Raw genomic sequence first — 72089 nt, 5'->3', positions numbered from 1 at the left:
TCTTCCGGAAGTAGTTTCCGGAAGAACTTCTTCCGGAATTGGCCTTCACCACTTCCGGAAGAAGGTCTTCCGGAAGTTACGAATGCAAATTCCGGAAGAAGGTCTTCCAGAAGTGGTTTCCGGAAGCACTTCTTCCGGAATTGGCCTTCACCACTTCCGGAAGAAGGTCTTCCGGAAGTTACGAAGGTCAATTCCGGAAGAAGTGCTTCCGGAAGACCTTCTTCCGGAATTGGGCTTCGTAACTTCCGGAAGACCCCGGAATTGGCCTTCGTAACTTCCGGAAGACCTTCTTCCGGAAGTGGTCATTCCGGACCTTCCTCCTTCTGTGCCTAAAATTTCTTCCGGATACACTTTTTACTGTTTTTCTTCTCTAAAAACTAACCGGAAAACGAAATAAACGCGTACCTCCGACAAAATAGGAACAACAGCCACTAATAAAACTTCAAATACGGAACACGGGACCACCAAATCTTCAAATACTTCACTTCACGGGACCACCAACAGACTGCTGAAGGGACCACCACCGAAACAACAGCAAACGGAAGAAACAAACAAAGCAAACGGAAGAAGAAACAAAGCAAACGGAAGAAGAAACAAAGAAAGCGCAGTAAAACACAGCCTCAAGACGTTAATTTAAAGAAATTTACACAAGGGCAAAATCGTCATTACATATGCATTAAATATTATTTTATTTTTACTTATTATTATAAAATGAAAATTCTTTTTTCTTCATTTTGTTATAAAACAATAATCACGTTTAGGAATTAATTAATTTTTATGGTTTAAATTAATATTTGACATGCGCGTAAAAAACAAATTATAAATATTAGTCATAATTACGTTCACTAATTATTTAATTATTTATGCATAATAATATTAATTATTTTATTATTTAATTATTTATGCATAATAGTATTAATTATTTTATAAATTAGTTTATGCAATTAAAAGTAAATTATTACAAAATAAAATATTTGTTAAAAAAAAAAACTAACTTCCGGAAGAAGCTTCTTCCGGAAGACAATGGAAATCTTCCAGAAGAAGCTTCTTCCGGAAACATTCCGGATGACGTTCTTCCGGAAGTTGTCTGTGAGTACTTCCGGAAGACACAAATTATTCTTCCGGAAGAAGACTCTTCCGGAAACTTTCCGGAAAAATTATTTCCGGAACTTTTCCGGAAGAACCTTCTTCCGAAAGAATAATTGCTGAAGGGCAGTTTCGCCACTTCACTGTTTGCTGGGTGCCCCAACAATAATGCTGCGTGCACGTAGCAACTCCCCTAGATAATTTATGGCAGAGAATAACTAAACACTAGTACTCGTCCAGCTAAGTGAATGGTGACCGCAAGACATAATTAAACCTTCACGTACACAGTTGATTAGGCTAGTCTACGCGTATCTTATCGTTTTATCTCATTAAAATATGTTTAGGAATAATTTATTTAAACTTATTTTGTAACAAATATTTATAAGAATGTTTCAAATAACTTATAAAAATTATTGATGGTTATTTCGGAAATATATATTTCGAAATTAAGATAAAGATAAACTAAATATATATTTTGAAATTTTATTAAATATACTTATTTTAATTTTGATAAAATATAGACTTATTCTAATGTTGAATAAAACACAATTACAAGATTAATTTATTAGATATAATTAGATCATATTATTTTATTAGATAAGTTTAAAATTTATTATATAATATTTAATTACAAATAATTAATTTAAAATTTATTAGATTATATTTTATTATATTTAATGAAATAAATTATTTAATATGAAATTTAAATCACATGATATTATAATTGGATAATACATAAATCACACTATCACTTATTTTTTAAGTCACACTAGAAATCAAAGTCAAAATGGTTTGTCCATAAGCCGTTGGAGTTGTTTTGCCACTAAATTTTGTGTTTTTTTTACGCTTTACAGCTTGCAAATAAAAAATCATTATCCACAATTCGACACGAGGAAATGCGCTCAATAAAAATAACTCTCTTTGTCTCTCACCCAGTGTGCTTCATTCAGACACATAACAAACCTCACTTTTTCATTCATTGCACACTTAACTCACACGTCACAAATTTTACATTTTCACTCATCATTGATCACGTCACACGTTAGAGAAATTATTAAGTTATTCTATATCACAGTTTCTAAATAATCATATTTCAATCTCATGAAATTTTTCCTGATGTTTATAACAACAACAAATAATTATGTACAGCCTCTAACCCGGAATAATTATTAAAAGATTAATGCTAAGAAGACTCTCAGAAATTCTCTTTTGGATTGTACCCAAAAAAAACTCACTTTTGGAAACTATCTCTCATCTAATTTTTAAAAGCTTTACCTGTCTACCGTTCAACATGTTAATTCAATTCGCATTTTTTTTTTGTTTTATTTTATTTTTATTATTATTTATACAGAGACTCAACCCTCCTCTATTAATTGCCATTACGCGCCAAAATATCTTGCTTCCTTCGTCAATTAAAAGTTTTGGCAGATAATTTCTTCAGTTGTTCTTCATTATCACAAGAAGAATTGTCCTTCTGCAAGTCACCGAGTCTTTTCAATTTGCCCCCTGCTCCTTTAGAAAAGACGTTAATTGTAGAATGGGGATTCTAATGGTGAAGGAACATATATAACACCATGTTATCAGGCTGAATGGCACACAAGGGGATACAATATCAGGGGCAATTGGCAATAACTCAACTTGGCATTGTGTAGTGTGATTACAAATAAAAGTCAAAACATGATGCTAAACAACAAAACTAAACTGAAATCTTTCTCTTTGCGGTGTTCTCTCGGGTCAAAATTAATATTTCACCAATATTTGGAAAGACAGATAGGAAATACAGTAAATAGAGGTGAGGGTGTTACAAGGGCAATCGTCAGCACAACATGGGGTTTGCATAGACCCCAATGTAATGTGAACTCGAACATCCATATATCCTCAAAGTTACATATAAATTATACCTTCAATATGGCTTAAGCCCTAGGTAGTCCCCACTTAAGCTCCATGACGTTTCTTCTCCGGAAGTTGCTGAGTTTACGTTGTGCGACTCATGGCTTAAGGTCTGATCTTGAACTTGAAGGTTTTCTTCGCTGGACGTTTCCTTGCTTAAGTTGTGTACGTAATTCATGGCTTGAGATCTGATCATGCACTTGTACAACTTCAATCTTTTCTCGTCTAAATCTTCATCCCTTCATGTGGAAATTAATCCAAAACAACATTTATTCATTTATTTTAATATTGTATTTACAAATTAAGAAATCTAAAATCCTATTTTAATGAAAAATAAATATATTTGGTCACAAAATAAAATATAAAAAACAATTATCAAAACTCCTAGCAAACTTGAACTTTTGCAAGTCCCCAAGCAAACACTTCAACTCAACCCATTTTCCAACAATGAAAACACAAAAGTTGTTACTCACAAGCTTCACACCATTGCATCTCCAAATATTTTTGAATCATGCATTTCCAACACAACAATGCCATATGGTGTCCACAAGAGATCAATTCATGATTATGGAAACATTTTCAAGAGATTAATTAACCAGTATGGTATGACCAAAATGATGATTCACTACTTGCATAACTCCTCACGGCTTAAGTGTTTCCCTTGAGGTAAATATTTATTGCATTTGCAATCCACTCATTGGAAAGTGAGAATTCACTACTACAATATTGATATTTAACATCAATTTTTTTGGACATTCAACATCGATTTCGAATTGATGTTGAAACGATCGTCGTTAAAAGTAGATTATTTTTAACATCGATTATAAAAATTAATATTAAAACCCATTATATAATATCAGTTTTCTCCAAAATCAATGTAGCATAGTGACAAATAGAGAAAAATAAATGAAATCAAGTTTAATTTTAATCAAAATCAATGTTGTAAGTACTATATATCACTTTTGAGTTTTAAATTCAAAATCAATCTACAAATACATTATTTAGATTATTACGCAACTTCATTTTTTAAGAACATTCTACAAAGTTAAATAAAGTTGCACATCAATATGATAAAGTTTAATATTTAATGACTATTAATTAGAAAATAACTAAACTGTTAATGACTATCCTTGTCATATTGTGCATAGGACCTTTCCATAAAAATCATCAAAATGTGCATATTCTTGTGCATATTGATAAAAATAAAATAGAAAAGTCCTTACAAGTTACAGATATAAACTTATGGAAATGTGAAAGCAAATTTTGCTAGAACAAATGGACTAGAGATGAAGAATTACAATATGGGATAGAGCTTGTAGTCCAGTTGAACATAAAGTTTGTTCATTATTACCCACATCTTGAGCCAATTGACATAGTTTTGGTATAAAACCCTCTAAGTTGAACATGTATGTACCATCTGTCTACGTTAACTCAGAGGGTCAATATGACTAAAATGATGCAATCCTACCCCCAAGGGCATTGGATAGAAGATTGGACCAAAGATGCAAGAGAAGGCCCTAGGATTCTCATGAGTCTTAGGATAGATTTTGGGCCCATGGGCTAAGTATGAGCCCACTTATCTTTGTACATATTAGATTAAGGTTTAATTAATTTTGGGTCTTGTATTTAGGGCTCCATAATGTAGGTAGGGTACCCTAGAAATATAGGATTTTTCAGCCCTTGTATTTTAGGGCACCTAGACTAGTTTTTGTATTAGGGGTAGTTTTGTAATTTTACATGCACTAAGTGAATATTTGATGTGTGTGATTGGAAATAAATTTAATTGAATTGATAGAAGCCCAATCCAATTAAATTTTAGAGGGGGAGGTGAGCATTTGCTTACTACACCCCATTGCCACATCATATAGTCACACTTTGTGCATGTCCTTCATACTTTACATGCCTCATGACACCTAAGCACATTTAGTGGAGAATCTTGGAATTGATCTTGGATTAGTGGGCTGAACCATAACTAAAATTCACTAATCATAATTAGTGAAATTTTGGCTCCACAAATTCAATTTCAAATTCAAGTAAAATTTGAATTGAAATTCAAATTTCCCTCCAATTTTGTGTGACACTTAGGCTATAAATAGAGGTTATGTGTGTGCATTTTTTTTAACTTTGATCATTTGAAAATTAAAATTCAAATTTCAGAGCTCTTTTAGAGCACAAAATTTCGTGCTCTTCTCTTCCTCTCCCTTCATTCATCTCCTTCTTCCTCCAAGCTCTTATCCATGGCCTCCTATGGTGGTGAGCTTCTTCTAGACTCACATGGCTCTTCCTTCAAGTGGCGTCTTCTCTCTCTCTTCCTTCTCCATTCTACTGTCATTCATCTTCCAAGAAGCAAAGGAATCCATTGATGAAGAAGATCCTAGGCCTACAAGCTCACATGGAGCTATATCATAAAATTTATGGCATTAAAAAAAGTGGGGAAAACATACTTGGTCTACAAAAAGTAATATCACAAGTAGCATAACCTAAATGTTAAATTTAAATTGAGGCATGAAATTGAGACAATTCTGCAATGATTTTAACACTAACAAGTCGAAACGGTCAAACAAATTTCTTGATTTGTGGGGCCTAACTTGCTTGCAACTTTAAATTTCAATGTTTTGCAAATAAAAAAAAGAAATAAACATGAAATAAAATTCACATTTATCCTAACACTGATACTCTAATATAAAAAATTAAAGGTACCTTTTCAAGAGCAATGCCTTGAAGGTAAACTAAATCATTAACAAGGGAAAACCATACTCCTAGAGTAAGTCTTAGACATTTTCCATTTAATAATTTTTTATTTGAATCATGTGATACTATATTAAAAGTTGTTGATACCAAAACTAGATAAACTACATATTCATAGCCATGTAATCTTAAATTCTTAGTGTGGGATGAAAATAAGAAAGAAATGTGCATATAACCTTAAATATCACTTCTGCCACTAATTAATCTACAAATTATCTTATATACTTAAACAATAATAGTGAAGAAAAATGAAGCTCAAAAAGTTTCAGTTAGAAATAGAAACAAAATCCAAAGGACAATTGAATTAGAGAGCCTGCTTGATTCCCTTCTAAATATGGACATCATGATCTCATAGAAATGGGGCTGTTTTAAAAAATCAGAATGTGGATGTGGAATCAATCATCGATTTGTCAAAAGTAAGAGTGTGGGCTTGGCTACAAGCCAAGGTATAAATAAACATTCAAGGTTCCTTTTATAGATTGGCATTCTAATATGTCAAAGTGTTTAAATCTCCTAAAGAAATTATATATAATGCAGTGAGAAATAAGTGAGGTCTACTATTAGCTAGACTTTGTTCTATAGCAACTGATTTGCTATAAAACTTTGTTCCATTGTAACGTTTCCTCTAAATCTAGGCCATAATTAGTGCAACTAAGAGCTAAAAATGAAACCTTTCAACCTGGGCAGCTCATAAACTAGTGACCATCATCACCAAGTTCAGGATTCAGAGCATGAAATTTTATTGCAAGGGTGAACAATCCGAAATGAATTGAATTTGAAAGTGGGTAAATAAAGAAAGAGGTAAAATTTTCACCTCTCGATGGTGGCGACATTAGTTGTGACATCATCGGTGCAAGCAAATTGCAGAGCAGACACCACCACGATTTTACCCTTCTCGTTCTACAACAACAACATAATAAAGTTCGGGGTTTTTGTGAATATGAGATTATTGGCCCCTTATTCCTTCGTTGGAAAACACTGCACTGTACACAATAGAATTATCTTCCACAATAGAATCTTATTTGCACCTACAAGTGTAAATAAGATTCTTACAATTGTGAATAAGATTCGAGGTTTTTTTTTAAAAAAAATAAAAATTACTTATTTCAAGTAAAAATAATTTAGATAAACACATAAAAAATAAAAAAAATGTTTATTTTATTTAATAGAATACTTATTTTTTTAAAAATAAACTTAAACAAACTAACACATAATAATCTATAATTATTAATAAACACAATTACTATTCACATTTCTTATTCTTAAATTATTCTTTAATATATATAAATATATAATTATTTTCATTTCTTTCATAAACATTCAAAATATAACTGTTGTCACTATTTTTTTTTTCAAATACTTTTTCTTTTTATTTTAAAAAATATAGATAAAGGCACAGAGTGTCTCTTCTTCAATAGTAATAATAATAACTAGTTAAAATTGTGCCTTTATTTTTTAAAATTAAAAATATAAAAATGATTAAGAGATAAATAAATAACTTATGAGATATATAAAAAATAATTAAATATAAAGATTTTTTTAAGTTCAATGACTACTTTTTAGAGAATATGGTGGATAAAACATGAATAAAATCTTAAAGGAGATTACATGAGTATACAAAGCCCTTGTCCAACAGGTATCGACAGAGGGAATCGGAATTCTCAATTATACCGAACCAGTATCGCCTAGTCCTAAATGCAGTAACTCCAGTTTTATATACTACTTGCACCTGGAGTGAACTGCATTCAATAAAATGTGTTATTGTTAGTTACAAGTTAGCCAAAGTAGAGTATCAATAGTTAACTAGAAGAATTAGTAACTTAGTTTGTATGTTAGAAGAATGGGGATCACTCAATCTTAAATTTTGAGAGGACTAAGCAGAAACTCTTTTTTTTTTTTTTTTTTCTAATCAGGTTCCTAACAAGATGTGTCAGACATTATATGTTGCATATACATAAATAGCAACACTAGTCCAACCCTCCAAATGAAAGTTGGGAATTTTCTTAACAGTATGTTTGGATAGAGAATTTTAACTGAGGAAAGTAATTTATCAGAAAATTTGAATTTCTGTAATTTAGAATTTATTGTTTGGATGCTTTTTATGAAGAATTTAAAATTTTGGAATTTTAAAACAGAATTTTAAACAACTAAAAATCTGGAATTTCAATTTCCTTCTAAAAGGTGAGAAATTGAAATTCTCTTGTTACAGTCTTTTTCAAGAAACACCGTCTGAGCTCCTAAAATATCGATCGGGTGTGAGCATAGAGGAACACGTATATCTAACACACTAATCATATTTTCTCTTTTTTTTTCATTCATTTTTTTCATCCTCATAATTTTAATTTTTTTTATCCAAACACAAAATTTTGAAAATAAAAGAATTTCAATTGAAGTATTTGAAATTCTTAAAATTTTAAATTTCTCAGAATTTTAAATTTCTCTATCCAAACGCACTCTAAAAGAATTCAAGAGTAATATTTGACAAAGGAATAACATTTATCCTTAATGACACACTTTGAACACAATCTTACTATAGATTCATCAATGAAAAGCTTAAAAAGAAATTATACTTAAAGAACACCTAGATTTTTGCAATAAAAAAATATGCAAATCAATTAAAATCCAATCCATTTTTTTAAAATCAGGTTTATGCAGTTTATTTCAGGCCAGAAACATTAAAGCAATTACATATCTATAACAACAACTAAAGAATTTATTGGAAGGAAAAAGACCAAAAGTAATTCCATATATAATTTTTATCATGTAAGAGAATGTAACCGTGATACCAGACCATCAGCATTTTAACTCAAAGGTTGTGATATGAAACCAGTTAATCAAGTTGCTCATCATTCAAAAAAATAAACCTCTGAACTTTATAAAGTTCAACTAAAAATAAATCTCTGTAAACGCTACATAATGACATGACCACATCAATAAATCCTACCCACACACTAAATTCCAAACCCTACACCTTTCTAAGCTAGCTAGAGTAACATGTGCCAAAAAGCAAATAATAACCATCAATCCATCATTACAACAACTATTAAAAACTTGTATCTTCCTGCACATGTTCACTATTGACTCATAGGGAACCTAACGTAAATACAACATTTTTTTGGACAGCCAAACTCATAGGGTAGTAGCTCATAGAAAGGGTAATCTCAATGAAAATTGTATTCAGTGTTCACTGCACTTGTTAAATCTGCTTCAGCACTTCCACTGCTTCAGTGTTCTCCCAGGCAATGATCAGGCAAAACATAAGGCCCCAGATTTCAGGCCCCTTTATGCTATAAAAGCCTTGTTTTGTGGCAAAACATACCAACTAAGAAATGTCACTGTCAGATTTCAGCCTTTCAAGACATTTTAATAACCAGTAAATTTTGCCTTGACAAAGTTTATATGTCAATGTTAGTTGATACATGAGAAGTTTCCTATTAAATTTCACCATATGCTTGGCATTCCGATTCACTTTTAAATTTCTCCTCAGAAACATAATTACCCAAGTTGTTCCCATTAATCTTTTCTTAGAGATAGAGAGAGAAATTTGGAATACCCCTTTACAATGTTGAACAATATGAGTCTAACAAATTTTTGTTTTCTAGTTTGAAACAAAATAAAAGATGTAATCTAGCATAAAAATCTGCATGCCCAAAATGTTGGGAATTTTCAATAAATCTTATAAAATACCAAATGAGCACCAAAATATATTACGTCAGATTATCAAGAGGTTTTAAGGAATACCTAGATCCATAGAGCTTGATTAACACGCAGCGGAATCTGACAGTGGTCACGAACAATTGATTTAATGACCTTCCTCAACCAAATCTCTTTCTTCCTTATGGGATCTTCATTTTCTCTTCAGATGGGGAGAGGATAAACTATTTATTGATTTGGTATATTAGGGACCATAATCATGCCTTATGTTTTAAACCTATTAGGGTTCCCATTATCCCCTAATGGACCAAACTGGTTTCCGCTCATTAAGCCCATATCAATTTTCTGGCAGTCTAATGGGCTCACTTAAATAGATAACTTTATATTGAACCCATTTAAATGTAAATAGCTAATACAAATGTTATAATATAATATGTAGCCCATATTAATTAATTAGGAATTATAAAATTCCTAACAATCTCCCACTTGGGCTTCATATTAACCTTAGACATTTATATCACAAAATTTTTTAGGCGCGCAACCGTATGTTATTTACTTTTAGACTCCTTTTATACAATCTGGTCCATCTCATATAGCAACAGGAAACCACTGCAGTTTTCATCACAATTTAGTTTGACTAAGCCACAATGATCACTACTGTTACTCATACTTGATGACATAGATCAAATATGGATAAACGGCATGGAAATTACATACAATGTGATCTTAATCATGTCTATTTCCAACTAGTCCAAACTTTATTCTTTATAGAGACCAATCCAAAATGCAATACAAATATTGCACACAAAAACACTTATAATGAAATAATAAACTTCAACTTTATTTCTGCAGAAAATCCAAATAACAAAATGTTTGCAAACCGTAAGATATAGAACATAAGACTGCCACTAAACTAAGGTACTATCAAGAATTACACCCATATGAGCATTGTGCTCGTGAAAAAAAAAACTTTAGTATCATATCTTTAGTAAGTGGATCAGCTAGCATGGAATGAGTTCCTACATGTTCTATACAAATCTATATTTTTTGGATTCTTTATTTAACAACCAAATACTTTATGTTAACAAACTTTTATTTGGTTGAATCCTTAATAAGACTGCTAAGATATTGTCTCAATAAACACCTGATGGCTACTTGATGTTGGCGACAACAGGCAAACCGGTTACAATAATTTAGCAATCATAAATTCTAGTATGATGTCTCATAGCAAAATATTAACTCCACCAACATGGTTAAATGTGGATCCTTATATAGAGTGATTGCTATTAAGACATTATGAAAAATCGAAGTCAGAATACCAATGATCTCTAAACTTCTAGACTTTCGATATGAAAACACGTAGTTTTTGTTCTCTTCAATTAACGCATAATGCACTTTACTACTTCTAGTGTTACATACCTAGATTACTCATATATCACCTTAGGACTCCCTTTTCAAACTCTAAATTTTACACATGCAGATTTGGGATTCACATAATATGAGTAATTTAAACCATAGTAGTAACAACAACAATAATTAAAGAAGAGAACAACAAACATGCAATGCACAAATAATCTTTATGGTAAATTTCAAGACCCAAACAAGATACCTAGCACACCATTAATCCTCAATCTTTGGATTGAAAAAGACTAACTGCAAGTGGCACTCTCAATGCATTGATCAAACATTGGTGATAAATCCTGTCAAACAAAGGTTGCCTTTGGACACTCGATTGCTCACATGGAAAACTTATATGATAATTATTCCGATCAAATAATGATTGTCTTTGAACATTTCATTATTCATATGGAAAATCACACTAGTTATAATCACCACATGTTTACCATTACAAGCATGTAATTATTCTGTCAAATTGTGTCTTCCTTTGGGCCGAACACAATTCACATGAATAATTTCATGCAACATCCATGTAAATTCAATCAAATAAATTTACGCAACAGAGGTTACTTTGGCAACATGTTGTTTCAATCAATTTAACCAAAAATACAAGATAATTTAATACAATAAATGAGAGGTCTTAAAATTACACAAATTTTCTTAAAATTACACAATTTAACCAAAAGAATCCTTTAAAGATACTAGAGAAAAGGTTTCTTTATAGTCAATGTCTTCCTTCTGAGTAAAGCCTATAGCAACTAGACGAGCCTTATATCTCTCGATATTACCCTTTGAATCCTTCTTGGTTTTAAATATCCATTTACAACAAATAGATTTCACACCTTCAGGCAATTCGACTAGATTCCAAAATTCATTGTCATTCATAGACTTCATCTCATCCTTCATGGCATCAATCCAATTTTGAGAGTTAGAATTGTGCATAGCTTGACAGAAGTTGATTGGATCATCCTTTGTTAAACCAACACCATCCTTATGTTCTTGGAGAAATATAATATAATCATTTGAGATTGCACTTCTCCTCTCTCTAATGGATCTCCTTAATGACACTTCTTGAGGTTGTTGAGGTTGCTCTAAAGGTATTTGAGGGAGAACCTCATTGTTGTCTTGTTCTGGAACAATGTTAATAGTTTGAACATTGTCTTCTATTACTGGAGTTGTGTCTTGAATAGTAATAGGTATGAGGACTTGATCACTGTAAATAACAATTTCTTCCTCAAAGACAACATTCTTTATGTTCTCCTCCTTCCCAAACTCAACTTCCTCAAGAAATCTCGCATTTCCCGTCTCGAAAAAAGATCTTAAGGTGGGATTGTAAAATTTATAGCCCCGAGAGTGTTCAGTATAGCCAACAAAATAACAGCTAATTATTCTTGAGTTCAACTTTCTTTCATATGGCCTATAAGGCCATGCCTCAGCTGGACAACCCCAAATGTGCAAATGTTTAATGCTTGGCCTTTCCAAGAAGTTGTAGGAAAAGGACCACAAATGAAATATTGTTGTCCATTCCAAGAAGTTGTAGGAAAAGGACCACAAATGTTTGTATGCACGAGTTCCAAGACGTCTTTAGCTCTTTCGACACCTAATTTCCTTATGCTTGTTCGTTTTCCCTGTATGCATTCAATAGAGACCTCAAAGTCTGATAAATCCAAAAGGTCAAGAATTTCATCCAACACAAGTCTCTGAATTCTTTGTTTAGAGATATGGCCCAAACTTTTATGCCATAAGGTGGCTGAATTCTCATTCAATTTTTCATTTTGTACCATGTGAACTTATTTGCAGTATTTCATTATAAGAACTAACAACATCAAGCATGTAAAGATTATCAATTAAAGAACCAGAACCAACCATATTTGAATTTTGGTACAGACTAACTTTATTATTTCCAAATGAACATGAAAATCCAAATTTGTCCAAACTAGAAATAGAAATCAAATTCCGCCTAAAAGACGGTACAACAAAAGTCTCAAGCAAATCCAAATAAAATCCATTTTTTAAATGTAATCTAAAAGTTCCAATAGCTTCCACTGCAACCTTCTTGCCATCACCCACAAAGATGAATCTTTCATCATCACTTGGTGGTCGGCTCCACAGGCAACCTTGCATAGTCATACTTATGTGAGTAGTAGCACCAGAATCTACCCACCAAGTATCTTTAGGTACAAAAGCCAAATTAACTTCTGAACAAACTAGAGTAAGAAATTTACCTTTCTTCACACACCATGCGGCATACTTGGGACACTCTTTCTTCATGTGTCCCGACTTCTTGCAGAAGTAACAGGTAAATTTCTCATCTTTATTTTGTTTCTTTTGCTGAGAAGTCCCTTCTGCAACACCCTTAGTCTTCCTCCTTTTCTTATTCTAAGAGGTCGAAGTCAAGTGAGCACTTTTAGTCCTATCTTTTTGCAGCCTCTCCTCCTCTTGCACACAGTGAGATATAAGCTCATTGAGGGACCATTTGTCCTTCTGAGTGTTATAGCTCACTTTGAATTGCCCAAGTGTGTAGGAAGCGAGATCAAAACCAAGTGCACGAGCAGGTCTTCACCAAGCTCTAACTTAAGTGACTTGAGTTTTGATGCGAGATTGGACATCTCTATAATGTACTCCCTTATGTTCCCTTTGCCTTTATACTTCATGGAGATGAGTTTAGCCAAAAGGTTACTCGTCTCCGCCTTTTCATTTTTGGCAAAGTATTGCTCAATTTTCTCAAGGAATTTCTTTGCACTTCAACCCTTAGAAATAGAGTCCCGAAACGCCTCTGGAATAAAGCACTTCATGATCATAAGGCACATTCGATTGGACCGTTCCCACTTCTCAATTTTTATCTCATTAGAGGTTTTCGGAGTGGAAATGGGTCGTTCCGTCCTCAATGCCAAGTCCAAATCCATACAGCCAAGAACAATTTCTACGGCTTCCTTCCAGACCTTAAAATTTGTCCCATTCAGCATTGGGATAGAATTCACTTGGGCAGTAACATTTGCAACACCGGTAATATTAACTAAACAAAGAACAAAATTAACATGTTCACAAATAATCAAGCAAGTCATATAAAGTATATATAACAAGACATGCAAATATTTTCCATAACAGACCCATCACAAGATACCCAGCACAACATTAATTCTAATCTTTGGACAGAGAAATTAATTTGTAATTGGTACTCTCAACGCAATGATCAAATATTGACAATTAATTCTGACAAATAATAGCCTTTCTTTGGACCGACTATTATTCTCATAAAAAAAACTTAATAATTATCACATATTTATCAGGTATGTTATTATTTGGCCAAATTGTGTCTTCCTTTGGGTCGAGCACAATTCGCATAAATAATTCGATACTAACATCCATGCAATTTAATTAAATCAATTTACACAATAGAGGTTACTTTGGCAACATAATGGTTCAACCAATTTAATTAAAATTACTGGACACACAATCAAATGGAAAGGATCTATAATAGTTAAATTTGCACCCAATTGTGAGAGGAGTAAATGTTTGAAAAACTACATCGTGGTAAACTAATTACGCACCCGAAACAAACATATCACGGTACGATCACAAATTTATCCAAACCACATGAATAACATAAATTATTAGCTTATCACTGTTTCATGAAAAAAACAGTTGGCAAAAAAAATAAATTATTCATATAAGACAAAAGACCATTGTCTTATTACTGATTCATATAAACAATATATATATATATATATATATATATATATATATATATATATATATATATATATATATATATATATATATGAAATTGTGTCACGTACTAAATGTCAACACCAGATACGTAGAACCTTTATCCCAAATAGAATAATATGTCAGCAACTGCAACACAAAAAAAATTGTACAACCCCGGAAATCAAATGCAGAGGCCTTTTATTAATTCTAAAGAGGAGAAAAACTTTATGGCCATAACACATAAATTTAGGGGTTTTACAATTTTATTGATCAAAATAGTTTCTCCCCCAAAATAAAATTAGGGTTCATATAACTAAAGGGATCCAAATATAATACATATCAAACAAAGCTTTAAATCCCAATAATCTAACAGTAATGGTGGCTCTGATAGCACTTGTTGGGAATTTTCAATAAATCTTATAAAATACCAAATGAGCACCAAAACATATTATGTCAGATTATCAAGAGGTTTTAAGGAATACCTAGATCCATAGAGCTTGATTAACACGCAGCGGAATCTGACAGTGGTCACAAACAATTGGTTTAATGACCTTCCTCAACCAAATCACTTTCTTCCTTATGGGACCTTCATTTTCTCTTCAGATGAGGAGAGGATAAACTATTTATTGATTTGGTATATTGGGGACCATAACCATGCCTTATGTTTTAAACCTATTAGGGTTCCCATTATCCCCTAATGGGCCAAACTGGTTTCCGCTCATTAAGCCCATATCAATTTTCTGGCAATCTAATGGACTCACTTAAATAGATCACTTTATATTGAACCCATTTAAATGTAAATAACTAATACAAATGTTATAATATAATAAGTATCCCATATTAATTAACTAGCAATTATAAAATTCCTAACACAAAATAGTAATAAAAAACTTATCAATATATTTTCTTTGTAGGAATGACTACTCACAGAATATTCAAAGGAATATGAGAGAGCTTCAAGTGTTCAGCCATTCGTGAATACAAACGGTAATATTATCTTCATATAATGTCAAGAATCTGCGATGTGTTTAACATATTTATTTATAAGACCAATTAAAGAACCGCATAAGACATTTATACAACTGTACTAACGGAAAAGTAGCGGACCAATATTAATAAGAAGAAACAAAAATAAAAGAGTGCTTCATGGAATAATATATAAGACCAACTTTCTTGCTCTGAAAAGAAACTTAAATATATGAATAAAATTCAACCATCAGAGCGAGATGAATGCCATGTGATCCTGACCTAGGCAAACTCAACTAACAAGAGTAAGCAAGCAAACTTAATTGCATAGGCATTTTTTGCATGACAATAATGCTACTTTCTTCTATGCATTTTCGAGTTACCACTTCCCCACCAACAACCATGTTAATGACAATTCCATATGCACAATAGGAGGAATCTTAGCAACAATGTGAACTAACACTTACTTGGACAAAACTTAGATACAATAAAGAACAAGCATCTTACGTCACCCACCATTGACTCTCACGATCCCATTCCATCTTTAAACACTCCATTCTCTTCTCCGCACAATATCCCACTTCCCTCCTTTGTTTATTTCATTTCTTAATCACTTCATTCCCATTGGATCAACTTAACCATGGTGAGAGCTAGAGACAATCTATGCATAATTGTTCCTAGCTTCTTCAAGTGCCCTATCTCCCTCAACATCATGAAATCCCCTATCAGCCTCTCCACTGGAGTCACCTACGACCAGTTCAACATCCAATGTTGGCTCAACACCGATAGTAACACCTGTCCCCCACCATGCAACTCTTCCTAACCAAACACTTTGTCCCCAACTGCACTCTCCAAAGCCTCATCCAGATCTAGTCTGATTTGGCTCGCAACCAAACCACTTTCAAAATGGTCCTTTCTCGGAACCAAGTCATCTGAACCGTCATCGACTTGAAAACAAACTCAGACTCCCTCTAATTCAGTTTGCCTATAAAACTACTCCACTTCGTGAAATATTCTCACCATAATAAATTCTTCCTTGGCAAAATAGAAGGCTTCGTGGATCAACTATTTTGCTTCCTTGACAATGTCGACAACAGAGTAATAGCAAGAACTAGTGTTGAATTTCTCGAACAAGTCATTATCGCCTTAGGTTTGGTTCTCATTAGCATCGAGGATCGCAAGGGATTGAAAAACTCTATTCTAAAAGGAAACAAACAAAGCATAGATTCTCTGCTTTTAATTCTTCAACGAGGAAGCTCAAATTCAAAAATTGCCTTCACTAGAGTTCTGCAGTTTTGTTAATTGAGCATAAAAGGTCACCGTTAAGGAAAGTGGAGAGGAGGCTAGGCGGAGATTCAGGAGAGGGAGTGGGGTCAAAGGAGAGGAGGAGACAAGTCTTCAAGGTGTAGCAAAAGTTAAAAACCAATTTTATGTGTGTGAAATTAACCTCAATTTTCTTAAAAACCGAAGTTGACATCGGTTTTTTAAGAAAATTGTTGTTAACTTCACATATACAACATCGGTTTTTAAGAAACCGATGTCAAGGTATAGGCGTAACACCAATTTTTTAAAAATCAATTAACAATAATACTTTATTTACAAAAATGCCATCACACTTTGGGTTAACATTGGTTTTCCTAGAATCAATGTTAAATGACCGACGTTGAATCCATATTTTGTAGTAGTGATCCAACTTTGATTTTCATCTCAATTCTCATGCACAAGCATAAATTACAAGGTCTTTATTGGCCTGTAAATTGGTTGAATTTTCAAACAATCATGGTTTTTAGAGATAGCTAGCAAAGTGGCATCCAAGAGTTAAGAGAGCAATTTCACTCAAGATTTGACATTAAGCTCACTTTCTTTGTTTTGCTACTCATTCCAACCAAGCATCTCATATTGAAATGCAGTTTGTAGCTCTCTTTATTTTTACTTTTCCTTTCTTCTTTTCTTTTTTCCTTTACTTTCTTTCATCTTATTTTTTTCTCTCTTTTTTTCCTCATTTTATATTCTCTTTTTTTTTGCTTTTCTTTGCTTGCCTTTTTTTTACTTAGCCTTATTTTCAAACCCATGACCATCCCTTTTCTCAAACTTCCCAATGTGGTGACAATTAATCACCCCAAACTCACGTCAAAATCTTGTTCCCAAAATTGCTCATCTAACTCCTAAGATATGAGAAACATGTGAAAGGAATTTTTTTTCCTTGGTTGGCTTTTTGGCTAATTGGTTAAAAAAACAATTCAAAATTAAACAATGTTGTGTGAGAATCAATCAAATTCAAGTGCACAAACCAATGGGATTAGTTAATTATTCAATGGGACACGCAACTCTCATAGTTATGAGCATACTTCATGAATCCTCACAAGCCATGCCACACAATTTAACCCAAATCAAATGGATCATGAGTCTTCCTATCACTCATGATTGCAAACACATACACAAAATTGCATTGAAAAAGGTATAATCAATTTCAATCTCATGCAATGGTTTTAGTGTTGAATGATCTCAATTACATCTACACATAAAAGAAATTAAAAACATGCATTAAAAAAATTAAAATGGCAACATCTTCAATCATCTTGAGTTCCTACATATTCAACTTATGTACCACCCCCTTGGCCAAGATTTGACTGGTCCCTTGGCCTAGTTGGCCATGCAACATAAGCTGCTACTTCCCCTCGTTTTTGTAGGATCACGTTCAACATTGGATTGGTGCATCTGTGTGCCATCCTGAAACTAAACAATAAATCTCACGTGCATACCTAAATTTATTATTGAAAAACAACTAGTGACAATAACAATAAAAAGAAAACAACAATCTCATGAACAATGCAATTTTTTCATAAGCAAGATAGTTTCAAGGTTCTAAGTGGAAGATGTTATTGCTTAAGCCACAAGAGTGATCGCTTAAGCAATAAGTGTCACTACCTTCTAATAGCGCTTAAGCTAGAAAAGTTGTAGCTTAAGCCATAAATGTTTTAGAGTCTTACTCAAAGTGTAGCTTAAGTTGTCAAAGTGATGGCTTAAGTGTAGCTTAAGCCACCCTTGGACCTTTGTATGATTCTCATTGAAACATCTTTATTTATGAACAAATGTACCTTCCTAGTCAAGACTAAAATAGAACAATGCAAAAGCCAAAACAAATGCACTCAAAGCAAAACACACAACATAACCACATGCATTCACTTAATCAATCATAAAATGCACAACTAAACAAAAATATACTTCACACATTTATACAACACAATCAATAGCCAAGAATTGAAACAAAACAAAACTAGGAAAAGAATATTTGGTTGCCTCTCAATGAGTCGTTCTTTAATGTCACTAGTTTAACCGGTGATACAATTCATGATTCACTCAAGTGATTTCCATGGATGATGAGAATAATGAAGCTCACCAGATTTGAAAGCAAATCCTCTTTGTTTTTCTTAGAAGGAATCAAAGAACAGAGAACATCCTTTATTGTGGCCTCTTTTTGGAGTTCATTCCTTTCGCTAATAATCTCATTTTTATTCTTTTTCAACTCTTTTTTTCTTTTTCTACCAATTTTCTTCTTTTTTTATTTTCATCTTCCTCACTTTTCTCTTCACTCTCTTGTTCAACAACCTTCCTCTCTTTGATATTTTATTTTTCACTCATATTTTCACTTCTCTCACCTACCACTTTAAGACAACTCATTTTTTGAGTATTCCTTCTACTATGTTGACTAAAAAAAAAAGTGTTGGCGGATTTTTCCACCAATTGCTTTTCCAAATGCTCAACTTATTGAACTTCCCACCTTTTAATGGAAGCTTCGGTGCTCTTGTGATTGGAGAGTGATACTTGAACAAATTGAAGGATCACATCTTCCGGTTTTCTTGTCCTCTCACATAAAGGCTGAATTGTGGAGGTGGAGGCTCTTATTCTCATTTTGAACAACACATTCACCATTAGCATACCACCACATAATTGACAATGAAGGACTTGGTTGGTTTGAGCCAGTGTTCCTTCCAATTGTTGAAGTTTTTGAGAGAATTGGAACATGTAATACCTTAAAAACTTACACTCACTTATATGCAATTGTGTGATTTAATTAGAAACTAATTTTATTTATTGTGGAAATTTCTTGTAGATTTATTATGGTGCAATATAAATGTATGTTTATACTTATAAAAATTAGAATTAATTAGTGAATAGACAAAATGATTTAGTTAATAGTTATAATGATTTAATAGACAAAAATTAATCAATTAATGAAATTTTAATAGAAACAGCTTTTAGTCAAGTGGAGTTAAAATAAATAAGTTTTAAATCAGTGGTGGAATATTAAATAATAATAAGACACATAAATTAGATTAATTAATATAACTTGAGTTAAATGATGAAGGTTGAGGGACAAAAACCTAAAACATAAGATTCAAACATGTTCTAAGGTGGGGTCCCCTCAATTAGGGTTGGGGACCCCTTTATGATAGCAAAATGTGACCTCCCACCCCCCCCCCTCCCAAAATGAGGGAGCCACTGGATTTGAAAAGAGAGTGAGAGTAAGAGTTTTGTTTGGTTCTTAGTGTGTGGGAAGTAAAAACCCAAAGGATTTCAGAGCTTGGGGCCCATTCTCTACTTGGTTTTTGGTAAGCATACCCCTTATATTCATATTCTTCCATTATTCTTGTTCTCTTAAGTTTATTTTACTCATTACCTTCATCTTTGGGTAAAATGATGGTTTAGGTTTTTCTACACTCATGGGAGCTTTCTTGACCCATTTTCCAACTCCATTCTCACTCTTAATCCTTAGGTATGGACGAATTTTCTTCTCTTTTCACTAAATCATATTGTTTTCCTCTTCGATTTGGGGTGGAATGGGTGCGCTATTTGGGAACTAATTCTATCATGGGTCACTTGCAAATGTTACAAAAATGGAAAAATGCTTGTATTGTTTGTGTGCTATCAACATTTTTTTTGTTTTTATAAATTATTTTCATGTATCACTAACTATGTTTAGGTCTTTGAAATTTATTTGGGATTTTGCCTACAATGATACTAGATGACCTTGAGTCAAAGGAGCAGCATCCAGGACCAAAAGATGTCAGAAGAGGATCTCAAAAAGGATTTGATGGATGATTCTTCACATGGGTCTTCCTAGGCCATCTCTTAGGTTAGGTTTTGAGGGAGGTTATAGTTGAGTACACATGTAAATAGTAGTAGATGACTTCTCTAAGTCACATGTGTTTGTTTTTTCATATATTTATTTGGGGTAGACCTAAGATTCATTGGCTGCAAATAATATACTCATTCCTTCCATTAATACACTTACTCCTTATGCTTATGTGGCACACAATTATATATATTTTGTCAACAACAGAGGTACACCTTAATATGTTTACTTTGTCCAAATTTTCATGTTGCATGTATATTTTCATGTGTATTATTGATTTATGCAATTGGTTTCAAGAATATGATTTTGAGTACAAATAACCATGAATTTCAATATTTTATTAACGTGCTATATGGCAACTAAGGCTATGACTTATTTTGATTTCAAGTAACCAAGTTTTAAAAGTGTGGATGATTTTTTCTCTTTAAATGAGATGGAAAATTTGAATTGCCCCAATTTTCTATATTGAGCTATATTTTACTATGAGACTTTATTACAGGTTAACCTAATGGAAATGTTTTGCAAATACACAAGGAACATTTATTTATATGCATGTGAGTCACAATTTAGGGCATCTTGAGAGGTAGGCTAAAAAATTCCCTTTCTTTGCTCCAAAATCCATTCATGTTGAATCTCATGATCATTTGAAGCCATGTTATCAATAAGCTCATAGGTTTCACTTAGAGTCTTCAATGCAATCTTACCCCCTGCAGATGCATCTAGCATAAGCTTGCTTTGAGTTATAAAGCCATCCAAAAACATATTGATTTGAAGTGCATCATTAAAACCATGGATAGGTGTATTCGAAAGTAGATCTTGATATCTATCCCATGCCTCACTAAGACATTTATCTACACCTTGTTTGAATGATGAAATTGTTGCCCAACCTTGATTCACCTTAGATCTTTGAAATAATTTATTTACAAACTTGACTACAAACTTGACTACAAACTTGAAATAATTTTTCTTGATAATGTTTTTGGATTAACACTAAAATCTTTGTTCAATACTCATTGGGAGAGTTGAATTAAAAGTGTTTAAGCTATTAGATTTCAAGGTTCCCAAATAAGATTTGCTTTGTTGGAATTACAAAAATATTGTGATGATACCAAGTCAAAGAATGAAGTAGGGAGTTTGGTTAATTCACTTGAGAGTGAGTTTTTACTCAGTATAGTTATTTGGTATGACATCTTATTTTTTATTAATATGGTGAGCAAGAAACTACAATCTAAGTCTATGTGCATTGACACGAGCATAAAAAAAATTAGAAAATGTATTGTTGTATTTTGAAAAGTATAGAGATGAACGTTTCACATCTAGTATGGATAATGCTAAAAGTGTTGTCATTGATATGGATGTTTAGCCTATACTTCCAACAAAACGTCGTGTTATTTGAAAAATAAAATTTGACGAGAATAATCAGGATGAAGAAATCTAGTTGACTGATGAGTCATTTAGAGTTAATTATTTTTTAGTTGTTTTGAATATGACCATTACTTCTTTAAAGAATAGATTTGAACAATTAAAAATATTTGAAAGGTGTTTCTGGATTTCTGTTTGATTCAAAGAAGTTAAAGTCATTAAATGACAATGAATTGCAAAAATGTTGTGTTAATGTTTTCACTCTACCTTTTCTGATGGTGATTCATGAGATGTCAATTTATCTAAATTGAAAGTATTAAAAATGACTTTGTCTCATGAGTTGATATCAACCATTGAAATATTTGAGTTTGTCAAAGTTACAAATTGTTATCCAAATGTTTTATTTGCTTATAGAATTTTATTAATTGTGCTGGTGAATGTAACAACATCAGCTGAAAAAAGTTTTTCAAAGTTAAAATTAATAAAAACTTACTTGAGGTCATCAATGTCACAAGAAAGATTGAGTGATTTGATAATTTTATCTATTGAGAATGATATGTTAGAAAATATTGATGTTGATGTTATCATTAATGATTTTGCTTCTCGAAATACTCAAAGAAACCACTTTTTACGATAATATGTGTATTTTGTTTTGTAGATGATAGGTGAGGCGAAAATTTTACAAGTTGAGAAAATATTTTGCTCATGATAACATAGGAGTTGATGGAAGAAAAAAAATAATACATATTTTTAAAATTTATTAAAACTTTGTTAGTCACTCGCTAAATGCAATAAACATACAATTTTTTAATGAAAATATGTGCTTATTTTTATAAATACACACAAATACACACTCATGAAAACAACTAAGTGGATTTTTCATAAAGATTACAAAAAGGTTGTAAAATAACTTTGATAAAAAATGGAGTGTATGCCGCCAAGCCATAATCATCTTCCATCATTCATAGCAGCTAGTACTTGATCCCCAATGCTGCCAAGCCCTTGATGGCTGTTGCTATCACCGGACTCATAAATGTTAGATGGTGCCTCATGAACCAGCTGGTATTCATTCTCCTTTTGATTTGGGTCTGTATTAATCAAGTGATGCTTCTGCAACTCTATTGCAACTTCCTTCATGCTAGGCCTTTCTTCCCCTTTAAGTCTCAAGCACTTTGCAGCAAGAAAAGCTACCTTCTTAATCTCCTTTTCATTTTCTTCATTCAAAATTCCAACTTGTAGAACATCAACTAGGCGATCCTCTTTCAAGCTAGATAGAAAGTGGTTGGCTAGATTTTTTTTCTCTCCAGGCTTGCCAAAGGAATAAGGTTTCTCCCCTGTTAACAGCTCTATAAGCACTGCCCCAAAGCTGTACACATCACTTTTCTCCGTTAGTTGGCCTGTTTGCACGTACTCTGGGTCTAAATAGCCAAAAGTTCCTTGCACAAATGTGGATAATGCAGTTTGATCAAGTGGAATCAATATTGAAGCTCCAAAATCCGACACTTTGGCAGTGTAAGTGTTATCCAAGAGGATGTTAGCAGTCTTCACATCTCTGTGGATAATGGGAATTGAGGCTTCTGAGTGCAGATATGATAGAGCTCCAGCGGCCTCTGCTGCTATCCTTACACGTGTTTTCCAAGTTGCACCATTCACGGTTCTTTCAGTGTGTATCAAATCAAAAAGGGTGCCATTGTTAACAAATTCATATACCAATAAAGGAACTTTTGTCTCTAAACAACATCCCAAGAGTCTGACCACATTCCTATGGTTGATTTGGGATAGAACAATCACCTCATTAATGAATTGTTCCTTTTGGTTGTCATCAACTATTTTGGATTTCTTGATAGCTACAGTTCTGTTATCTTCTAGAAATCCTTTGAAAACTGTACCAAAACCTCCTTTGCCAACGATTGAACTCTCATCAAAATCGCGGGTGGCCTTCTTTAGTTCTTCTTCTGTGAAAATTTGCATAAAACGGGAGGACTTTTCCGATGTAGAGAGTTTCTGTAACAAAATCAAACCACCATTTTGCTGAAAGAATTTCTCTTTTAGTTTGACGAGCTTCCTTTTTTGGTATATTAAGTACGGCATAGCAGTCCCCACGAATAGAATAACAAATCCAGCTGCGGCTCCTGTATTCAAAATATGTTGAATGCAATTTTTTAATTGTTTTTCGAGCAGAGATACGTGCAGGAAAAGAGTTCAACTGCAAGAACTAAAGTAAAGTAAATTGGAGCCGTTTAGTTTTTTTACCAACGATAACCATGGTATGTATGTTGCAGCCTCCTTCCTTTCTTCCGTTTCCGGATTGCCACTTATGACAGAAACATGTGTAATTTCCAATGGTGTTTCGACATTTCTTAGGACTTATGCATGAATGTTGTCCTGTCTTGCATTCGTTAATGTCTGCAAGTGTGTAACAGAAATAACTGTATTGTTAGACTAAGAAATCATCCAAGTAATAGGACTATTTTGGATCTATAAAATGTTTTTTTATTACTTTAGTGCTTTAAAGATTCTTGTTTTGATTTATTTCTTTAAAGATTTTGGATTTATTTAATTTCTGTGATACGTGACAACTTTAACTAGTAATCTTACAATGATATTGGTAGTCAATTCACATACAATGTCATCAAGGAGTATTATAGATTAGTTTGATATAATTTTTTTTTGTAAACTATAATTTTAATTCTTCACGTGTTCAAAGATGACATCAAACTAATTGAAGAATTAAAAATGTAATTTATAAATAAAATGATGTGTAACTATTATTCAGAATGACAAGTCAATTAAATATTAATGTCATTGTCATGTTAGTGAATGTTAATGTTGTTACTTGATCGTATGTACTAAAATTTTTAAATATTTAAAAGATTAAAAATATTAAAGTAGAAAAGAAAAACCCTATTTTATAGGAAAAAAGGGTTATTATTTAAGCCAAGTAAATATAATATTTCTTTGTGATAGTTTACTAAATTTCTGAAGTTAGCAACGAGCATGTGTTGAGATAGCTGAAGTATTGTGATTTTAGCTGTTTTCTTCTCAAAATAATTGTTTTCAATATAATCTAAATAATTGGAAACAACTGAAATTTAGAACAAATAAGTTGAAAAAAAATAATTTTTTCTTAATCTGAAATTTTATAGTTTATTATTATTTTTCAATAATTCTTATCCTTTTAGTTATTTTTATACTCTTTTATGGTGTAAAAACTTGTTTTTTTTTTTCATTCAAACAAAAATAATTAGTTATCTTAAAACGACATTTCAACAAACTTACATAAAAAACAATTTTACAATCAATTATAACAATAATCAATTATACATATAATTAATTATTGAAATAATTTAATTTTTACATCTATCCCAAACACACCCGAATTGTCAACAACCAATAGTTCCATGTCAAACCCAAAAGTTCTTTCCCCCTGTTTTTTTGTACATTTCACTGGGCGCATTTGTAGATTGAATTGGAACCGTATTGATAAAAAAATCATTTGATTCAATTATTTTAATTTTTATTCATTATTTAATTATTTTAGTTTAATATTTAAATTTTATCTAATTAATTGTACAATTCTATTTAAAAGTGTTTGACTTGAAATAATTTTTTATTTTAGTTTTAATTTATTTTTCAGTAAAATATTGATTAAATAAATGATAAACATAATAAAAAGTAAATCAAATTATCAAATATTTCATCTATAATTAAGTTATTTATAGCTACTAGTCATATAATTCTTTAAATATATTTAATTTAATTTATTTATCATAAATTTCTATAAGTTAATTGATAATTTTAAATGTATATAAGAAATAAAAAAATTAAACACAAGAGTGTATATATCATAAATTTATAAATAAAAGTGTATATTCAGATTTAATTTGATTAAATTTATTTTTAAATCAAATCCAAAATTCAATCTAGTGAAAAAATTCTTTTTTATTTTACTTTTGATTCGTTTAACTTTTATTTTTTGTTAGATTAAATCCATTTATGAAAACTTCTACCTTTCACTATCATTTGCTAAAAAAAAACTTAATAATAATTGTTGAGAAATAATTTCTTATCATCATTCAATTCTCTTTTAGTTTCTATAGTTCGAAATTGATCTTTTTAATCCTTATAATATATATTTTAATTACCTTTTAGTCCTTAAAAATATATAAAAATAATTAACTACAAATTAGTTATACATTATCAACTATTTTTTTATTACAAATTATTTTACGATAAATTAGTTATGAATTAGTTGCTAATATTTTTGTAGTTAATTCTAATTGATAATATTACTCATATTTTGATGGTAAGGATTAAAATGAAATTAAAATATAAAATATAGGGACTAAAAGACCACTTTCAAACTATAGAAACTAAAAAAATTAAAATATAAATTATAAGAACTAAAAAAACCACTTTCAACAAAAATTAAAATGTTATAAGAATTAAAAAAAATCTACTTTCAACTATAGAAACTAAAAAAAAAATAAGAATGGTGAAATTATAAAGAACAAATGACTAATTTAATTTTTTTTATTCTCAAAGTCAAAAAAAGACAAGAGTTATATATATATATATATATATATATATATATATATATATATTTAAATTAATGTTTTGGGGAATAAATTTTCATGCCGCCACAATAGCTATAGTTATATACACGAGGATATTATTATGATTTTAGCATTTGGAATTGGGATTTATTTTTCAAATTGAGAAAAAAAAAACATTATAGTACCTAGAATTAAAAATAATAATCAGTTTTTAGTCTCTAAAGGCAAACAACATTAATAACAAAAGTAGTAACATATAAGATGTTATCGGTATTGGTCACATGTACCACTTTCGTTAACATTAATTGTATTTATATATAGACGACTGAAAATAGAATTTTTGAAATTGTAGAGATTAAATTAAATTTTCTTTCTTTAAAAAAAATAATTTTCTTTATGGAAACCAATTCTGATTTATCTCAGACTGGGAGACTTAAGAATATAATTAAACCTATACAAGAGAAACTAGCCAGAAAGGTTAATTACCTACGCAACCATCCGGGTGGTATGGGTTTCCCTCGTAGCCTGCATTACATTTGCATAGGTAGCCATTTCCCGCGTTCTCACAATGGCTATTTTTATACCTGCACGCATGGCGAGGACTCTTCTTGGAAATTTCACATTTGTCGCTTCCAATTTTCCAATCAATGACAATGTGAGTGTTCAGGAGGGGGAAGTAGCGTAAATGATCCACCGAGAAATGGTAGGTTCCCTTTTTGACAACAAAGGAAGAGCTGCAGTTGTTGAAGTGGGAGGAGTAATAGAAATTTTCAAAGCTGAATGTTTAATTTGTATTCCATGTCTTTGAATGCTTTCCACACTCTCCTTGCTGACACATCTCGTCAAGCATCCTGTTGAAGATTTCGTACGGTTGTGAAAAGAGTGGAGATAGCCATAAGTGTCGCAGCCTACAGTTACGAACTCGTTGTCCTCGCTGGAAATGGCAAAAGCCTGACTTTTGAGCGCGAATGCAGTGCCCGTTCTTAATCTGTTTCCAAGTTTCCTTTTGCAAACGTGGGATATATTGAAAAGCAAGTCCATTTTACCGTCGAGGGTTATATTCAAAATTTTGTCATTCGTGCCTCCATCATATAAATTGGTGTCATCATGGCAAGTGGACAAAAACATCAAAAGGGGGTCTTTTTACAAATTATTTATTAAAAAGGGGTTCTTTTGTAATTATTTTTGGGGGAATCTGTTTTTTTATTGTAAAGCGCCCCCCAGACAGGCGTCTCCATTATGCACGTGACACGTGGCACAGGCGCGACGCACGAGGGAACAACAGGTAGTGTCCCCCTGACGCAGGCGCGTCTGGTAGCGCCCTGTCACTGGGCGCGACTGGTGGCGCCCCTGCACCAGGCGCGACCCTAGACGCCTAGGGACCAGGCGCCACCCCCCACAACATAACAAGTTTATTTTTTTTATCTTTATATATTTTTGCTGTTAGTTTAACTTGTTTATTATTTTAGTTATTTTTTATTAATTATATAACAAATTGTTTATTTATGTTACGGTTGTTTAATTTTTAGAATATAAATTTAATTAAGATTCATAATAAATATTATTGTAATATTGTTACTAGGCGTATTTAAAAAAGAAAGGCATATTATTATTATATATAAAAAATATATATATACGTGTTCTTATATTATTTTCTGAAATTGGTGAAATTGAGGAAAAAAATATATATATTTTCTGAAAGTTGAGAAAAAAAAATCCTCAATGTGAAGAAATTATTTATTTATATATATATATATATATATATATATATATATATATATATTTATTGAAATTGCTGAAATTGACAAAAAATATATATATATTTTCTGAAAGTTGAGAAAAAAAATTCCTCAATGTGAAGAAATTTTTATTATATATATATATATATATATATATATATATATATATATATTGAAATTGCTGAAATTGACAAAAAATATATATATATTTTCTGAAAATGAAGAAAAAAATTTCTGAATGTGTAAAAATTATTTTTTATTATATATATATATATATATATATATATATTTTGAAATTGTTGAAATTGACAAAAAATATATATATATTTTCTGAAAATGAAGAAAAAAAATTTGTCAATGTGTAGAAATTATTTTTTATTTTATATATATATATATATATATATGTTTTTTGAAATTGTTGAAATGGAGAAAAAAAATATATATATTTTCTGAAAATTAAGTAAAAAAATTCCTCACTCAATGTGAAGAAAATTTAAATTACGTGTTCGTTTCTAAAATTTAAATTACGTGCTCGTTTCTAAAATTTAAATTATGCGTACGTACTTGACTTTATTTATTATTTATGATATGTGTGACTATTAATTTTTTTTTCTTTCTATACAGGAGTTTTAATATGGCTAGTTCGTCATCTTCTCATCATTATGATGTGGTATCTGGACCATTAGAGGATGATTTATTGTGGATGCAAAAAAATCATGTATCCCAACATATTTGGAATGGTGCTAATGATAGGACATTAAAAATTCGACGAGCCACACCACTGTACAATCATAGAGAAGCACCGCCCGAAGAAATTATTCCTCTATTACAAATTTCGGATTTGTACCCAATAATGAAATTAGCGCAACTGAAAGTGAATGGAGCATTGGTGAATGCTTTTATTGAAAGGTGGAGGCCAGAAACGCATACATTTCATTTGAAGTGTGGAGAGACAACTATTACACTCCAAGATGTTTCTGTGCTACTTGGTATTCCTGTGGATGGAAGACTATTAATTGGAAATACAAATATTGACTAGTTTGAATTGTTTCATGAATTATTGGGTGTCATGCCTGACGATGCTGCAATTGATGAGAACTCAATTAAATTGAGTTGGTTGTCTTCTCATTTTGCAAATATTCATGATTTTACAGGCAACCAAGAAGGCCTTCAAAGATTTGCTTGTGTTTGGATCTTACGATTCATAGGAGGGGTAATGTTTGTTGACAAAAGCAGCAAACGGGTGCATTTGAAATATTTGCAGTTTCTGAGAGACCTTAGAGAGTGCAGTAGTTATGCATGGGGAGCTGCTGTTTTGGGTAACCTTTATAGAGAGATGTGCATCGCAACAGACTATAATGCTAAATCAATAGGCGGTTTCACTCTCTTGATTCAATTATGGGCATGGGAACGATGCCCAACATTAGCCCCCTTAGTTATTCCTCCACAACAACAAAACGTGCCACTTGGTTACAGGTATACTTTCCTTTACTATTTTGAATTCATTATTAATAAACATGCTTGGTTGATGTTAATCATTATTCTATGTAACATTTTATTTTGTTATTTAATTTTTTGTGAAGATGGTTGGGAGGTGAATTGCATCACATAGGCAATGACAATTTAATTGAGTTTCGTCGTAAATTAGATGTCATGAAACGCGACGAGGTAACAATTTTGATGTTTGTTTATTAAATGATGTTGTATTTCTTAATTAATTTATTAAATTTAACTTTTATATGCAGTTTGTATGGATCCCTTATGCTGGACATGTGGAAATGAATTTGAGTCAAGTTTATTTTTTTGGGTCTGTATTATGGACATGTATCATACCACTTATTTGTTTTCAAAAAGTGGAATGGCACCAGCCGGATAGAGTCATGAGACAATTTGGAATGCAGCAACCTATTCTGGGACCAGTAATGCAACCCAACAACATACATGACTTGACATTAAAGGGAAAGGAAGGAAAAAATTGGATGCGACTAATGCAACCCGCGCTTAATGAATGGAATAGTCGCTATGAAAGGAGAGTAGAGCAGACGCCGCCACAAACAGGGACCCTCGGTCTGAACTCTGAATATATGAGGTGGTACAGGCGTAAAACAAAAGTTTATGTCGACCCAAAACATGCAAGAAGAGGACTATTGGTATACATTGTCCATTATAATTTAGAAAAGAATGTTGTGCTTATTTAAGATTATTTTAATAACTATTCATTTATTTTCTATGCAGGGTGAAATCGCCGAAACACTACATTTTATGGTATCGCCTGTTGGGAGAAGGGTTTGTACTTTTGACGATTTACTGCCATGTATCGAGAAGATCACTCTTTTGTCTGAGGAAGAGGATAGGATACTTGAGGCACATGAAGATGCTCCCCCTTCTCAGCCACAATTTGAACATCAACAGTTTAATATACTACGGCAAAGTGTGGAGACTCGAGGCTTAGCGCGACGTCGGGAAACTATTGATGCAGCAACATATAGTTTGCCTCCGATGCCAGAACGACAACATGGAATGTATTACACACCGCCGACATTCACCCAAGAACCGTCTCAGATGCCGCCGATGTATTCATACCCACATGATTTTCAACCAGGGTATAGTTTTGCAGGCATATTTGGGTCCTCTCATTCTTCAACGGCAACTCCTTCATTTACCCAAAGTGGTCAAGTATTGACCCCAAATGCCCCACTTGCTGGTCCGTGGAATGTACTTGGAGATATACCCGACATGGACGACTTATTAGGGGTCGATTTACGTCATGATTTCTCTGCCGAGGCTGACCAAGTGGATGAAAGGGCGAATCCTAGAAGAAGAAATCCTGATAGGGCAGCTAGAAATTAGGACCGGCCATGTGGGACTTCGTCACGGCATCACAGATATAGTGATGATTGATTAATAATGAGTTTACATTTTTTCCGCATGGTTTAACATTTTCATGTACTTTGTATTATTTTTTTCCATGTGTTTCATATTGTCATGTACTTTGTATGATTTTTTTTATGTTAATTTTATATTATTGTCACTTCAACGTTTCAATTTATTGTGCAATACTTTTAAAATAAATAAAAATAAATAACCATAATGTTAATGACACATAAACCAAAAGTGATCTCTAACGTAATTTAATGGCCAAATCAAAAAAGAATTGACCAAATCAAAAAGCATTTTAAAACATTTTAGGATTTCAAAATGTATTTTAGGTGAAAATGTATTTTATTGAAAATGTACTTATATATACTTCAAAAAGAGAGAATAATAAAATATAAAAAAATAACAAATAATACTAATAATAAAAATGAAAAAAATTTAAATTTTTGATAAACAAATTAAAAAATATACAATTTAGAGTGTATAAAAAATAATCTTATTGAAATTTTGGGGTGGGGGGTGTGGGAATATAAAAAAATAACAAATAATACTAATAACAAAAATGAAACAAAATTTAAATTTTTGATAAACAATATAAAAAATATACAATTTTGGGGTGGGGGGTGTGGGAAGAGATTGGGGGGGTGTGAGAAGAAGAGGCTGGGGGGGGGGGGGTGTGGGAAGGGGCTGGGGGGGCAGGCGCCTGGCTGCCCTGCGCTAGCCGTAGCGCCTACAGTAGGGGCGCCACCAGTGGTGCCTGACCCCTAGGCGCTACCAAAGGCGCCCGCGTCAGGGGCGCTACCTGCTGTGCCACGTGTCACGTGCACAGTGAAGGCGCCTATCTGGGGGGCGCTTTGCAATAAAAAAACAGACCCCCCCACAAATAATTGCAAAAGAGCCTCTTTTTGGTAAATAATTTGTAAAAAGACCCCCTTTTGGTGTTTTTGCCTCGCAAGTGAGCTCCAATGCTCCCTCCAAGAAACGGTTGTGACCGGTTTCAGATGATTTGCCTATTCCAAATGGATATGGAATTGGAACACTTCCACAAAACCTTGGGCAGCCAAGCAGGGTTTGGTTAGCTGCTGTAGTTCCCATGCTTGCCGGCACAATCACCAACACCACTAGAATCCAAAATTATGATGAGTGAGATCTAAAATAAATTTAATTAAACCAGAAAATTATATGTTTAGTCTTTTGGTCTATGTGTAACTTTTTGTTTAACATAAAATAACAACATAAATTTTGTTGATTGATGTTAGCAACCGTATCTTGGACTGACCTTGTATCAGGGCTAGTTGCATCCGCATCGACATGGCCATCAATCCCATTGTTGTCATAAGTTCAATATTAATATAACTCAATTTACAGGATTACAATTTTTATATAGGCCACCTTTGGAAGGGACGCGATATTATTGTAGTAGTTGCTTCTTTTTCTATGAGCAAATTTGTAGCAAGTGGGTTTTTACTTTTTACTTTAGACAGCCCGGGTCAGATTGGATTAAAGTATGAAAGAAATTATTAAAAGAGAAATGCTGCATGATATTAAACGTTGATAGGACGAAGCGATACCAAAGAATCTGATTGTTGCAAAGAGAAAAGCTGGACGGCCCTAATTATAAAGTTGATAGTACGAAAGGATAATGTCATAGTAAATCTGATTGGTTATTTGACTGTATTTATCCTTGTTTTGTGTCAATTTTATGTTAGGAAAATATTAAGAGTATGTTTGAATGGAGGAATCTAAAATTATGAGAAATTTTAAATTTTAAGAATTTTAAATACTTCTATTGAAATTATTTTATTTTCAAAATTTTATATTTGGATAAAAAAAGTTAACATTATGAGGATGAAAAAAATGAATGAAAAAAAGACAAGATATGATTGATGTGCTAGTTATACCCGTTCCTCTACGCTCAGACCCGATTGATGTTTCATACAGTGTTTCTTGAAGAAGACGGTAAGAAGAGAATTTCAATTTCTCACATTTTAGAAGAAAATTGAAATTCCAGATTTTTAGTTGTTTAAAATTCTAAAATTTTAAATTCTTCACAAAAAAACATCCAAACAATGAATTCTAATACTTTCCTTAATTAAAATTTTCTGATAAATTACTTTCCTTAATTAAAATTTTTTGATAAATTATTTTCCTTAATTAAAATTTTCTATCCAAACATACTTTAAAGGTTCGCCAGTATAGTATGAGTAAACAGTAAAGAAGAAAGATAAAACAAGAAAGATATATTAAGAAAGGTTTGTCTAATTAATTTCAAATAAAATTAAGATTAAATAATTTGATAATAGAATTTAAACAATTGTCTTATTCAAAATTTTTATCATTAATGTTATGACTATCTTATTTAATGCATCATCTTTAATTTTTCTTGCATATTTATTTATATGTAAACTAAAAATTTTATAATTAAAATTACACTAAAATACAAAAATATATATGTAATAAAATTATAAAATATTTAAATCCTTAATAATTATTTTTTAATCACTATATTCTTTATTCACCTTAGGAAAAATATATATAGCTGTAATTTTAATTTTATAATTTTTAATTAAAAGTTATAATCTTTATCTATAATTTTTAATTAAAAATTATAAAGAAAATGTTGAAAAATATTTAAAGTATCATACTTAGAAGTTGTGAAATAAATCAAAACTATTTACCTAAAATTTGTTTTTTTTTCTAATAACTATTTACTTAAAGTGAATTAAAAAAGTGATTATTAAGATTTAATATTTTAAAATTGTATTATAATTTTAATTATTAACTTTTAATCCAAAAATATAAAGGTTTAATTTTACACATAAATAATATAAAAGAAAAATTAAAGATGCTACATTAAATGTGATAATTATAACATTAATGATAAAATTTTAAAATAAAATAATTGTCTAAATTATTAGAAATGAAATAAATTATTTAACCTCAATTTTACTAGAGTCAATTCCTATTAACAAATGTTAAAAAGGATGCAATAAAATAAGAAAGAAATACTAGTACAAAAAAGTAAAGTAATAATGAGATAGAAAAAAAAAATTAAGTAAACGATAATATTTCACGCAGGTAGGCCAAGGGAGAGGTTAGATAATTTATGGCGGAAAATAACTAAACACCAGTACTCGTCCAGCTAAGTGAATGGTGACTGCAAGGCATAATTAAACCTTGACTTACACAGTTGATTAGGCTAGTCAACGCGTATCTTATCGTTTTATCTCATTAAAATTAGTTTAGGAATAATTTATTTAAACTTATTTTGTAACAAATATTTATAAGAATGTTTCAAATAACTTATAAAAATTATTGATGGTTATTTCGGAAATATATATTTCGAAATTAAGATAAAGATAAAATAAATATATATTTTGAAATTTTATTAAATTTTGATAAAATATAGACTTGTTCTAATGTTGGATAAAACACAATTACAAGATTAATTTATTATATATAATTAGATCATATTATTTTATTAGATAAATTTTAAATTTATTAAATAATATTTAATTACAATTAATTAGATTATATTTTATTAAATTTAATTAAATAAATTATTTAATATGAGATTTAAATCACATCATAGTATAATTGGATAATACACAAATCACACTAATGTGACTTACACTAGAAATAAAAGTCAAAATTGTTTATTTTTGTCCATAAGCCGTTGGAGTTGTTTTGCCACTAAATTTTGTTTTTTTTTTCTAATTTTTTTTTACGCTTTACAGCTTGCAAATGAAAAATCATTATCCACAATTCGACACGAGGAAATGCGCTCAATAAAAATAACTCTCTTTGTCTCTCACCCAGTGTGCTTCATTCAGACACATAACAAACCTCACTTTTTCATTCATTGCACACTTAACTCACACGTCACAAATTTTACATTTTCACTCATCATTGATCACGTCACACGTTAGAGAAATTATTAAGTTATTCTATATCACAGTTTCTAAATAATCATATTTCAATCTCATGAAATTTTTCCTGATGTTTATAACAACAACAAATAATTATGTACAGCCTCTAACCCGGAATAATTATTAAAAGATTAATGCTAAGGAGACTCTCAGAAATTCTCTTTTGGATTGTACCCAAAAAAAACTCACTTTTGGAAACTATCTCTCATCTAATTTTTAAAAGCTTTACCTGTCTACCGTTCAACTTGTTAATTCAATTCGCATTTTTTTTTTGTTTTATTTTATTTTTATTACTATTTATACAGAGACTCAACCCTCCTCTATTAATTGCCATTACGCGCCAAAATATCTTGCTTCCTTCGTCAATTAAAAGTTTTGGCAGAGAATTTCTTCAGTTGTTCTTCATTATCACAAGAAGAATTGTCCTTCTGCAAGTCACCGAGTCTTTTCAATTTGCCCCCTGCTCCTTTAGAAAAGACGTTAATTGTAGAATGGGGATTCTAATGGTGAAGGAACATATATAACACCATGTTATCAGGCTGAATGGCACACAAGGGGATACAATATCAGGGGCAATTGGCAATAACTCAACTTGGCATTGTGTAGTGTGATTACAAATAAAAGTCAAAACATGATGCTAAACCACAAAATCTTAAAAGCCCTTGTCCTAAATGCATGAGTATACCAAGCCCTTGTCCAACAAAATAAAGATTTTTTAAAGTTCAATGACTACTTTTTAGAAAATATGGTGGATAAAACATGAATAAAATCTTAAAGGAGATTACATGAGTATACCAAGCCCTTGTCCAACTGGTATCGACAGAGGGAATCAGAATTCTCAATTATACCGAACCAGCATCGCCTTGTCCTAAGTGCAGTAACTCCAGTTTTATATACTACTTGCACCTGGAGTGAACTGTATTCAATAAAATGTGTTATTGTTAGTTACAAGTTAGCCAAATTAAAGTAGAGTATCAATAGTTAACTAGAATAATCAGTAACTTAGTTTGTATGCTAGAAGAATGGGGATCACTCAATCTTATATTTTGAGAGAACTACGCAGAAACTCTTTTCTTATTTTTTTTCTAATCTGGTTCCTAACAAGATGTGTCAGACATTATATGTTGCATATATATAAATAGTAACATTAGTCCAATCCTCCAAAATGAAAGTTGGAAATTTTTTTAAGAGTGTATTTGGATGAAATAATTTAAAATTTTAAAGAAATTTAAATTATGAGAATTTTAAATACTTTAATTTAATTTCTTTATTTTTAAAATTTTTTATTTGGATATAACCTATCTCTTCAACAATCAAGAAATATTCAATTTAAACTCTCTTTTTTTTAAAAATTCTGATGTATTGGACACAGGGACGTTATATTCGATGGCCAGATTTGCAGGTAGATGTGGTCATGGTTTCATTATTTAATAATCATAATTATAATTAGTAAATAGCTAAATTATAACCCTACTTATTTTTTGTTTAACAAGTTATATGTAAGGTTAGTTATATAATCGTTTATGAATATAATTAGTTATATAACAAATTATATATTATTATGAATAAATAAAAGTAAATTATTTTTATAAGATTAATTATAATTTTATAACTACTTACTTTTGTATAACTTGTTATTATATAATTAGTTATAGTTATTATTTTTTTTAAAAAAAAAACTGGTTTTTTTGAGCAGGGTTTGTTGATGACAACGGTATTTTGCGTTCATGGCGGGCGCGTCGTCAATTGTAGTGGGGTCCTTGGGTACGTCGCCGGTGACGGTGTTCATCGAGTTGTCAACGGGGATATGGGAGGGGGGAGGACGGTGGTGACGGTGCAGGATATTTTTCATGGCGTTTTTTTTTTCGCATCGTTGCTGGCGTCAATTCTGGCATGGGCGGTGGGGCCGTCGCTGATAGTGGTGGGGGTGATGATGGTGAGGTGTGTGGTGGAGATTGACTGGGAGGATATAAGAGAAGCGATACCTTCATTTTCTGCCATCTGGGTTCATGAAAGTAAGCAATTTCAAAATTCACTCTCTTGAAGATAGAATTTGAAATTCTATTCTTTCAATAACTAAAATCCTTTCTAAATTTCTAAAATTTTAAATTCTTTTTACTAAAATATCCAAACAGTTCTTTTTAATAAAAAAGAATTTAATTTCCTATAAAAAATACATTACCTAATTAAATTACCCTATCCAAATACACTCTTAAAAGAATTCAAGAGTAATATTTGACATAGGAATAACATTTATCGTTAATGACACACTTTGAACACAATCTTGCTATAGGTTCATCAATGAAAAGCTTAAAAAGAAATTATACTTAAAGAACACCTAGATTTTTACAAAAAAAAAAAATATGCAAACCAATTAAAATCCAATCCATTTTTTTAAAACCAGGTTTATGCAGGTTATTTCAAGCCAGAAACATTGAAACAATTACATATCTATAGCAACAACTAAAGAATTTATTGGAAGGAAAAAGACGAAAAGTAATTCCATATATACTTTTTATCATGTAGAGAATAAAATATAGTTTGTTTTTATAAAATTATAAAAATAAATAAATAGAGTAAATAATAAGTTGTGAGTATCCTAGGTATAAATAACGATATTAGGCCAGTTTTCACACCGACGATGTCTCCTCTTCTCATTTTCGTTCTCTTTTTCCCGCAGACCACCAAATCTGTCTTAGAAATATGACGATCTCAGACTCATTCACTGTTGGATCATCATGAAATTTAAGCACCAGGTTCAAAACTCAATTCCTAGGCTTTTCACCGTTGGGAATTATGAGAAAATATCGGAGCTGAGAGAAATACACTTCGCATCGTAACATTTTCTTTTCCCGCAGAAATCCAAAACTGTCTCGGTAAAACTACTATTCCAGATTCGTTAACCGTTGGATTGTTGTAAAATTTTGATATGTTGTTGGAGATTCAATTCCCCACACCTTCACCGTTGGGATTTTCGATTTAGTATTCATGGAGGAAGATAACAGAATCGCACGCAGATAGTACAAATGGAGACTTCAATCCCTTCTCCTTCTCTCTAACGTTTGGGAACCCTATCAGAGCAATAAGAGGAGAAACTTTAGGAATCTCAAGAAATTGCTAGAGATGTTGTTATCGTTGCCGGAACATACGTGAGCTCGCTTAGAGGTAAGAGATGAGTTATTCACAATTGGAGATTAGTGAGAACATGTGTCGGGATACTTAGAGGATTAAATTGGGGTTTATTTTGGGGTGTTTATTAAATTATAATTTTTTCTTTACAATTATAAATACAATATTATTGTCTTTATGTACCAATTGATGTTCTGATAAGAATTAATTGATGAACTTGAGTGTTCTTGATGTTTTTGCGTTTTGACCTTTGATTTTGATATAATTGTGTGAAATTATTTGAGGGGTTTTACTGTCCATGTTGTGATAAACCTTTTGTATAAATTATTATATTGAGATTATGAAATGGTGATTCAAATTATGAGTATGTGATAAATTGAACCTGTGACAAATGGTGAAATAAATGTGTATTGAGATGTGTGTATTGAGTTGTGAGTTATGAACTGTGCAATCACACAATTGTAAGATCCTTTAAGGGCGACAAGTATTGTGATGAGATCCACTATGAGAACCCGACGGGTTAAAATGATTTCGAAAATAATTGAGTAATTGTGTGCATTGTATAGTTCATAGGTAAAATGTATATGATTCATGAGGTGTGATAACGTGTTAAATTGAGATTATACCATTGTGATTGAGATTGAGTGTATGTGATAAATTGAGTATGTATATGATTGAGATATATATGTGTATTGAGTTGTGAACTATGAATTGTAAAATCACACGACCATAAGTCCCTTTAAGGGCGACGAGTTAATGCTAAGTCCCTTTAAGGGCGACGAGTTAATGTTAAGTCCTTTTAAGGGCGATGAGTTAATGCTAAGTTCCTTTAAGGGCGACCTTAAAGGGGGAAACTGGGGAGAGGTTCAAATGTGTGAAGTTTATCAATGGCCTCCGACCAGAACTAAAGATGATGGTGAATTGTCACAGTATCCACAACTTTGCACAGTTGACCAACATGTGTAGGATCTTTGACGAGGATTAGTGGGAGAAGTTCGCATTTTATGGGAATGCCAATGCTAGTCATGAGAAAGAGAAGAACCTTGTGACTCATAGTCGTGCCAAGCCGTATTCTTCCCCTCTTGGGAAATATGGAAACTATTTTAGGGGACAGAGGACTACTGGAGGACTTCACCCAGCTGGTGGGAGTTCTCAGCCAGTTAACAGGATGTCTTAGCCTACTAACAGAGGTAGTGGTGGTGGTGGTGCTCATGCTATTGTTTCTACACCACTCAGGTGTGGGAAGTGTGGTCGACTTAGGCATATAGCTCGTGAGTGCATAGATAGAGAGGTGACTTGCTTTAACTACCAAGGTTAGGGCCACCTCAGTACCAGTTGCCCACATTCGAGGAAGGAGAAGAACAGTGGAAGTTTGAATAACCAAAGTGGATGACCGAGGACCCCGAGGAGAGTGTTTGCTCTTAGTGGTATTAATGTTGCATAGTTCAATGATCTCATCCAAGATACGTGTTTCATAAGTCAAGTCCCCTTGATTGTGTTGTATGATTCAAGTGCAACATATTCATTTATTTCTCGTGAAAACTTTCCTTGGTTGTGTCTTCTTTGAAATTTGACTTGATTGTGGATACACCTACTAGTGGGTCTATTTTAACTTTTGATGTGTGTTTGCAATGTAATGTCTTAATTTCTGATAGACGATTTTCTGATTGATTTGGTTGTTTTACCTTTAAGTCAAATTGATGTTATTCTTAGTATGGATTGGTTATCTTCCAACCATGTCTTATTAAACTGTTTTGAGAAATTTGTTGTCTTTCTTGAGTTTGGTATGAGTGAAGAGGATATGTTTTTGTCTACTAACCAAGTTGAGGCATCTTTGAGGGAGGATGCACAAGTATACATGATCTTAGCTAGTATGAGTGTTGAGACCAAAACCCTGTGAGTAATATACCCTTGGTGAGGGAGTTTCCAAAGGTGTTTGAGGAGGTGTCTGCATTACCACTTGAGAGAAAGGTTGAGTAGACCTAGTGCCTATACTGGACCTATGTCCATAGCACCTTATAGGATGTCCCCTGTAGAGTTGAGCGAGCTTAAGAAACAATTAGAGGAGATCTTAGAGAAACAATTTGTGAGGCCTAGTGTGTCACCCTGGGGAGCACTAGTGTTGTTAGTTAAGAAGAAGGATGAGACTATGAGGCTATGTATAGACTATCGTCAGTCAAACAAGGTGACAATTAAGAATAGGTACCCTTTGCCTAGGATAGATGATCTGATGGACCAATTAGTAGGGGCTTGTGTGTTCAGTAAGATAGATCTCAGGTTATGTTACCACCAGATTAAAGTGAAGCCTGAGGATATTCTGAAGACTGCCTTTAGGACCCGTTACGACCATTATGAGTACTTGGTTATGCCTTTTGTTGTGACCAACGCCCCTAGTGTGTTCATGGACTACATGAATAAGATCTTTCATCCCTACCTAGATAGTTTTGTAGTGGTCTTCATAGATGATATCTTGGTGTATTCCAAGACTAGGGAGGAACATGAGGAGCATCTAAGGGTTGTGTTGCAAACCCTCAAGGACAACTGACTGTATGCTAAGTTATCCAAGTGTGAGTTTTAGCTAGAGGAGATGAGCTTCCTAGGGCACGTTATATCCAAGGGAGGGATAACAGTGGATCCTTCCAAGGTAGAGGCGGTGATGAGTTGGGAAAGTCCTAAGTCAGTGTTTGAGATTAGGAGTTTCCTTGATTTAGCAGGATACTATCGTAGGTTCATAGAGGGTTTTTCTAAGCTAGCCTTACCTTTGACCAAGCTTACTCGTAAGAGTCAAGTTTTTGTGTGGGATACCCAGTGTGAGAGTAGTTTATGTACCCTTAAGAAAAGGTTGACCACTGCACTTGTTTTAGTGTTACCCAACCTGAGTAAACCCTTTGTGATGTACTGTGATGCATCCAAAATGGGTTTGGGTGGAGTGCTTATGCAACGGGGCCAAGTAGTGGCCTATGCTTCCCGACAGCTCAAGATTCATGAAAGGAATTATCCCGCGCACGATCTCGATTTGGCAGTCGTAGTGTTTGCACTTAAGCTTTGGAGGCATTATCTTTATGGATCTAAATTTGAGGTGTTTAGTGACCATAAGAACCTAAAATACTTGTTTGATCAGAGAGAGTTTAACATGAGGCAGAGGAAATGGTTAAAGTTCCTTAAGGATTATGATTTTGAGCTTAGCTATCACTCAAGTAAAGATAATGTAGTAGCTAATGCCTTGAATGGGAAATCCCTTTAGATGTCTACTTTGATGGTTAAAGAGTTAGACCTCTTAGAGCTGGTTAGTGACATGAGTTTAGCATGTGAGATCACCTCTGGTAGCATTAAGTTGGGTATGTTAAGAGTCACCAGTGAACTCTTGAGCGAGATCCGTGAAGGTCAAAAGTCTGACCCATTCTTGTCAGCCCAGTTAGAGTCCATAACTACAGGGAGAGAAAGTAGTTTTAGAGTGGGGCCTGGTGGAGTCTTGAGATTCTAGGATAGGGTGTGTGTTCCTATTGTACCCAAGCTTAGGAGAGCGATCTTGGAAGAGGGCCATAGTAGTCTGAGTATCCACCCGGGAGTGACTAAGATGTACCAAGACCTTAGGAAGATGTTTTGGTGGCCGGGTATGAAGAGAGAGGTTAATGAGTTTGTCCTTGCATGCCTAGTGTGTCGGAAAGCTAAGATAGAAGACCAGAAGTCTTCAGGGAATTTGCAACCTTTAGAGGTACCTGAATGGAAGTGGGATAACATCTCTATGAATTTCATTGTGGGGTTACCTAGGACCCCCAAAGGTTTAGATTCCATTTGGGTTATCGTGGAAAGGTTGATGAAATCTGCTCACTTCATCCCAATTAACATCATATTTCCTTAGAGAGGTTGACTAGCTTTACGTCAGTGAGATAGTTAGACTACACGATGTTCCTTCTAGCATAGTCTCTGATAAAGATCCCAAGTTTACCTCAAGATTTTGGGAAAGTCTTCATAAAGTCTTAGGGACCAAGCTTAGGTTGAGTTCTGCTTACCATCCATAGACTAACGGTTAGACCGAGCACACCATGCATTCCTTAGAGGACCTCTTGAGAGCTTGTGTGTTAGAGCAAAGGGGTAGTTGGGATGGTTTCTTACCCTTGATAGAGTTTACATACAACAATAGTTTTCACTCCAGTATAGTTATGGCACCTTACGAGGCGTTGTATGGTAGGAGATGTAGGACACCTCTGCGTTGGGTAGATCCTGGTGAGAGCATTGCCTTAGGACTTGAGATGGTTTAATAGACCACTAAAAAATGTCAAGTTGATCCAAGAGAGGATGGGAGTAGCCCAAAGCAGGCAGAAGAGCTACCATGATAGGAGAATAAAGGACCTTGAATTTGCTGTAGGTGATCCTGTATTCCTAAGAATCACTCTATGGACTGGGGTAGGCAGGGTGTTGAAGTCCTGTAAGCTCACACCTAGATTCATTGGTCACTTTGAAATCCTAAAGCATCTCGGTCCAGCTGCGTATCAGGTGGCCTTGCCACCATGTCTCTCAAATCTCCATAGTGTCTTCCATATCATAAAATATGTTCATGACCCGATGCACGTGATTGAGTTGGACAATGTCCAAGTGAAAGAGAACTTGGCATATAAAATACAACCACTAAGGATCAATGACCGTATGGTCAAGCAACTAAGGGGGAAGGAGATTCCTTTAGTCAAAGTGGTATTGGGGAGTGCTTCGGGCAAGGATGCCACCTGGGAATTAGAAGGCTAGATGTGTGACGCATATCCTAACTTGTTTGATACTGGTAAGTTTCAGGGGTGAAACTTCTTTTAAGTGGGATGAAATTGTAACAGTCATGTCTTTTGGTTTTCATTTAAAATTTTAAAAAAATTAGGTCATTAGTTCCTTCACTATAAAGGAACTTTTAACCCAGAGCAATCTTTACAAAACACCTTCTATTCTTTTTTTTTCTATGACGTACAAGAACCCTAACAGAGCAACCGGAGGAGAAGCACTCTAGAGACGCCACCACTACTAACGAAGAACACTTGAGTGACAACATCGAGATAAGAAATGAATTATTCATGTTTGGGGATTAGAATGAACATGTGTGAGGACCTCAGAGGATCAATTTTTGGATTATTTTGGATTGTTTTATGAAATTCAATTATATTTTTATATTTTTAATCGTGGATTGACTGCCTTTGATGGACAAATTGGAATCCTGATGCAAAGTTATTGTGAAATTGATGTGTTCTTGTGTTGAGTGTAAATCCTAGAAATTGGGATTCTTTATAATTAACATAAAAATTGTGTGACAATGATTTTTTTATATTTGATATATTGACCTTTCAATCTTGTCGATTTCTTTTTCTTCTTTCTAAAATTTTTGACGCTGCATTGTATACACATACACTTTTATTGGATAATTGGATTAAAGCTATTTGAAAGAATTGACTAAAGCTTTATTCACATTTGTAATTAGATATTTAGTCAATATCCATGACTTCATTGAAATATGTTTAAGATATAGGTATACATGTTGTTTTTCATGTAAATCAATATAAGTATATAGATTTTTGATTTGTTATATATATATATATACTATATATTTATCTAATGATATGGTTGATATTATTGTTATTATTTAATATTAATATATATATATATATATATATATATATATATATATATATATATATATATATATATATATATATATATATATATATATATATATATCATTAAGTTTACGTTAACATATTTAGTATGCTAATTACTTTTATATATATATATATATATATATATATATATATATTAATGTTTATAATACATTTAATTATTTACAGATATATGTAATGTGTTTAATTATTTTTATGTATCTATATATATAATATTTATCTAGTGATATGTTTATTATTATTGTTATTATTAATTATATATATATATTTAGTATTACATGTAATTATATATTAATGGTGTGTTATATATATTTGATACATGTAAATATATTTATAAGTCTTGAAGAACTTAGATGTGTTTTGTTATTATTATTATACATGTTTATGTATATTTTGTAATTAGTTAAATTGTGTGAGATGTTAAATTGTAGATATGAGATATGATTGTGAATAAGTATGTGATTAATAATTAATGTGATATTACTTGTGCTGTGAGTTGTGAATTATATAATTATCCGATTGGTGTTTATCTTGGAAAAAAATGTTTATGTATTAAATTGTAATGTAATATATTAAATATGTTTAACATAAGTGTGAGAAGTGTGAGGTCGTATGTATTTTATAATTCATGAATAGTATTTGTCTGCAAAAATTATTTTTAATGTTCAGCATATTGAATAATTCAGGAAAGGAGGATCACGGTCCTCCATTTGAACCAAGCAACCTTTCATTTTGTTCTTTCTAAATTGCAATTTTAATCTCCCTAGTTTTTCAAAGCTTCCGTTGACCATTAGAACGTTGATCAATTAATTTCTTATGTGACACACTTATATTTTGATTATTAACAAATAATTATGATTAATAGTTATTAAATTAATTACTTTTCAAAATTGGCAAGTTTGGTCTCTTTGTCCGCTGGCCTACATTTCTGATATAACCTCCACATACCATCGCAACCTGAAACATTTCTGCAACTTGATTCCAAGTCCAAATGGGTTGTTCCTTCTGTTTCCATAACTCCAAGCAACCGAAAATGGTCCCTATCACCAACTAGCCCACCTCGGATCTAACAAACAAAACTACCGAATCCCACAAGGCCACAACCTATTGAAGAGGAATCTGTAGAATCTGTAGAAGAGGTCTATTCAGAAATAACCATTTATAAGAAGCGTTGACCATACTCAATTCATGGTGATTTAAGTTTCAATCTCTATCAAAGTACACAAATTCAGAGTATATTGAGGCTGTAACCTCTCTGCATTAACATATTTCAATACATACAAACACACAAATACACACTCCTGAAAACAACTAACTGGATTATTCAAAAAGATTACGAAAGGTAACACAGAAATTTGATATAAAATGGAGGGTATGCTGCCAAGCCATGATCATCTTCCATCATCAAAAGCAATTTGTACATGATCATTAATGCTGTCATACCCAATAGTATATTGATGGCTGCTGCTATCACCAGGTTCACAGACGCTAGATGATCCCTTTTGAAGCAAGTGAGCCTCCTCTGGATTTTGAAATGTATTGATCCAAGGATGCTTCTCAGTTAGCCGCATCCCTTCCAACTCCATTGCCACTTCCTTCATGCTAGGTCGTTCCTCCCCATTGAGTCTCAAGCACTTTGCAGCAAGAATAGAAAACTCCATGATCTCCTTTTTATTTTCTTCATTCATAATGCCAACTTGAACAACATCAGATAGGCGACCCTCTTTCAAGCAAGATAAAAAGTGGTTAGTGAGACTTCTTTTCTCTTCTGGCTTGCCAAATGAATATGGTTTCTCCACTGTTAGCAGCTCTACAAGCACTACCCCAAAGCTATAGACATCACTTTTCTCAGTTAGTTGGCTTGTACGCATGTACTCTGGATCCAGGTAACCAAAAGTTCCTTGCACCATTGTTGCTATTTCAGTTTGATCAAGAGGGACGAATCTTGAAGCTCCAAAATCAGACACTTTGGCAGTGTAAGTGTTATCCAAGAGGATGTTAGCAGTCTTCACATCTCTGTGGATAATGGGTATTGAGGCTTCTGAATGCAGATATGATAGAGCTCCAGCTGCCTCTGCTGCTATTCTTACACGGGTTTTCCAAGTTGCATCATTTATGTTTCTTTCGGTGTGTATAAAATCAAATAGGGTGCCATGATTAACAAATTCATAAACCAGTAATGGAACTTCTGTCTCTAAACAACATCCCAAGAGCTTGACAACATTCCTATGATTGATTTGGGATAGAACAATCACCTCGTTAGCAAATTGTTCATTTTGGCTCTTATCAACTATTTTGGACTTCTTGATAGCAACAATTCTGTTATCTGCTAGATGACCTTTGTAAACTGTACCAAAACCTCCTTTACCAATGATTAAGCTCTCGTCAAAGTTGTTGGTGGCCTTCTTTAGTTGTTCTTCTGTGAAAATTTGAATTTGGGAGGAGTTTTCTCTTGTAGAGAGATTCTGTAGCAAAATGGAACCACCATTCTGCTGAAAGTATTTCTCTCTGAGTTTGTTGAGTCTTCTTTTCTGGTATATCAAGTACAGTAAGGTAGTCCCCACAACTAAAATAATAGTTCCTGCTGCGACTCCTGCATTGAAAGTATGTCAAAGACAATTCTTGAATCGTTTTCTAAACTACTTCCGATCTGAATAAATTTTTCAATAAAGACTTATAAAAAAATCAATTATTTTCATAAATGAAAATTAATTTATACACCTCAGCTTTTGAAAAAAAAAAACATCTATAAAATTTGAATTTCTAAAACTGATTTTTACCTTGGGAAAGAAATTTAGTTCATTTTATCTTTTTAATTCTTTCGTACAAGTACTTATTAAAAAATTTATCCACACTAAACCCTGGTATTAGTAGCTTACATACTAACAGAACATAGATACATGAAAAAAAAAGGTTAAAGAGGAAATGAAAAAAAAAAACCTTAAAATAATTGCATCTGCTTTGTTGCTTACCTATGACAACCTTGGTAACTACATCTTTTTTGTGGCACCCTTCTTCCTTTGTTCCATTTCCGGATTGCCCCTTTGGACAGAAACATTTGTGCGATCCATTGGTGTTGAGACAATATTTTTCACTTACGCATGTATGATGGCCTGTCTTACATTCGTCAATGTCTGCAAATCCCAAATAGAAACAACGGAGAACTCACTAAATTGAAATTTTGTTGTGGTAGGTTCTATATTTTCAAAGTCAATAAAAGAGATGTAGTTATGGAGCTAACTGAAACCTAAGTCTAATCTTAAATTGATATGGTCCAAAAATAGTAGCCTATTTTTTGTTTTTTTGTTTATATAAATTTTATAAGTTTTAGATCCTTATGTATTCATAATATATTTAGTATATTAGGTTAATTAGATCTTATATTAAAAATAATAAATAAGAATTTAAGAATCAAAATATTCGTGATTAGTTCTGAAGTAATTTTTTCCTACTTCACTAAATTTCGAAGTCAGTAATTAATAATTGTAACCTTCCAATAATACCATGTCAAATGTTAAATCTTTTGTCTACTCCTCACCATCTTTAGCCAAATACATAGTACGGGAGATATTAGAAAAAAATTGGAAAATAACTAATCAATAAAACTACAAAAACGGGAAAATTACAAAAAAGTATATTGAATAAAACTGTGAATTAGAAGAAAAGACTTAAATAAAGATAATGAGTTAATTAGTGAATATTAGTCATTAAAAAAATTAGTGAATACTTCTCACCAACTAATCCAACAAAAAACTGTATATAAACATCAAACAGTGGTATATGATTGCAAATGTCTGTCAAATTGTGAATGAAGAGTTATGTGAAGAAGATGGGTAATTAATATTTGGGGGAATAAATTAAAGTACCTATGCAGCCAAGATATGGATTTCCTTCATAACCATCCCGACACATGCATCGGTAACCATAATCACTGTCCTTGTCGTCGCAATAGCTATTCTCCTTGCACGCGTAGTCGCCTCTACTTTTGGAATCGTCACAGCTTTTGTTTCCCACGGTCCAATCAAGAACCAACGGTAGCGTCTTGTTTGGGAAACTTTTTAAATGAGTGGTAGAAAAATTATAAAAGCCATTTTTGACAACAAAGGAATAACTGCAGGTTGAATTGGAGATGACAGAGGCATTATTTATGCTGATATTTCTCCTTGAGGTTGTGAAGGCAAATGCTTTTATAGTGATATTAGTCATTCGAGGAGGAATATCAACCTGGCAACACCCTATACCTGAGCATGTTCCATCATCAATCACCAAAGCATTGCCATAACATCTTGTTAAGCACCCTGTTGTATATGTTTTGTCATTATAAACGCTATTGAGATTGCCGTAACTGTCGCAACCTACAGTTATGAACTTGTTTTCCTTCCTTGAAATTCTGGATATACCAGTTGTCAACCAAGTCTCCCAGTAATCTTCGCTATTACAAAACCATGAAACCAATTGCAATACGTCCACTTGATGAGCTGGGACGCTTATGTTTAAAACTGTGACCGTACCCCATTTTAACGTGGAGTTATTGCAAGCAAGATTAAATACGGGCTTCAAGAAACAGGGTCGTTGATCGGGTGTAGATGAGTTGCCTATACCAAATGGATATGGAATTTCGACATTTCCACAAGTGGATTTGCATCCAGGCAGTGTTCTGTTTAGTGGTGCAGAAAGGGTTTGATGAGGTGCAATAGCTACTATTACTACTACCAGGGCTAATGCAAGCATTAGCACCCTGCACATTTGCAAGTGTTCCCTTGCTTACAATCACAAATTAGAAAATAAGGCTTTGGAAGGGACAATTTTGTAGTTTCTTGTGCTGCCTAGTGGCCTGAGGGTTTCATTTATTTATAAATTATAAACTATAAACTCTAATTTTTTTTTTTTTGTGTAGTGTTTTGACTTGAGGAAGACTGAACAGTGATTGGAATTTTCGCACACAATTAATGTTGTTCTAAAATTAATGAATTTTCTCAGTCAAAAGTGCAAAATGAATGTTAAGAGAAGGAATGCGGTGAGATATAGACAGCCATAAGCATGATAAAATTTAAAAACATTTAAATCGGACAAAGAAAGTGAGAGAGAGAGGGAAAAAGAAATCAAAAAGTATATGCATGATCGTCAAAAAGCAAAACCCGTGAATTTCATTTTATACTCAGTTTTCAGAAGATCAAGACATCTCTAATTTTGTATATTATAACAACCAGCCCTGGGCCTCAAATGCCGAGAACGCATTAGAAGGGTCTTTTGTTTGCTAAAAATAAAAAAAGAGACAGAGGTACTCAATTGTAAACAGTTTTTGGTAGCTGACTTGGCTTCGCACAAATGGCTCCAAAATTTAAAGTCTAGAAGAAATTTTATTTCGGTTATTTCATGAATATGAATTTGTTGGAAATAAGGCTTTTATGTTTAGGAAAAGTGTTTAGGAATATTGGAGACTTTGAATAGACACTTGATAGGAAGGAGAATTCTTTATGGAGGAGAGAACTTTGTATTTTTGCTTGATACAAATGTGTAGGATTACATCTCTATTTATACTACTCTAAGGAGAACTCTAGACACACTAATTCTAGAGAGTTCTCAACTCTAGAGATCCAAAGAGTATTCTAGAGAATATTACAACCATAAGAAATATCTAGACACTCCAAACACTACAAGAATTCTCTAGAAACATGACCCATAATTACTTAAGCCCAAAATAACTAAGTCCAAGGAATCAAATAATTAATTTGGGCCCAAATCAAGTTTATATTTCAACAGAATTTGCTTGTGCCAACTTAGATATTTACCCTATTTTTTTATTCAATAGAAAAAGAGAGCATAAACTTTCTAAAAGATAAAAAAATGTTATCAAGTATAAAAAATGATATTTTAATACAATCTCTGGGTTTTTTATATAAAATAAGTTATAGCATAAAATATATTATAAATTTTTGTTTTATAAAAAGAATTGGAGAGAGTATAATAGAATATAATTAATTAGGAAAACAATTAATATGTGAATAGTATCATTAAATAATTAAATTCCTCTGTAAGAAACGATATTATCAAAACCATTACATATTTATATTATAATTTTAATTATTTTTTGCCATAATTTTTTCTTATCAAAATACGGGGATTGAGTCGCCTTTCACTTTTTTGAGTTTGATCCCTCTCATGTTCATCCTTTACCTTTATTTTGTTTCTACTCATCATTTAAGTCTTCATATATGCGCTTTGTGCTTCCATTTGTTACTGCATTGATCTTTATTATCATTCTTATATGCATTTTGCTCTTTGTACACGCTTTGCCCTACAGGTTTAATAGTGTTCCTTTATTTATCCAGCTGGTTTATTTTTTTTTAGATCATGTTTTATCATATAAACTACTAGAAATTTGTTAGGTTGATGTGGATTTTGGTGTGAAAAAATCCGTAGGCATTTACTGCAGATTTATTTGCAAAAACAAATTCACATGTATTTGCTATCACTACTAAAAATTATACATTTAACATCACTTGGTTAACATCGGTTTTAAGAAAAACCAATGTTAACACAAACGCGGTGACATACTTGTAATTAAGACCAGTTTATTAACATCGGTTTTAAAAAAACTGATGTTAAGACCAGATTATTGACATTGGTGACATACTTGTAATTAAGACCAGATTATTAACATTAGTTTTTTTGGAAAAAACGATGTTAACACAAACGCGATAACATACTTGTAATTAAGACCAGATTGTTAAAAAAACCGATGTTAACATCGGTTTTAAAAGCACCGATGTTAACATCGGTTTTAAAAACACCGACGTTAACACAAACGCGCTGACATACTTGTAATTAAGACCAGTTTATTAACATCAGATGTTAACATCAGTTTTTTTAAAACTGATGTTAACATGACGTAGGTAACATCAGTTTTGTGAAAATCGATGTTAACATTACGTAGGTAACATCGATTTTGTCAAAACCGATGTTAAGAATTCTATGTTAACATTGATTTTTTCAAAAACCGATGTTAACGATCATATGTTAACATCGGTTTTTTTTAAAAAACAGTTGTTGTCGTTTTACTTAAATTTACAAACTCAAAAGCCAAAACTTCTTGCGCTCATCAGTCTGTTGCAAACCCACCCTCTTGCTTCTCCCTAACCCCCAATGCTCACTCTTGCAAAGGCACCCTCAGGTCGCCGTCGTCACTGGCATTGTCCCTGACCCCCAACGCTGAGTCTCGCATAGCCACGCTCAGGTTGCCGTGGGCGTCGTGACGCTCACCCCACCCTCGTGTTTTGATAAGTTTTGTTGGTTTCCTTGAACGACCTTCATGTTTGAACAAGCTTGGTGTTTCAACACGCTGACCTCACCCTCAGGTCACTGCCATTGTGTTAGAACAAGTTTCATTGGTTTTCTTGCAGGCATTCCATTGGCACAAAAGCAGTCTTTGGTCGTGTTTGTACTCGCAATCACAAGGTAAGTTTTGCTCACCCCACCCTCGCAGTCTTCGCTATTCTGTTAACTTCCCTTGGTTATAAGTTCCCTTAAACTAAGCCTTTAACTTCCCTTAGTTGGTCGCAACCTGCATTTGATCTATTTTGGAAAGTTGTTTTGACTGTTTGAAGGTTCAGATACCCTGAAACTAGGTTCAGGCACTTTGATTTGCACTATATCAGAGGTGAGTTAGCCTATTGGCAATTACCCCTTTGTTCTTAGTGATTATTATTTGTGTTGTTGTTGATGAAGCTCTGTTGCTGCAGGTTTAGGAGTTGTAGTTGCTATTTCTTTCTTCCATAGAAGGAACATTGCAGATAAAATTATTTATTTGTTTTGTAACATTTCACTAAACCTATGGTAGTATAGCATGGGTTTGTTCTGTACTTGTGAAATGTAGTTGGCTAAACTTTGTGTTATGAGAGGCATTTGGTTCAACATTCCATATTGCCTTTACCTTGTAGAATATGGATAACCTAAACTGCATGTCCTATAGTGGCAAAACTATGCTATTTTGTTAGCATATAAACATGTTTGCACCCCTATACAGTTAAGTATTGTTCATGGATACCATAGAAAGTAGAAAGAATAATAGTGTTTTTCACTTGATTATGCAGAAATCTGATTAGAAAGATATAGAGTAGAGAGAAAATGGAGATAAAATTTGACTAAAAAAGTATATATGCACATATAAGTTTAATTTGGATTGGACTGAGTTGCTTTTTCAAATTGAATCTGAAACCCGATCCACAGTTCACTCTTTCTTATTAAAAGGACAAAACACATAGTTTAGTGTTTCTAATTGAAGGTAGTATGCATTCCTTAGCCAATATGGTCCTATTGTTTATGTTTTTCCCTTCTATGCACTGATGTCATGTATCCATTGAAAGAGGCAATACTAGGAAGGAAACAAAGTTTTTAGACACTCGTGCCATGTATTTGTCAACTTTGGCAGTTATTAATTAGTGCATTCCTTAGCCATTCAGGTGTAATGTTCCTCTGCCCCTTTGGAAATAGAATGCCTAACTCTAGGTTTTTCACTGCCTGCATCAACCCATCTCTTTAGCCTTTCAAGCAACTTTGTCCTTTTTGAACAAGCAATGTCACTGTGATGATGACCACTAGCATGCTCATCAAAAGAAGGATCACTGTGATGCTCCAAAAGGGAATTGTGTTGTTCATGCTCCGAATTATAATTGATAACTAACATGTATGGCTCCCAGAAGTTAGAGAAAATCCAAATAAAGCCCTAAAAAACTAGAGAAAATGCACATATTGAATTATTGTTATCCACATATCATAATTTGAGTTGAGAACATGATCATTTTTGTAGAGTTTTGTCTTTCATTATATGAACTCCACAATTCTGTAGGCTAAGTTATTACAGAGTCATTAGTTCATGCAGTCTGGTCATATGAGCATTAGTAATGTTACATAGTTTGGTTGAGCATAAGCTGAATTACTTTGCTGTAGCTGAATTACTTTGAGTTCTTCTAATGCCATTACTCATTAGTTCTCAAAGGTTATTTTCTGCAAAATGCGATACATATCGTTGTTGTGGCAGTATGGCCCATGACTAACTGGCATATGCTTTTTATTTTTAGGTTATCATTTACTATTGCTTAGTGGCCTTGTTGTGGAAGTTGTTTGATTATAGCAACTCCAAGTAAAGCACATTGTTACTACTGCTTATATATACATGTATATGTGTAAAGCACATTGTTACGTTGTTTTTAATCGTGATTCCTAGCTAGTAGTGGTTGTAGTTTATGTTTGTTATGCTGTTACGTTGCTCACTTGAAATTTGCACTCACATCAATTTAAGCAGACATAAATGTCAAATTTTTAGAATGATTTGATTTTTCACAAGTGTTTACTGTCCCCTCAATCAATTATGGCCTTGAGTGGCATGATGGTAGAAAGCAATGGGTAGAAATTCATTAGTCTTTGTTCCATTGATAGGATTAATAGCTGGTGATGGGTGTCCATCAATTATTAGTTAGGATAAGTAAAGCTTAAAGTGGAATAATCCAACATCCATCAACTTTGTAAGCTGTATACCTGAAACACTATATTTAATCGTAATTCCTATCTAGTAGTGGCTGCATTTGAAGCAATTGGTGTCTCAATACCAGGAGTAAATTAAAACCATGGAGGTTTGAATCAGCTTTCTTTGCATTTTGTTTAGCGACAACTGACCCATTAAGCTAAGGATGCATGTTTTGTGTTGGTGCTGAAATTTCCTCTTGTTGTGAGCAATGATTTGGTCTTGGGCTGAAGTATTGGGCTGTCCCACTCCTACTAGAATAACTTTCAAGTGTTTGCTTGTCACACACAGTGTCATATAACTTAATTTATAACCTCTACTGAAAGAACCATGAATTTAGCTGTGAGAAGTGAGAACAACATTCAATGAAATAAGCTACTGAAGTAACTCTTGACACCTTTTTTTTAATATACTAAAACTGCTCTGCCTTCTCCTTCCCCCATCCCTATCTCCCTACCACGATCACCCTCCCTTCTCATTTTTCTATCTATTTTCTTCTCTTTAAAGCCACCTTGATCTTTCTTTCGTTAAACAAATTTAAAGTATGGATTCCAGCTTAGTATCAAAGCTACAGATAACACAACATTTTGTTGAAATTAACTTCCAAATGAAAATCAAAGTATGGATTCCCAATGTGATAGCCTCAAAATTGTTCTGCTCTAGGAAGAGTTAGTTGCCTTGCTATTTGGATTGTGCTGCTCATCATCACATGTACAAATGTTTGTTACCAATTAATGTTTTTATTACTTGTTCACTGCCATTAATGACAACTGATATATGCTATACAAATTGTGTTCATGATGAGTGAACCTTAGATTCCCGTTTGAGACTGAATGCAATGATTCTTGCAAACAGTTTGTATTAATCATTGTATTCAATATTGAATTGTCTGTTTGGATAGTTTGGGGAGACTGATATTTTTATGGTAGATTCATGCGTTAAGGTTAACATTATTTTGTTTAATTTGATGAAATTATTTCTAGTTGTTCTCTGAATGCATACTTGATTATCAGGAAATTAATTTCACCGATTTCATGTTGTGTACTTGGAGACCAATTATTGTCAAAATTTAACAAAATAAAATTAACCTTGACGTATGAAGCTAACATTAAAAAAGGTCTTCCTGAATGGTATAGGGCCACACCTATAATAAAAAGTGAGATTTTCATGCATTGAATAACTTTGTGAGTATCACGAAGTTATTATTTAGATGGATCGAAGTTGGATGAATGAAAGTTGCATGAGCCCTGCATATGAGGAAGGCATTGAACTGTTCTTGCAATTTGCCTCCGAAAGAAGTCGACCGAATGAGGACAAAAAATATTAATGTCTTTGCACCAATTGTTTGAACGGAAGACAACAAATAATGAATGATATACGGGAGCATCTATTGTGTGATGGGATTAAGAAGAATTACACCACGTGGATATGACATGGTGAATTGACAGACATGCAGAGTGGGTCCCATTTTGAACCGTTTGATGTAGAAATGGGAGATCGTTGGAGGATATGATTTGTGACCTTGGACAAGAGTCTTTTCAGCAAGCACATGCCCCTATGTATGATACATTGCAAAGTCATTCAAAGAAGCCTTTGTATCCGGGGTGTAAGAATTCCTTGACGCTGTTGTCAGCGGTGTTAAGTCTGGTTAGTGTGAAGGTTAGATATGGGTGGAGTGACAAAAGCTTTAGTTCACTGCTTCAAGTAGTGTACGATATGTTTCTAGAGGAAAACACATTGCCTAAGAGTTACTATCAGGCGAAGAAGATATTGTGTTCAATGGGTATGGAGTATCAGAAGATTCATGCTTGCTCGAATGATTGCATACTGTACAGACATAAATTTGAAGAAATGTCCAAATGCCCTAGGTGTGGGGTATCACGGTACATAGTCAAGGATGATGATGAGTGTAGTAGTGATGAAAACTCAAAGAAGGGCCCCCTAGCGAAGGTGTTGTGGTATCTTTCAATTGTTCCAAGGTTTAAGCGTCTTTTTGCTAATGGAAACGATGCTAAAGACATCTTACATGGCATGCAAATGAGAGCAACTGCGATGGAATGGTCCGTCATCCGGATGATTGCTCCTAGTGGAAAAGGATAGATCATTTGTTTTCGAATTTCGGCAAAGAGGCAAGAAATCTTAGGCTTGGACTAGCCAGTGATTGAATGAATTCATATGGCAATTTAAGCACTCAACACAGTTCATGGCTAGTTCTACTAGTAATTTACAATTTGCCTCATTGGTTGTGCATGAAGCAAAAATACATGATGTTGTCTATGATGATATTAGGCCCAAGACAGCTAGGAAATGACATTGATGTTTATCTAAGTCCGTTGATTGAAGACCTGACAAAGTTGCGGGACGATGGGGTTTTAGTGTTTGATGGGTTTCAGAATGAGACTTTTCTAATGCGTGCAACACTTTTTTGTACCATTAATGACTTTCCAGCATATGGGAATTTGAGCAATACGGTGTTAAGGGTCATCATGCATGCCCCATCTATGAAGAAGACACAAGCTACATACAACTAAAACATGGTAGAAAAATAGTCTACACTAGGCATCGGCGTTTTTTAAAACCTCATCACCCTTACAGGCGATTGAAAAAGGCATTTAATGGAAGTCAAGAGCACGAAACTGCGCCGATACCGTTGATTGGTGAGCAGGTCTTCCAGCAAGTTTAACTCCTAAATACTACATTTGGAAAGACCCAAAAGAAGGAAAAAAGTAAGACTTGCATATGGAAGAAGAGGTTGATTTTCTTTGATCTTCCGTACTAGTCTGATCTGGATATTAGACAATGAATTGATGTTATGCATGTGGAGAAAAATGTATGTGATAATGTCATTGGGATGCTCCTTAACATTCAAGGCAAGACAAAAGATGGTTTGAATACACATCAAGATCTAGCTGAGATGGGTATACGATCGCAGTTGCATCCAATGTCTGATGGTAAAAAAATATACTTGCCTCCAACTTGTCATACTTTGTCCAAAAAGGAGAAGATCAGTTTCTGTTAGTGTCTGTGCCGGGTCAAAGTCCCCCAAGGATACTCTTCAAATATTAAGAGCCTTGTGCAGTTGAAGGATCTGAAGTTAGTAGGGTTAAAGTCTCACGATGTTCACATCTTGATGCAACAATTGTTACCGGTGGCCATATGAGACATTTTGCCTAACAAAGTAAGGCTAGCCATAATGCGTCTGTGCTTTTTCTTCAATGTCATATGTAGCAAGGTCATTGATCCTGTGAAGTTAGATGAGCTGGAAAACAAGGCTGCTATTATACTGTGCCAGTTGGAGATGTATTGTCTTCCTACTTTCTTTGACATCATGGTCACTTAATTGCTCATTTGGTCAGAGAAATCAAATGTTGTGGGCCTATTTTTTTGCGGTGGATGTACCCGGTTGAGCGATACATGAAGATCTTAAAAGGGTATATGAAAAATCTGCATCGTCTGGAAGCATCTATTGTTGAAAGGTACATTGTAGAAGAAGCCATTGATTTTTGTTCAGAGTAGATTGAAAAGGCTAAACCGGTTAGGCTTCTCGAGTGTCGGCATGACGACAAGGTGGGCGGTAAGGATTCAAGAGGACTACATGTTATCACTCCAAGTGTAGAAGATTTGTTACAAGCTCACTTGTATGTGTTGAATAATAGTAATGAAGTTTTGCCATACATACTTCAACATGAAGGTTTAGTCAAAGAAAGTAATCCAAAAATGTCAAAGAACTGGGTCTTGAAAAAGCATAACAGGACTTTCCTTGATTGGTTTAAAGATACAATCTTTGCTGATGAAAATGCTTCTGAAACATTAAGAAAGCTAGCAGATGGGCCTAATAGAAATGTTACAACTTGGCAAGGATACGACAGAAACAAGTATTCCTTTTATATAAAAGCACAAGACGAGAAAAGTAAAATGCAAAACAGTGCGGCACCCTAAGGGCTGAATCTCAACACTTCGCCAGTGTACATGATGACAATCCATGTGTAGCTTCCATCCTTTACTTTGGATTCATTGAAAAAATTTGGGAGCTTAACTATGTCAAATTTACTATTTGTGTTTTCAAATATAAATGGGTTAACAGCAACAACGACGTGTAGACCGATGATGTGGGATTTACATTGGTAGATCTAAAGAAACTAGCTTACCAGAATGACCTTTTTATCAGGGCAAAACAAGCAAAACATGTATTTTATGTTCAAGACCCTTGTGATAAAAGGTGGTCAGTGGTTCTACACAGGAAAATAATTGGTGTTAATGTAGAAGATGATGATCATACATTGATACTTATGTTAGTCCTTTGTCCACACAAATATCGCCTAACGTCATTGGAGAAGAAGAAGCTAACGATGTTCATGCTAATCGTAATGATCATGATGAAGGAGAATTAATTAACATCGTCTAATGTAATTTTCTTATTATGCGTGCAATGATTTGAGTCCATTCATTTAAATAACCGATTACAATTTTTTGATAATGTTAATTAAATAATGTTTTTTTTCTTTGCAGGCAGATGGCTAGTCCACCCAGTTCTCCTCCTCTTCCTCCTCCTCCTATAGAAGCAGTATCACAGTCGTTGTCTACTTTGAAGCGGACAAGAAAAGCCACACGGCTACGATCATTGGCGACTAGACTAGTTGGGGCTGACAGACCGATGGTTCACGTTGATCATGTGACCGAGAAGGCCAAAAGTCCCCACAAGAAGAAATTAAGAACATATTTGGGGATTGTTGCTCGTGATAAGGTTGACATGACATACGAGACTTGGAAGCAAGTCCCTGCTGCTCAGAAGGATCTGATATGGGAGGATATTCAGGTATTTTAGTTTTCATTTTGCATATTGTTTATTAGCCAAAAAATTTCATTTATTAACAATAAAACCTAATTTATTGTTTGTCAGACTGAATTTGATATCCTTGAAGCATCTGACGTTAGGACAAAGAAGAAAATACTTTAGTTTGTGGGGGAGCGGTGGAGACAATTTATGTCTGACTTGACGTCAAAATGGACACTTGCAGTTGACAAGGACAGTGTCGATGACACTGTATGCGAAAAATACGGCATTACCAAGGAGAAATGGGCCCAATTTTGTCAGAGCTGTAGAGACCCCTCATGGGAGGTATGTACATTGTGATTTTCATTGTTTTCAAGTTTAAATTCACTTCTTATAATACATTGTAATAATGAGTTTGATTAATGTTTGATTTTTGCAGGATGTGCGGAAAAAGGCACACGCCATCCAGAAGTAGAATGTTGCCCCCCACGTGTTGTCTCATGGGGGTTATGAATATTTAGAAAAGAAGTTGATGGATGAGAAAAGAAAGAAAAAACAGGAGGAAGCTGCTCAATTCGGAAGTACTGAGGCCATGATTGATCCTTCATCTCCCATCAGACGACACGTGAAGTGGAAGATGACCTACACCAAAAAAACTGGCCAGATGACATTTGAGGTAGCAAAGGAAATTGCTGAGAAAATTGTAAGTCACTTTTAATCAATAATCGTAATTAGTTATGTTTATTTTGTCACAATCTTTGGCATGCAAATGTATTCTATACATGATTCGTTGGAGGAGCAGGCGTCACAGGGTTCGTTTGTCCCCCATGGACGTCAAGATGTCTTGATTGCTGCCATTGGTCGACCAGAACACCCTGGTCGTGTGCATGCTTCTGGAGCCAGTGTGACCATCAAACAATACTTTGGACCGGCTCAACGGACCTCCCGCACTTCTTCCTCCGTCGCTCCTGAAGAACTAGAGCAACTGACTCAACAAATCAGGGACTAGCTGGAGGAGTCGATTACAGAAAAAGTGACTCGGCAACTGATGTTATCCTTCAGCCAGATGCAGTCCCAGTTTCAGTCACAGATGCAATCACAGGGACTTGCACTATCTCTGGAGCCTGAGGTTGGTCCCTCAACTACTCGTGTCAACACAAAGGGGAGTTGTGTTGATCCCTCAGCGATTGATCCAGACACGGGTGACTCAGAAAAATATGGGTTGTACATCGAAGAAAATCTTCCTCGCCTGGTTGCCCTAGGAAGAGTTTATGAGGGATCCACAATCGTTCACAACATCCCTTTGTTGTATGATCAAGTGAAGGTTGGTGTTTAGGAAGTTAAAGATGCAGATGCTCTCATTCCTATACCCACTGATGAGGTTATTTTAGTGGGGCAGACACTTAACACCTTCCTTGCTTGGCTGACACATCTCGTCAAGCGTTTATCAGAACAAGTATTTTACTCTCATTATATGCTTCTTTTTTTCAATTGAATTGTTCACTGTAATTAAATTATGTTAATTAACTATGTTGGATAAACAAGAAGCTGTGTCTCTAGCAAAACCTGCAGATAGGCCGGATCCCGAGGTTGATAATCTCTTATATCTAATGACATTGACCATCCCACAAATTTTTTTGAAGTCGTTGCAGGTTATGTGGGATGCTTCCCTTTTTAAGCTGTTTAATTCAGACTTCCCCTTGTACATAAAGCATAAAGATCTGTCTGAAATAGCACACGGTGGTCAATGTCTCAGCATCTTTGTTATACAGTTGTGGATTCTGTAAGTCAATTTAGATTATTGTTAATTACCTGAGTTATTGTTTTAGATTGATACATAATTTACTTTGTGTTAACAACAATAGATATATGATTGAGACAAGTATGCGATTGGGGAATTCTGATGTGTATGGATTCCTCGAGCCACAGTCCATCCAGTGATCTGGGCAGTCATAGTTTGAATCAGAAAGTTACATGAAGAACTGGATGCAGAGTTCAAAATGGGATGCCTACCTGGGAGCCTACCTGAATGGGTAAGTAAAACCAAACAAATGAATTTAAATAATGTATAATACTACAATAACCTATATTAGTCTCCACTGTAGTGCACACTGGCAAATGGTTGCCATTTTGCCTAAGGAAAATCTTGTTGTCTGATTTTGTTCCTTACATAATAGGCCAGACAACTATCTGAAAGGATTAATTAACAAGTAAATGTTGTTTCTCAATACATTTACATTAGCATTAGTCAACAACATCAATATTTTAATGTTCCTTGTATTCAACAGTGCTTTGAAAGGAGTTGACGATACTTCACAACCCAAATCCATGGCTGCAGGTGCTAGGTGGATTGTTGTTAAAGTAAGTATTTTAAACAATGCTTTTACTTATATATATTTTATGTCTGTGTACACTAATCTGTAGTTAACGTTGAATATCTAAATTTCATTATGTATTTAGTATAATAAACAAAAAGGAAGCACTGAGTGTGACTATTACGTGATGCACTGGATGTCAACTATAATTTTAGGAAGTTTTAGGAATAATTAGGAAATGGCAATTGTTTATTTCAAACAAATTTGATTTTCTTATCATTGGTATTATATTATTAACTTATGTTTTATTTTATCTTGCAGTATTTTAATGATGTTAGACCATTGGAGTCAGACACATTGAAGGCGCTTCGCATCCAGTGGGCAAACTATTAGCTCAAAGTTAGAAATGAAACTCAGTTTACTAGCTTGTAATTTTAGTTAGGATGTTAGGCAACTTAGGATGTTAGGCAACATTGTAATTTTAGTTTAATTCATTAGTTTACTACCTTGCTTTACAATTGATGTAACCTTTTAACATTAATTGAATATTCTTTATTCATAGTCATTAATAAATTTTTATTGATATATAGTTATCAATTGATTTTTACAATGGATAGTTTACTAGCTAGCTTTATGCTAAAAACTACTTCAAAATAGAATGCAAATGATATATGCTTGTGGTCTGATTTCAAATTTGTAGGTTGACTTTTGGATTTATTGAAAAAACATGCATTAAAAAAAATTCCTAATAACAACATCGGTTTTTTTAAAAAATTGATGTTAACCTACGCAAACAACATCAATTTTTCCAAAAACCGATGTTAACTATCAATGTTAACATTGGTTTTCAACAAAAACCGATGTTAACTTCCAAAATGTTAACATTGGTTTTCTACAAAAATTGATGTCAAATTCCAACGCTACTACCTTTTTTGTGTAATTCTTATTATATAACATCAGTTATTTAAATATTCGATATTAACATTAATACTTTCAACGTCGGTACTTTCAACATCGGTTAATAACCGATGTTGAAAGTCCTAAATAACTGATGTAAAAAACATATTTTCTAGTAGTGTATGATTTTTGATGAAACAAAGGTACTCAATTGTAAAAAGTTTTTGGAAGCTGACTTGGCTTGGCACAAACATTTGTAAAATATAGCAGATTGAGCTTGGAGTAGAATAAAGAAAATTTTCTTAAATGGCTCCAAAATTTAAAGTCTAAAAGAAATTTTATTTCGGTTATTTCATGAATATGAATTTGCTTGTGCCAACTTAGATATTTACCCTATTTTTTTATTCAATAGCAAAAGAGAGCATAAATTTTCTAAAAAATAAAAAAATGTTATGAAGTATAAAAAATGATACTTAAATACTATCTCTGGCTTTTTTATATAAAATAAGTTATAGCATAAAATACATTATAACTTTTTGTTTTATAAAAAGAATTGGAGAGAGTATAATAGAATATAATTAATTAGGAAAACAATTAATATGTGAATAGTATCGTTAAATAATTAAAATTCTCTGTAAAAAAACGATATTATCAAAACCATTACATATTTATATTATAATTTTAATTATTTTTTGCCATAATTTATTCTTATCAAAATCCGGGGATTGAGTCGTGATGTAAGCTCCATTGGAGCTTGTAGGCCTAGGATCTTTTTCATTAATGGATTCCTTTGCTTCTTGGAAGATGAATAGCAGCGGAATGGAGAAGGAAGAGAGAGAGGAGATGCCACTTCAAGGAGAAGATGAGTCTAGAAGAAGCTCACCATCATAGGAGGCCATAGATAAGAGCTTGGAGGAAGAAGGAGATGAATGAAGGGAGAGGAAGAGAAGAGCACAAAATTTTGTGCTCTAAAAGAGCTCTGAAATCTAAAGTTTAATTTTCAAATGATCAAAGTTGAAAAAATGTACACACATGACCTCCATTTATAGCCTAAGTGTCACACAAAATTGGAGGGAAATTTGAATTTCTATTTAAATTTCACTTGAATTTGTGGAGCCAAATTTTGGAGCCAAAATTTCACTAATTATGATTAGTAAATTTTAGCTATGGTTCAACCCACTAATTCAAGATCAAGTCCAAGATTCTCCATTAAGTGTGCTTAGGTGTCATGAGGCATGTAAAGCATGAAGGACATGCACAAAGTATGACTATATGATGTGACAATGGGGTGTAGCAAGCAAATGCTCACTTTCCCCTCTAAAATTTAATTGGATTAGGCTTCTCCCAATTCAATTAAATGTATTTACCAACACACACATCAAATATTCACTTAATGCATGTGAAATTACAAAACTACCCCTAATATAGAAACTAGTCTAGGTGCCCTAAAATACAAGGGCTGAAAAATCCTACATTTCTAGGGTACCCTACTTATATTATGGAGTCTTAAATACAAGGCCCAAAAATAATGAAATCCTAATCTAATATGTACAAAGATAAGTGGGCTCATACTTAGCCCATGGGCCCAAAATCTACCCTAAGGCTCATGAGAACCTTAGGGCCTTCTCTTGCATCTCTGACCCAATCTTCTTGGAGTCTTCTATCCAATGCTCTTGGGGGGTAGGATTGCATCATTCCCTCCCCCTTCAAAAGGATTTGACCTTAAATCCATAGGTTCTTGAAACTCAGGGATTCTTTCCTCAACACCTGTAAAAAGAATAAAAACATATGTATTAGTGATGCTGGGTATGTTAGAGTAGGGTAAGGACTGAAAACCCCTTTCCTGACCATCTTCCTATGAGAGAACATAATTCCTCACCAACTCAATGAGTGGTGCTACAAGTATAAAAAAATATGGGACAAGCCTTTTGTAAAAGTTTGTTAAGTCATTGAAGCCCCAAATTTCCCTTATACATGGTGGAGTAGGCCACTCAGGAATGACCTTTATTCTCTTAGGGTCCATGGGAAGCCCTTGATCACTATTTAAAAAGTTAAGGAAAGTAATGGAATAAAACATACCTTTGTCTTTATTTTCATGTTGATTATTCCTACAAAAAATTATGACAAACCTAAGGTGTCCGATATGAGCACCTAAGTTTGTATTGAAACAAAAAATAAGAACAAACCTACCTAATGAGTCCCTGTGTATACAAATCATGAAGATGTTGGGTGCATGAGTGATTTTACAAAAGAGGGTTGCACCACTCAACACATTCATCATACCACCTATCATAGGGATTTGGTGCCTCATAATACTTATTTTGGGCACCAACAAAGCATAAGGATATAAGCTCTTACAAACCAAACCCTTATCCAACAACTCCTTTACTTGAGGAATAACCTCAAGCTCAAGAGGTATGGCGGTGCTAAGGGATGTTTCCCTTGATAGAAGAAGGTAGAAAGATTGTTTAAGAAGGAGTGCTCTTTTGATATCACATTTTGTTGCAAAATGATTTTCCTTCTTAACAATCTTCTTGGAGGAATCCTTTTCCTCTTTTTCCTTCCCCTTGGCCTTTGAAGACAAGGCCTTACTATCCTTCTTTTTCTTTTGGTTTTCTAGTTTTTCTTCCTCATCCCTCTTATCTTTCATAGTTAGTTGATCCTTGGCCACTTGTGAAGGTGTTTGAGGATGCAACACAAATTTAGTGCCAAGATGGGTGAGGGTAATCTCATTAGTTAGGCCATTGTAAATGATCTTCCTATCAAATTTCCATGGCCTTCCTAAAAGAATATGTCCTGCCTCCATGGGAACTATATCATAATTAACTTTATCCTTATATGTCCCAATGGAGAAAGGTACCTTCACTTGTTGGTTAACTATCATTTCCCCTTGCTCATTGAGCCATTGAAGTTTATAAGGTTTTGGGTGGGAAATGATAGTGAGGTTCAACTTGGAAACTAATCTTGTGCTACAACAATTGCAACAAGATCCACTATCCACAATGAGAGAACAATTTTTATCTAAAATTTTGCATCTTGTATGAAAGATGTTCTCTCTTTGGGATTGAGATAGATCACAAGATTGACCTCCAAGGAGTCTTCTAAACCAAAAGAGTTTTAACAAGACAAATTTTCAAGGATTCTTCAACAATTAAAGCAATGAAAAGCATATAAAAGCAAGCTAGGACTCAAAGATAAACTTAGAATGACTCTAGAGTAGAGTAAAAAAAACTAAAAAAAAAGACTCAAGAAACCTCTAGTTTTGGAACTTGTATTAACAGTAATTTTCAATTGAAATTTCAGAACTAGGATTAGTATAAAATAGGCACCAATTATAGAACAAATTTTGAGCAAAACAACAAGCACACTTCCCTTTCACTTTTTTTTCCTGGACACTGATTTTTCTTTCAAATTGTGTGATTTTTATTATTTTTTCCTGTAATTCCAAATCACTTGGTTCAAAAAACGTAGTTACCAATTCCCAGTAATTTATACAAGTTCATATGTTCAAGCTGCCAGTACCAGCGATTTCAACCTAGAAATCAAGAGTAGTGTTTATGTTGCTTAAGGTTTGGATAGTTACAATTTGTGTTTGCTTATGCTCAATTATCTTGAATAACACAATTCAAGAGAGCTTAAGACTTATTTTGATTCAAAAATCCAGCCACAACTCAGCACCACAACTCAACTTCATCATAGGCATCATGTAGGAAACTTAGAAAAAAAAAGGAGTTCAACAACAAGACTACTTCTAGGAATTGATTTAGAACATGTTATGAACTAAATAACATGCATGAATTAGACTCAAAATTCAAAAGATAGGCTAAGAATGACAAGAATACATGAACAAATGTATCTAGAATTTAATCAACAAAAATAAAAATTTAACACAAACTTAAAACATAATGTGACAATTACTATGACTAAGCATGACTCTAAGACAACATGGATTAAGTGATTTACACTTAGATTTTTGTTTTTTTTTTCTAATCAATATTTTGGAAGAAAATTTAGATCTAAGGTTCAGTACAAGAATATTATGAATGAAAAATGGCAGAACCTAAAATCAACACAAAAACATGATTCAAGAGTAAATCTACAAAATTTGAACCATAGAAATGCAAGAATAAGTGTAGATCTAAGATTTAATCGGTTTATTTTTTTTAATCTACTCTAAACAACACAAAACCACAAGAAAATGGAGGATATACATGGAGAATAAGATGAAGAACAAGGAATTAAAGAGAATTCACCAAACAAAAAGATAGAGGAAGCAAAAGAACATCACCTAGATGAAGATGCTCTGATACCACATGATGTAAGCTCCATTGGAGCTTGTAGGCCTAGGATCTTCTTCATCAATGGATTCCTTTGCTTCTTGAAAGATGAATGGCAGTGGAATGGAGAAGGATGAGATAGAGGAGACACCACTTCAAGGAGAAGATGAGTCTAGAAGAAGCTCACCACCATAGGAGGCTATGGATAAGAGCTTGGAGGAAGAAGGAGATGAATGAAGGGAGAGGAAGAGAAAAGCACGAAATTTTGTGCTCTAAAAGAGCTCTGAAATCTGAAGTTTAATTTTCAAATGATCAAAGTTGAAAAAATGCACACACATGACCTCTATTTATAGCCTAAGTGTCACACAAAATTGGAGGGAAATTTGAATTTCTATTCAAATTTCACTTGAATTTGAAATTGAATTTGTGGAGCCAAATTTTGGAGCCAAAATTTCCCTAATTATGATTAGTAAATTTTAGCTATGGTTCAACCCACTAATCCAAGATCAAGTCCAAGATTCTCCACTAAGTGTGCTTAGGTGTCATGAGGCATGTAAAGCATGAAGGACATGCACAAAGTGTGACTATATGATGTGGCAATGGGGTGTAACATGCAAATGCTCACTTCCCCCTCTAAAATTTAATTGGATTGGGCTTCTCCCAATTCAATTAAATTTATTTACCAATACACACACCAAATATTCACTTAATGCATGTGAAATTACAAAGCTACACCTAATACAAAAACTAGTCTAGGTGCCCTAAAATACAAGGGCTGAAAAATCCTACATCAATGGTAATGTAGTTATATTTTGAAGGGTCATGACTTTTCAAATTGAATTTCAGAAGTTCTGTTACTGGTAATTGATTACACATCAATGGTAATGGATTACACATCAATGGTAATGGATTATAGCTTTTAAATTCAAATTTCAAAATCCTTTTGAAATGCTGATTTGCAAAATTTATCTTCTGGTAATCGATTACAGGTCCTGGTAATCGATTACCAGAGCCTTTGCTATCTTGGAAACAGTTTGTTTTAAGACAAAAACCAATCAACCAATGAGATTGTTTGAGGCCTTATCTTTTTCTTGATCTTGTTTGCTTAACCTTAAATTAATCTTGAAGCAATGTTTAACCTTTGAATGTTTGTTGAAGCAACCTTGGCATCATCAAAACCTTGTATTCATACACCCACATTCTCCCCCTTTTTGATGATTACATTCATTATCAAGTGAATTCTTTTCGGCATCATCAAAACCTGCGTTATTCACATTCTCCCCCTTTTTGATGATGACAGCCATTATCAAGTATATTCTTTTTGACATCATCAAAACCTGCATGATTCACATTCTCCCCCTTTTTATGATGACAACCATCTGTAGGTTAAGAGTAAAAGGAATATCTATTTGGGTTGTTTACTCCCCCTTGATTTTGCAATGATTGCATATATGAGACAGTTGAATATTTCACATATATAAAAAAATTGTCTCAATAAAAATAGATAATTTCCCTTACTATCTTAGCTTTTTATCTATCTCTCCCCCTTTGTCAACATCAAAAACAAATCATGAGGAAAGAGAAGAAAAGCATTCAACAATTTATAATGAATTAAAAAAGTAGAGCATGCCATACGTTCAAAGTATCATTTCTTGGCCCAAAAGAAAACTGATACCACTTGTTGGAATATATGATAATCAAATGATATCAAAAGGCCTTTTTCACATAATTGATAAATACTTAATAAACTATTCTTAAGACCATGAATAAATAAAACATTTTCTATTGAGGTAGAGAGATTCATACTTAGTTTTCCAACTCCAACAATTTTACCTTTCTTGTTGTCTCCATAGATCACATGTTCACTATTTTTAGGAGAAATATGAATAAACTTTGATGCATCTCCCACCATGTGTTTAGAGCAACCGCTATCAATGTATGAACTTTACTTCAAGGAGTCCATCATTCATATAATCATATTTTGACTTTGGTACCCAAATTTTCTTGGGTCCAAAGTTTTGACTAAGGATCCTTTTGGAACCCATACAATTTTCACTCCATTATCTTTTTCTTGATCTTGTTTGCTTGACCTTGAATTAATCTTAAAAAGCAATGCTTAACCTTTGAATGTTTGTTAAAGAAACCTTGACATCATCAAAACCTTGTATTCGTACACTCACACCAACAATTTACTAAAGGACAATGTTAGCTACAACGGGAAGTAAACGATCTCGCTTTGCAAATTTTAGTTTTGCCTCTCTTTATTAGGCATTGCTAACATTTGAATTTAAAGAAAGGACCAAATGTAAGAAAATAAAAGGAATTTCCAGAATATTTCTTAAGGTTTTCTTTAGTTGTAAAAGAGGACCACATGAAATTGTTTGTACTATTATTCCTATTCTCTCCATTTATAGCATGCCATGTGGTTTCACCTTCATCTATGAGATAACGGTCATAGCAAGGCTCAATTCTAATCCGTAATGAATCCTTCACAGAAGTCTATAAAAGGTGCCTCTTTCTCAAGAAATCAATAGTGAAGTATATCAAGTGAAAATGAGCAAAAGTTCTTTGAAGTGAAGCGATGTTAAAATTTATGGACAATACACTTGCATTTAATTTGTTCATCCATTGTCAAGCAAAATTTATTTATATTTGAGTTTTATTGTATTCATTGAAACTTTTGTTTGTGAAAGCCAGGAGTGACTTAGTGAAAAACAATGCTTAAGTGTTCTTAGACTTAGGGGGAGTCTAAAGTTGTGCCAGTAGTGGCCTAGAGAATACATGTCTAGCAAATATTATATGGATAAAATACTTGTTTGTAATTAAGTACTAATTAGTGGAACCCTTTTTAGTTTTGTAAATAAGAATTGGACGTAGTTTTATTTGAGTGAACCAATATAAATTAAGTGTTTCCACTTCTTGTTAGGTCCAGACGACCATGTGTCTCATCCAGCCTAGATTTTGATGTTAAAATAAGTATAAATTATTGATATTATAACGAGTTTTTGACAAGTGGACAAGATTATTATGTTAAAAGAATATCACCCACATCTATAGAAAGTATGTTTATTTTAACCAAGCATCCAACATACTATATTCACTGAGCATCCACTTTCATGCATAAAAACATAGCACGTTGTCATAAGGTAAACTCATGCGTCTAGTCGCAAAGACTGTATCACGAAAAGGGAAGTGCTTATGTACTGTTTTATTCACATTATATTTTTCTCTCTTACATTTGAATAACTAACATTTGAATTTAAGAAAAAGATAGTATAGAAGAGAATAGAAGGCTTTTATGGAATATTCTCTTGACGGTCGCTTTCACAGTGGACAAAAAGCACATGGCGTTGTCTGTACTTTTTATAAATCTTACCATTTAGAGCTTGACACATCGACCAAATCCTTTTTGTGAGACAACAATCCTACCAAGATAACAACATAGATACTACAATAGATATCTCACTAAAGACTATAAAAGGATGTCTTTGTCAATGAAGCAGCTGATGAAAAATGAGAAAAAAAAGAACAAGAGTGCAAGAAATATTTGAAGAGAAACTCTATTATTAGCGCAACAAGTTTTACATTGTTATTATCTTTTGCAAAAGCAATGTAGTTCGCATTTGTGCTAAATTGTATATGCAATCTTTGAGTGTTAAGAATAATTGTATTCGATCAAACATTTGTTTGTGAAAGCCAGAGTGGCATGATGTTAAAAAATATTTGGATTCTTAGATTCAGGGAGAGTCTATTGAGATACTAGAAGTGGTATTAAGAATACTTGTAAAGCTAGGAGTGGCCAGTTAGAATACTTCTTTGTAATTAGTTATTGATTAGTGGAAGCCTTTACTAGTGAGTAAAGGAGAACAAGACATAGTTCAAGTTGAGCGAACCAGCATAAACAAAGTTATTCTTTCTCATTAGTCTAATTGTTATTAGTGGATGACCAATGTTTGTCTCTATTTTTATCCATACTTTCTCTGTTATTGCGAAAAGTTTTTATCTTTGATATACACACTATCCAACCCTTCCTTTTAGTGTATTTCTTGCAATTATAGTTGGAAAAAATGCTTGGCCTTGAGGGTTGAGTATGTAATGGAAAAGATCCTATATATATCAAAGATATGGAAGAAGGACTTGCCACCAACAAACCACCTGATGCAATCCTACCCCCCAAGGGTATTGGATAGAAGAATCCAAGAGGATTGGGCTAGGGTTACTAAAGAAGGCCCTAGGGTTCTCATGAACCTCAGGGTAGATTTTTGACCCCATGGGCCAAGGTTGGATCCCCTCTTCTTTGTAAATATTAGAATAGATTTTTCCTTCTTTTGGGCCTTGTATCTGGCCATTCTAGTAGTATAGGATTTTAGCCTTGTATTTCAGGGCATTTTGAGTAGTCTTTGTAGTAGGAACTTTTTTGTATTTTCATGTATTTTGTCATGGGGGTGAGCTTAGCTATTATAGGAGGTGTGTAGCTAATCTCTAGCTTCTCATCTCAAGGAGGTGAGCTTAGCTATTAGAGAGGTTTGTGTAGCTAAGCTCTAGCTTCTCTAGGAACCTTCTCAAGGAAGCTTCTCAAAGAAGCTTCTAAAGGAAGTGTCTCAAGAAAGCTTCTCAAGGAAGCTTCTCAAGGAAGTTTCTCAAGGAAGCTACCTAGGCTATAAATAGAAGCATGTGTAACACTTTTTGTAACTTTGATGAATGAGAGTCTTGTGAGACACACTTCAAAGTTCAACTTTTCTCCCTCTTTTCTTCCTTCAAGTTCGTGCTCCCCCCTCTCTCTTTCTCTCTCTCTCTCTCTCTTTCTTTTCCTCCATTGAAGCTTCCTCTTTAAGCTTCTTATCCAAGGCACTTTCTTGGTGGTGAAGCTCCTTCTTCCATGGCTTATTCCCTAGTGGATGGTGCCTCCTTTCACCTTTAATCCTTTATCTTCTGCTGCATGTCCATGGTGGAAAATTACCATTGAAGGAACTCATTGAAGCTCAAAGATCCAGCCTCTATAGAAGCTTCACAAGCAAGCTTCCATCAAGTGGTATCAGAGCACAAGAGCTTCAAGTAGGTGCTTCTTAAACCTCTATTAATTTTCAGCTTTACCTTCTCCTCCATTGTCGTTTCTTCATTTTTCTCCATGTATCTCCTCACATGTCTTGTGCTAAATGTTGTTAACATGATTCTTTAGAGTTTCCACTGATTAACCTTGCCATAGAAGCTAGATTTGATTTTCTATGGTTTAAATTTCTTGTTCTTGTTCTTGAACCATGAATTGTGTTGAGTTTGGGTTCCTTTGATTTTTGTCTTGTTATTTTTTGTGGCTGAAACCTAAACCGTAAAATTCTTACAAAAACATTAAATTAGAAGAAAACCTCAAAAATCTAGAGTGACTTGTTCATCTATTGTAGTTTTTTCATAGAAGTCATGTCTAGTCATGAAACTTGTCACATAAGATTTCTTATGTTGTGCTGAATTTTATTTTTCTCGTTTCTTTGTCTAACTCATTTGTTCATGAGTGTATGAAATTCTTTTATCCTATTATTTGATTTGAGTAAAATATTTCATGTTAATTATTCCTTAACATGTTCATGCAAAATTCTTAGAGAGTCTTTGATTGTGAACCTTTTCTTGAACTTATAGGTTTTCTTATGAGTGTGTCTATTGCGAATTTGAGTTTTGGTGATTGAATTGCTGGCTGAAATTTTGATCCTAAGTGAATATTGAACTCCTAACACTGTGGTAAACAAGCCTAGTGAGCTCAACATACATAAGAAGGTTGAAAGTAAGCCCAAGGCAATCAATATACCATGCTTAAAAAAAATTTGAAGTCTGAAATTGCTGGTGCTGGCATCTTGAACATACGAACTTGTAAAAATTACTGAGAATTGGTAACTGCGAATTTTGAGCTGAAATGTTTATGGAATTTTTTGGACATCTGGAAAAAAATTATAAAAAAAGAACCAATGGATTTGGAAAAAGAAGAAAATACGAACAATCACACAAGTTGACAAAAAAATTAGAGTTCAGGAAAAAGAAAAGTGATAGGGAAACGTGCTTGTTGTTTTGGCTCGAAATTTGTGCTATAATTGGTTCCTATTTTATACCAATCTTAGTTCTGAAATTTCAATTTAAAATTAGTGTGAAAACAAGTGCCAAAACTAGAGGTTTGTTGAGTCTTTTTTTTTTCGTTTTTTACTCTACTCTTGAGCCATTCTATGTTTCTCTTTGAGTCCTAGTTTGCTTCTATGTCCTTTTCATTGCTTTGATTGTTGAATAATCCTTGAAAAAAATTGTCTTGTTAAAACTCTATTGGTTTAGCTTTCATTTCATTTTATTTTGGTGGTTGGTTATTGCTTGTCTCTCTGTTTCCTTGTTGTGAGTTTCCATATAGGGAATTGGAAATGAGGATTGGTGCCATCCATTGAAGAATTTCAGTCAAGAAGTGAGGGGCCAACCACCTTAAGAGCTATTGGACT

At 33.3% G+C, this 72089-nt stretch overlaps 3 protein-coding genes across 3 annotated transcripts; all 3 read right to left on the bottom strand.

Moving 5' to 3' along the window:
- Positions 1 to 22745: 22745 nt before the first annotated feature.
- Positions 22746 to 24352, bottom strand: LOC114383079 (wall-associated receptor kinase 5-like). Its single transcript, XM_028342673.1, has one exon. The coding sequence runs from the start codon at positions 24041 to 24043 to the stop codon at positions 22901 to 22903; it is 1143 nt and encodes a 380-aa protein (XP_028198474.1). The 5' UTR covers positions 24044 to 24352; the 3' UTR covers positions 22746 to 22900.
- A 7523-nt stretch (positions 24353 to 31875) lies between these two features.
- On the bottom strand, positions 31876 to 32453 carry LOC114383081. Its single transcript, XM_028342674.1, has 2 exons — positions 32404 to 32453; positions 31876 to 32245 (listed from the first exon to the last, which is right to left on the bottom strand). The coding sequence occupies exons 1-2, from the start codon at positions 32450 to 32452 to the stop codon at positions 31923 to 31925; spliced, it is 372 nt and encodes a 123-aa protein (XP_028198475.1). The 5' UTR covers position 32453; the 3' UTR covers positions 31876 to 31922.
- A 12554-nt stretch (positions 32454 to 45007) lies between these two features.
- On the bottom strand, positions 45008 to 48673 carry LOC114383078 (putative wall-associated receptor kinase-like 16). The gene is made up of 3 exons (XM_028342672.1): positions 47703 to 48673; positions 46809 to 46970; positions 45008 to 46429 (listed from the first exon to the last, which is right to left on the bottom strand). The coding sequence occupies exons 1-3, from the start codon at positions 48580 to 48582 to the stop codon at positions 45228 to 45230; spliced, it is 2244 nt and encodes a 747-aa protein (XP_028198473.1). The 5' UTR covers positions 48583 to 48673; the 3' UTR covers positions 45008 to 45227.
- Positions 48674 to 72089: the final 23416 nt, after the last annotated feature.

The sequence above is a fragment of the Glycine soja genome, chromosome 14 (genome assembly GCF_004193775.1).
Source record: "Glycine soja cultivar W05 chromosome 14, ASM419377v2, whole genome shotgun sequence".
NCBI lineage: Eukaryota > Viridiplantae > Streptophyta > Magnoliopsida > Fabales > Fabaceae > Glycine > Glycine soja.
Note: the sequence above shows the minus strand (reverse complement) of the source record. Positions and strands in the feature narration are given on the sequence as shown.

What these genes read in the sequence shown, in the direction of transcription:
- LOC114383079 (XM_028342673.1), bottom strand. Translation starts at nt 24,043, where the DNA reads ATGCCGTACTTAATATACCAAAAAAGGAAGCTCGTCAAACTAAAAGAG.
- LOC114383078 (XM_028342672.1), bottom strand. Translation starts at nt 48,582, where the DNA reads ATGTGCAGGGTGCTAATGCTTGCATTAGCCCTGGTAGTAGTAATAGTA. An exon ending in TCCATATCTTGGCTGCATAG is followed by an intron (nt 46,971 to 47,702) that starts GTACTTTAATTT and finishes TGGGATTTGCAG; the next exon opens with ACATTGACGAATGTAAGACA. An exon ending in AGTTACCAAGGTTGTCATAG is followed by an intron (nt 46,430 to 46,808) that starts GTAAGCAACAAA and finishes CTTTCAATGCAG; the next exon opens with GAGTCGCAGCAGGAACTATT.
- LOC114383081 (XM_028342674.1), bottom strand. Translation starts at nt 32,452, where the DNA reads ATGGGATTGATGGCCATGTCGATGCGGATGCAACTAGCCCTGATACAA. An exon ending in GCAACTAGCCCTGATACAAG is followed by an intron (nt 32,246 to 32,403) that starts GTCAGTCCAAGA and finishes TTTGGATTCTAG; the next exon opens with TGGTGTTGGTGATTGTGCCG.